This window comes from Triturus cristatus, chromosome 7, assembly GCF_964204655.1.
Source record: "Triturus cristatus chromosome 7, aTriCri1.1, whole genome shotgun sequence".
In the NCBI taxonomy this organism is placed as follows: domain Eukaryota; kingdom Metazoa; phylum Chordata; class Amphibia; order Caudata; family Salamandridae; genus Triturus; species Triturus cristatus.
In genome coordinates this window covers 1,379,000,726-1,379,072,814 of record NC_140590.1, presented here as the reverse complement: position 1 = coordinate 1,379,072,814, position 72,089 = coordinate 1,379,000,726, and positions in this window count along the sequence as shown.

The window sequence follows — 72,089 nt, the reverse complement described above, 5'->3', positions numbered from 1 at the left end:
CCTATTTAAGAACACAGGTTCTGGACATCTTGGCACTTTTTAGACGGTACTTGGAGTTATACCAAACTTCATACACTCCGTATTCGGAAGCATCTTTGGAGGACTTCCGCTCATCCTGTTTCTAGTAGCAGGTATCCTGATTGTTTTCTATTTGCTACGCAATGGATGTCCCAGCCACCAAGGATATGGAAAAAGCACTCGTGGAGCGTAAATACCGTGACCACATGGTAAAACATCTAGACATGCCTCGCCTAAGAGAACTAAGTGCATCTTGGTTCTTGTAATTTCGACCAGTTCGGATGGACTGCATCTTACCTGTCCTCTGATGCCTGTTTTGCAGAGAAGAATGTGTGTTAGACCTTTGTTTGACACTCCCATCATGTGCGCAACCGGACGTGAATGCCTTACTGGACCCGATATTGGCCCATGTTCTTGCAGTGTCCTCAGCTTATTCCGATGTTGATGGCGGCATTCCTCCCCCACAGGTAGTAATAGCACCTGTTGGTATGGACACCAGCACCTCCTCTGGCACCCAGGCTTTGGATGGCTCACAGGCTGCCCCAGCACCAGCTGCGGACAGTGTGGAAAATCATCTGTGCTCAAGTGACGTACTCTGCGAGGTGCTACAGGGGCCGGCTACTGCGAACACCTAAACATTTGACTCATTTGGTTCGTCGTGTGCTGGAAGAAATTCTCCCTTTTTTAAACAAGCTCAATTTTGGAACTCAAAACACGAATTTGAGATTCTTTTCAATTATTGGGCATCCATGGCTTTCTAGTGCTTATAGTGATTCAGACTTTAACTACGGAACACTTTAGAGCTATGGTTTGGAATTTGTTTTAGACATTTTAAAGTTTTTTAGAAATTAAAAAAAAAAGTTTTTGGAACTTTGTGCATACTTATACCTATTAGACCAGTAGTACAGTAATAAGTTACATATGTCGTCCAGTCGGAAGAGGAGTGGGTGTTATATTCCATATAGGTACCCTATATAGGTGCAGGTAACTTTGCAACCTTTCACCTATATTCTTCCCTACATTACATACATAACAGTTCTTAGGGACTGACCTTTTATTGAGATACAAAACTGCATTCAGAATGCGGGTTTCCCCCTAGTTCGAATCTCATACATTATGCATGAGGCTTCTTGGAAGCACAGCAGGACTAACATCTCCTGTTTAATATCGCTGTATAAAGTTCAGACCCGACGTCATCCTTTAGGTCGACACAGTAGCACAGCAAGGTAGGACCCCTGGGGAGACCTATGGGTATATATACATCACGTCTTGCTTAGAAAGACAGAGGAGACCAAGACTTCCCGGCTGACACACTTACCAGAGATGTTGAGGTTCCTGCATGCAGTGGTCTAACATCCCTGTGGGGTATCCAGCTCGAGACAAAGACAGGGTCCCATATTCTCTCATTCTCAGGTAATGAGGTTGAATAGATCTTAGAGGGATTCTTGGCATAACACCTACACAGATGCTAGGTACATTTAGGTACATCTAGTTAGGGAGGCATCGTAGGAGCACGCACTTTTTATCATGTGTTTTATATACTCGTATGTATTCATGATTATTGCAAGATGGAAGAGCTATACCATCCATTTACTTTCTCAGTGCTTCTAATCATATATCTCTGCTACTGTCTAAAGGTTGTTGCAGTTCATCTATTCTACACTAGAATAACAACCGCTCAATAAATTCTTATTGAAAACGTCCAGCCTGTTCATTCTGTGTATTTCACTGAGACAAACTAAGTAAGCACGAGTGACTGGGCGAAAGGTAGTATATTGTTTCCACGGTTCTGAGGGATCAGGGTTGTTCCATTTTCCCCAGCATCACCTGCCTGCCATAGGTGTCATGTAGGGCTGAGAGGCACTTAAATTAAACTTTAAAATCTGTATGTCATTGAAATATTATGTTATGGGTTGATTTGGAATGGATACACTATTGTTAATTATGTGTGATGACCTCACTAAATTACATCGTCTGTATGTATATTCAAACTGCAAATGCCATGTTTCACTGAATGATTTTCTTGTTTGTTTGCTTGTAGGTGCACAAGCGACATCACACAGAACACTGCCAGACATAATGTCGGTGCTGAGTGACATCACCTGAGCCCTCCTCCTCTGCTTCCACTTGTGCAGCTAAATGCCAGCTGCCAGAGCTACGAACTTAAAAATGATCCCAAGGAAAGGTGTTTCTGCAAAGAAAGTGACTGGTGAGAAGGAGAAAAAGAAGGATATTGCCACCACTGGTGTGCCCCCCTCCATTTTTTTTCAGAAACATGGTATGCCTGCCTCACCCTCCTTCGGGCAGCAGAAAGCTAGGAGCAGCATTCTTGCATTGATGGCACCACCCCAATCTAAGCCTGTGTTTCTCAGCGAGGCAGCCACTGCTGTCATGGTGACGAACAGTGAGTCTGAATTGGATTTGTCTCAGCCACAAAGTACCCAATTGTCGCAGGAAACTGGGCAAGGTGGACAACAGGAGCGGCAGCCAACAACAATTTGTCCTGAGGTAGGAGCAGAACAGGAGGTTGAGCTTCCTGCTGAGCAAGATGTAACTCTTAAACCATTTGCTCCACGAGCTCCAGCAAAAAAAAAAGAAAGGTTTCTCCACTGTTTTTTCCAATCCCCCTTCTGATGATCTGCACATAGAATGGACCCCGGCTGAGTCTGATACCCACCACTAGAGAAAAGGGAAAAGAAAAGTTTCTGATAGCCTAAGAATTATGGAAAGTGACAGTGGTGAGTATGAGCCAATGATTGTCAGTATTAAGGGCGGCTCAGTGGACACCGAGATGAACCATCCTATTCAATCTGCTCAGAGAGATGTGGTTCCACCACCTTCACTGCCAGCTTCCATATTTGTGAAGCCCCCCTGAGACCTGCATCCACTACTACCTAAGTCAAAGTATGCATTGCAGAGAGACACATGACACACCCACCTACCTCCAGTTCTTCTGGCATTGGCAGTGTGTAAGGAAACAGGCTTTTTGCAGGTTTCCCCACTTGTTGCCCCATTTGAACTCCAATGCTGATGGATTTGACTGAAAGTGCACCGAGACCTGCCAACCAGGCCCCAGTGGCAGTGCTCTCATCCTAAAATATGATTTATGTGAATTCGTAACCCCAATTAGCAGGGACTTTCACTCCAATATACGTCCAGGTTAAATGGTGCCACGGATACCCAGGGCATGCGAGTTAAAGGGGTCACCAGGGCCTGCAGCACTGACTGTGGTACCCTGAGTGGCCCAGGTAAACAGATGACAGCAGGACTGCCATTGCTGACTGCAAGAGCAGTGCCAACTGCTCAAAATCAACTTTTCCCTCACCATGAGTGGCAAGGTCACAGCACTACTTTTAATATATGTCATTGACCCCTAGGGTAAGCCTTCTGAGCTCATGAGGCAGGGTGCATTGTATTAAAGGTGTGGACATATAAGAGCAAGATTATATTTCCCTATAGTTGCCTTTTTCCATTAAGGGCTACTATAAGTGTTCAGGGGGCCATAGGATAACATAGGCTGGCACCCAAGCACCCCAAGGTTGCCAGCTCCATTATGGCACCACTGAAAAGTGTCATGTTTAGTATCAAACAACTTGTCTCATCAAATCTGACTTTTTCCAAAGCAAGCAGGAGAATAACATTGTAATATGCTCCATTTGCCATGTGAGTGCTCGTTGAGGTAAGCCAAGTTGACACTATGGTACTGGAGGCCACACATCCCATATGAAAAAACATCATGCAATTCGGTAGGAGGAGCACCTTAAAAAGATAGCTGGTGGTGGTGAAGAGAGAGGAGAATCAGCTCCAATCAAAATAATAGAAGAAGGTGTTGATGAGGAAAGAGAGGAAGACAGGTTTAATTTGAGCTGCCCTGTCCCCCGCAGTGTGCCAGCCTTACCTGCATCAGCAACCTCCAATTGGCACAAGACTCAGATGTAGACCCAACAGCATACAGTGATTCCCCCAAGATGCACATTGAGTCTACCACCTCCTGATTCTCTCAGGAACTTGCCTGTGTCATTGGACCACTGAAAGAAAAAAATCCAAGCTACTCTTTTGGGCAAGTTTAGACAGGAGAGGCCTATGAACGCAATGACCTATAAGCACGTTTGTGCAATGGGAAGCTAGCTAAACTATTAGTGCTAGAACTCCTCGCTTTTTCTTTTATGGAAGGAGTGGTATTTTTAGACTTTGTGGCAGCCATCTGTCCAAAAAGGAAGGTTCCCTGCTAAACTTATTTTGCCAGAGTTGCTGTTCCAGGACTCCATCAGGATGTGCTTCAATTGGTTGGCCAAGCTATGCAGCCGAGTGCTGTTCACACTATCCACCTGATGACGGACATGGACATCAATTGTCAAGCAACTGAGTGTATCACTGCACACTGGATCTCTTTTGTGGGGAAAGGCAACAGCTATTTGCAGGTCTCAGAGCTGAAGAAAGTATTAAGGGCGTTCATTTGCATGCAACAGTAGTGATGTTTGCCATGGAGAAATCCCATACAGCTGCAAACATCTTGGAAGAGTTCAACAGGAAGGTGTTTGAACTGCTTTGACCCAGAGGTCTCAGAATTGAATTTGTTGCCGCAGACAATAACAGTAATTGAGACATGGCCATGGAAGATGGATAATTTAGGGTCCTGTGTTTGGCGCATTGCGTCAACCTGATTGTGCAGGACTTTCTCCAAAAAAGAAGATATAGTCAGCAATATACTGGCCACTTTCTGAAGAATCTGCACTAATTTCAGTCACTTTTAAAGACCTAAAGAAGTTGAGGTCCATTCAACTTGCTTATAGGCTACCAGTTAAAGCCCTCATACAGGAGGTGCCAAAACATTGGAACTTGGCCTTGTACATGTTGCAACCAACGTCTGTTTGAGCAGTGCAGACTGATCACCAATTATGTCCTTCAAAGGGGAGGGGATTCAACTGGAACAAGAATGTCCATGGAAGGGAACAAATTGGGGCTAGTCATGTGAATGACACAAATGCTGCTTCCTTTTGAGGTTTTCGGACTGCAAATCAGCAAGGGGGACAGTACGATGAGCCAAGCAATCCCGTTGTTTCGTCTGCTACAGGACCAGTTGAAAAAAGTGTCACATAGGTTTACCGGTATGAAAAAGGAAGCATATGAGTTGTTTCAGAGCTTAATCCATCACCAGGCTATTAATACGACTACAAAAAAAAAATGTTCTCCAAAGAGTACATATGCACAACAATTCTTGGTCCACGATGCAAAAAATACTGGCCACTTTCACTCCGTTTTCAGAAGAGGATGTTTCACAATATAAGACGTGGATTGTTGACTAAGCGATAGACCTGAAAGAAGAATGACTGGAAGTTAGAATCCCGGGCAGAAGTTTGCGCGTCGGCAGTGCTATTGTCTCACAACCACCATCATCATCACCAGCAACAGAAGAATCTGACCCAACCGCGGCAATGGTTTGGTTTCAAGTGGCTGGGCTTAAGTCAAGTGCAGAGGTGAAGGCAGCAAAGGTCAAGCAAGTGACAGCACCAATGACCATTCAGAGGATTGTCCAAGACTATCTAGATGACCCAAAAGAGGTCTACGTGTATCAAAATCCATTAATCTCTTGGTATGGGAAGATGTGCCAATGGCCAGAGCTCAGCAGGCTGGCAATAATGTATCTGTGCTGTCCGGTAGCCAGTATGTCTTCAGTATGTCTGTTTAATGGAGCTAGCACAGTTGTTACAGTAAGAAAGCCCAGACTATCTCCTCAAAAGGGGGAGAGATTGACCATGATTAAAGTGAAGAAACACATCATACCACAAGGCTACACTGTTCCTGAAATAGCACGAGAAGGATGAGGGCAATTGGTTAGACTCAAGTGTGTTATCTGATGAACTTCTAGGTGAGCCCACTCAGTTTGAGGATGAACTCCGCTTCCCTGACTAAGTAGCCCACAACAGAACTTTAATATATTTTATTGTCGAACTGCTTTGCCAAAAAAAGGAAAAATGGATATAGAAGAACTTTTATGTTTGGTGTATGACTTATGCAGCCCACCACTTAGTCACATGTATGGACTGGAGTGGAGTTCGACCAGTGTGCACAGAAGAAGGCTCTCCGTTCACTTAAAAGGCATGAAGAAGACAACGCCTTGATCACTCTCCTTTTTCCATTCCCTAGCTGGGCTGCCAGTAAAGATCATTAATTTTATACAGACTGCCATTGTTTGCTGGTCCATGGGAAAAGACAAGATATAATAGACAAATATGAACCACCATGCTTGAAACATGTGATAACTATTGCACCAATGAGTGATATAATGAGTGAGTGATGATTTGTATGGTGGCTGGGAGGGTATTTTTCAACTAATTTGTAAACTTGATTTGGAATGTTTGGGGTCCAGTAGGTTATTCTGGGTGAATGATTACCTTGTTTCCACATGCTTCCATGGTCCACTTATTTTGCACATTTTTTTCAGGTTGTTCAAAGACAAGACCAGTCAGTTTAGTTTACTTTAGTCAATAAAACTACACAAAATTATCAAATTATTTTGCTCTTCTTGTTTATCAAAAGCACTACAGGTCTATCTCTCTCAATCTCATTTAGGTTGGGATTTGGAGTCCGGACACAATGCGCACAGCCTTTGGGCATGCACAACAGGAGGTAGGTCACAGGGCTCGGCCTGCCACCAGACCCATTGGCCAATCTCCCAGCAGGCTGCCAACACCACACTGCGCACAGCCTTTGTCGTGCATGGCATAGGGTTGGCTTTTGGGCACCGGGTACCCCATTTCCTAGGGCCAAAATATATTTTAAGGGGAGGGGGCATGCAGCCTCCTCCCCATCCCTTAATAGGCCCTGGGGACCACATCCCTTGGCCAAATACAGTAAAAAGGGGAGGGGTAACATCCCCCCCCCAAGCCTTCTTGGGCCCTGGGGACTCTATCCCCCTGGGCCAAAATGTAATGAGAGGGAGCTGCTCATCCCCCCAACACAGCCTTATTAGGTCCCAGGGACCCCATTCCCTGGTGCCATGTGTTGTTTTTTAAAGGGGAGTGGGGTCGCGCAGCACACCTCTCTGAGCCTATTCAGGCCCTGGGGACCCCATCTCCGGAGGCAATCTATTTTTTTTAAAGTGGAGGGGACCCACATGGTTCCCCTTCCCCGAGGCTCATTAGGACCTGGTAATTCCATCCCCCAGGGTGGTATTTTTTAAAGGGTAGGTGGGCCAGTGACCCTATCCCCTGAGATCTGCTTTTATTATACATGGGTGCCTTGGTGTTGACCCAGGGCACCCACCATGCACATGTTGGTGGCTGTAGGGGGAGTCACATGGCCCCCATGGTCTCAGCCAGTTCCAACACAGTGCGGGGACCCTCATTGCTTCCACCCGCAGGGAGCTCTCTTTGGGCAGGAGCAACATCTTTTTCAGTGCAGGCAGGAAAACATTGTGCAAGTCTGCCCCTAGATGGAGGGAACATTTTTAAAGCTAGGGTCCCCGGGAACGAATACAGCTTGGGGAGGGGGTCTGCATAGTTAGGTGTGACCTGTAAATTTAGTAAAATGTTATGTTATTACATTTCTTTTGACTTTGAATTCATGTAGATTGAATAATTGTTATTTAATGTAATTGTGCAATCATGTAAATCTTATTGTGATATTATATTTAACCATACTATTGAACCTGGCTGCGTTTAATGAAACTGAAAAGATATTTTAAGATGGCTCCCTTTGTAGATAATCTGTCAGTATGCTGTTTATGTTCACTGTTGATGCACTGTGTGTATTTAAAGTGGAAAAATATGGCACCAGCTTCGTTAACAAGGCTGTGTAAGCAGAAATGCATTGATGATATTTTTACCTTTGCGCAACTTACAAAATAAATACTTGAATTTGCTGACTTCAGAGTGCCGTGTCCCTTCTGGATGAAAAGGATATTTTAAGAATTTATATATAACTATTGCTTTGACCAGGGCTTCCACTTCCTCTTTGTTGGAGTCCACGGGGGGAGCCCCAATGCCCCTCTGGACCCAACCAACTCCCCACCTCCAGCAAGAGCAGGCATTGATTTCACCCACAGGGAGCAGTTACAAATGCTGCTCCCTGCGAGCCGGAGAATTTTCATGCTTCCACCCACTGAGAGCAGACATAGCCCGAATTAGGAAGTTGGTCGGAGTTGCCTCCGACTGGCATCCATGCGGTTTCGAAACGGACCGACCTCGGGTCACCGGTCCAAAACCGCAATTACGATGTAACTGAACATGGTGCGGTCTCAAACTTCAATTTCCCTATGGGAGCTTGTGCGGCGGTCGGAAACCAGCACAGCACAAGCTCCCACAGCGAAATGGGTGTCGCTGTAAATCCTTGCAAGGTGTGGCAAGCACCTCATGGTGCCTGTCACATGGTGCAGGGATTTACAAGAGGGCACCATAGGTGCCCATCCGGTCCCCAACCTAAGGCCACTGAAGAAGGGGGACCCTGCTTGGGACCCTCAAAGTTGCTTTCCGAGAGGCTTTCCTTGTTGGATAGCCTGACATGGAAAGCCTGTCAGAAACCGACACCGTAATCCCAATGGCAGACAAGCCGTCTGCATGTGATTATGGTGGCGATTCAGACTTCCCGATGAGCTCCTTGAGCCTGTTGGAAGCCAGCCGGAATGACCAGCTGGTTTGTATTCCGACTGCCGTAATTGTAATACAATTACGGCCCAGAGACCCAGAGACCCAAAGAACCATTCACACATGAACTCACAGACCCATACAGAAACTCACACAGCCACTCATACAGCCACATAGACACCATACAGCTACTTACACACTCACTCACACACCCATACAGCCACTCACATACCCATACAGTCACTGATTCAGCCACTCAGAGATTCAGAGAAGCACTCACACACTCAATCACAGATACAAACAGAACTCACACACCCAGTCTGAGACCCAGAACCCACTCATTCACTCATTTACACACTCATATAGCCAGTCACACACCCAGTCACACACCCATACAGCAACTGATACATCCTCTCATAGAACCAGACAACCACTCACATACCTACTTACATACCCATACAGCCTCTCATACACCCACTCAGACACTGAGAAAACCCCTCACACACACACTCAGACATCGATACAGCCACTCATACTCCCAGTCAGAGACCCAGAAACCACTCACACACCCATTTGCACACTCATACATCCAATCACACACCCACTTACAGACCCAGGGAACCTCTCATAAATCTATTCACAGACCCCCACAGGCACTTAAACACCTATGTGCACACTTTTAGAGCCAGACACACACCTACTCACTGACTCACACTGCCACTTACACATCCACATCCACTCACACACCCACCACACACTATCCTGCATACACACAACCACTCACACTATTTGAGTTACTCACCCACTCAGAGACCCTGAAAACAACACACACACCCATTCAACTAATACTGACACTCACATAACCACTTACAGACCCAGAGAACCATTCACATACCCATTTACAGACCCACACAAAAGCTCACAAATCCACCACACACTCATACACCCAGTTACACACCCACACAACCATTCACATACCCACTCACACACCCATGCAGCCACTAATACAGCCACTTACAGACCAGAAAGCCAGTCACACATCCACTCACACAGACACTCACAGAATCCCTTACCCATACAACCAATCAAACGTGTACTCCCATACCCATACACCCACTTAAACACCCACTCACAGATCCATAAAACCACTCACATACCCACACTGGCACTAGACAGCTACTCACACACCCACACAGTCACTCCCAGACTACATTACACACCCACACAGCCAATACACCCACTCACACCCATACAGCCCCTCAAACACCCACACAGTTACTTACACAGCTATTCACACATACACATACAGGCAGTGACACAGGTATATAAATTGATAAATATGTTTGTAAGAAATGTGTTGTTGTTTTGTATTGAATGTGTGCTTTTGGTTGGAATGGATCCACGGGTCTGTCACGTATCTACCTGCAAAATAGCACACAGACCCCATATTTGGCTGAGGATCCACAGCAGACCGGCGGATCGAAGTGAAAAATTAGAAAAAAGGATTTGAAAACAAAAAGGACTAGTGTTTGTGAAAAGTGGTGGCTCTGAAAAGAGCCTTTGTGTTTATGGTGTGTAGATGATAATTGCACATAGAACAAGACGCAGTCTTTTAAGTTGATGAGAAACACCCTGTTGTCTGAGTCTGTGAAATTGACTCAGTTTTTTCAATATATTCTGTCCATGTCGAAGCGTAAGTTGTTATGGTATATACAGTCCATGTTGTGGTCTCAGAGACTTGTTGACTTGTTTCCTGGGTTTATCTATCTGTATACAAAATTGGGTTGACCAGTGCCACTTCTGTCTTTGGCAAATGTTGGAGAACACCAAGACAGTATCTGGTAAAAGTGACAATAATTTAGCAAAGGAATCCTTCATTATGATTAACCCTTTCTGGCCAACCTAAGTAATGTCTGCATAAACCTAGGTCCCTGTCAGTGCCACTCTTCCTAGCACTCTTACTGGCACAAAACACATAACTATGGCCCAGAATCCAGACTCTGACCATTTTGGAGACAAGCAGGAGTAGCATACAAGGAATGGCTGTAGCAGAATGAGGCTGTTTTGAAGATGAAGGCAGTTACTATGGAGAACAGCAAGTAAAATATAAAAGAACATATTTGATTTGATGGCGGAGATGTGCAGGGGAATAACATTAGGTAGTACTTTAAGAAAAAAGTAACTAACTCTGTGATTGGCTTTGGAAATATAAAGAAAGTTAATTTGTTTGGGATGCGCTTGGAAATTCAAACAGTCAACCACACCTGCTACAGTTACTGTGAAGCTAGTGTGCTGTTGAGAGAAAATCTTGGGAACTTTTGATCTGCTAGTAGGCAAAGACTATTGGAAATATGGTTACTATGGAAACAGAGCTAAAAGAGTGCAGGGGAAGGGAACAAAAGAGTCTGTGGTGTGGAATTGAAAAGCACACTGGTGTACATAAATTGCTCAGTAGGGAGTGTAGGTCTTGTAATTGACAATATTTTACAAAATAAAACATAAATGAAAGGCATTAACAGCAGATTGCTGAATGCTTTTATGGGCTTTTGTTTTGATCCATAGATCTTCCGGGGATTCACAAGGGGGCTGCGCTGAGCCCTGCGATGGATCTATGAATCCACAAAAAAGCCAACCAAATTGGGCGTCTTTACAGGAAACATGGAAAGGGTTAAAAAAAAGTGAGCATTTATAAGTAATATAACAAAAATCAATGGAAAAAAATCTTTAATTTTCTAAGTACAGGAGTATGAGTGGAAGCACAGTGGGAAGGGTAGCCCTTATTAGTACTTTTGTACTGAGAGTGGAGGAGGATTGCCATATTTCTGATTTGAGAGCTGCAGTGGAAAACAGGTATTAACAGATATTAAAATAAAAGTTGGACTACAGCAAGTATATGTTACAGATATATTAAATATGTTGAACTATAAAAAAGTATATTTTTTAAAAACAACTATAAGTTTAAATAAGCTTAAAGAAACTATGTAGTTTCTATACACTACAGTAAAAGGCAAAATGGAAGGGAAGCTAGATGAGAACATTAACTAAAAATATAGGGCCTAATTCACAAACGGCCTCTGCAGTCTTTGAGGAGGCCTTGCACTTACAGCAGGGGTCCTGCACTTGTGACGGGACCTCCGTACAGCAGTTTTAAACTGCGGAGGTCCTGCCACAAGTGCGGGACCCCCGTTGTGAATGCGCAGCCTCCTCTGCTACTGCGAAGGCCTTTTGTGAATTTGCCCACAGTGAGCAACAAAGGAGAAAGAGGAACTGCTATACTGAAAATATAGTTATTTTATTAGGCCAATATGAAATTAGAGTGTGTTCCTGGAATTGCAGTGGAGCCACGCTGGCATTGCGGCAGATTTGCCAAACTTGTAAAATATATAAGTATGTTGTGAAACGCAGATAGGCTTCCAAATATTAATGTATGGTTATGGCATCTCGTATGTAAATGTTAAACTTGATGGGCCTGTATACAATATTTACATGTTTTTTTAAACATTTTATCGAATCCAGGGATCCACTGCATTTTTGTCACAGGAACCACAGAGTACTCATATTAGCTCCTGTAGGAAAGTGCCTCTTTTTCCATGGTGAACCTCCAATTTTTGCCTGATGCCTGATGTAATTTCAAACTGTAAGTTTACTGGGTCCCTGCTAACCGGGTTCCCAATGCCAGATCTCTTTGCAAAAACACTGTACTAAGATTGGCACAACTTCAGCTACCCCTGTAAGTCCCTAGTTCTGACTTGTGTATCCTCTGAGGCGGAAGCCGGAGGACTGTGTTCCCACTGATTTTTTAAAACTGCACTGTTCACTTGTGTTTATTTTAAAAAATATATCTTAGAGCTCACCTGCTTGGAAGCGCCGACCCGAAACGCGCTCTCACAGCCCTCCCCGACCACACCTGACACAGCGATCAGCGCTGACTCAGGGAACGCCCAAGGCGGTAGCCACGCCCACCGCGACGCCACGCCCACCCACAGGGACTATAAAATGCGCGAATCACAAGCGGACTGGAGTTCTGACTTGTGTATCCTCTGAGGCGGAAGCCGGAGGACTGTGTTCCCACTGATTTTTTAAAACTGCACTGTTCACTTGTGTTTATTTTAAAAAATATATCTTAGAGCTCACCTGCTTGGAAGCGCCGACCCGAAACGCGCTCTCACAGCCCTCCCCGACCACACCTGACACAGCGATCAGCGCTGACTCAGGGAACGCCCAAGGCGGTAGCCACGCCCACCGTGAGGCCACGCCCACCCACAGAGACTATAAAATACGCGAATCACAAGTGGACTGGAGTTCTGACTTGTGTATCCTCTGAGGCGGAAGCCGGAGGACTGTGTTCCCACTGATTTTTTAAAACTGCACTGTTCACTTGTGTTTATTTTAAAAAATATATCTTAGAGCTCACCTGCTTGGAAGCGCCGACCCGAAACGCGCTCTCACAGCCCTCCCCGACCACACCTGACACAGCGATCAGCGCTGACTCAGGGAACGCCCAAGGCGGTAGCCACGCCCACCGCGAGGCCACGCCCACCCACAGAGACTATAAAATACGCGAATCACAAGCGGACTGGAGTTCTGACTTGTGTATCCTCTGAGGCGGAAGCCGGAGGACTGTGTTCCCACTGATTTTTTAAAACTGCACTGTTCACTTGTGTTTATTTTAAAAAATATATCTTAGAGCTCACCTGCTTGGAAGCGCCGACCCGAAACGCGCTCTCACAGCCCTCCCCGACCACACCTGACACAGCGATCAGCGCTGATTTAGGGAACGCCCAAGGCGGTAGCCACGCCCACTGCGAGGCCACACCCACCCACACAGACTACATATGGGCCGGCCATACCAGCGCAGCGGGAGCGCCGTTTGCGCGCCGAAGCCGCGCCAAAGCCAAGCCCGTCTGCGCCCGTCCGCGCACGACCGGGCCTAGGGCCAGAACTCCTGCCCGATTCATCTTACCCTAACATAAGGTACTCTCGCAGAGAACTACTAAGCCTCAGACCCCCCCCACCCTCCTGTGATTACACCCATGATCTCAAGGGACCTTTCACTTGCTGCTCCTTATGCAAGCCAGTCCAGCTTACGCTCCCCACTAAACCTACCAAACCCGCCATCCTTAACCTTGCCTCTCTAAACTGTCGGTCACTTCCAAAACATGCGATACAGATTACCGACATCATAGAAGATCATGAAATTGATATACTCTTCCTCACGGAAACGTGGCTCGGCCCTCACTCGCAATCAGACATGGTACTAGCAACACCACAGGGCTACTGTATCCAATCCCTACCCCGCCCTCTAGGTAGAGGAGGCGGTGTAGCTATCATCCATCGAGAACACCTCCACTGCAAAACCCACGACGCACAGATTACCGACGCAGAAAGTCTGCATTTTACCGTTACACTCAACCCAACCATTTCTCTAACAGGACTCCTTGTTTACCGCCCCCCTGGCCTCCCAGGCCCCTTCACCTGCTCTCTTCTAGACCTAGTCACAACTCAGGCCCACTCCCTATCAAACTATATGATAGTTGGGGACCTGAACATCCACCCGGCCGACTCGGTAGCCAATGATCTGATTCAAGACCTAGCGGCTTTTGACATCCGCCTATTAAACTCCGGAGTCACCCACACCAAGGGCCACCTATTAGACCCTGTGTTTACCAGCTCGCCCTTGATGCTAGCGAAGGAGGCCCTTCCCCTCCCTTGGACAGACCATTTTCTTGTCCCCTTCCAATTACCTGGAACCTTCAGGAAAAACCGAATACCCCCCACCTTCAGTAAGGACAGGACCTGGTCCAGACTCCCCACGGATGAATGGGCTAAGATCCTTGAAAAAAACATCCCTGCTCACGCTGGAGATCCAACTACGGCAGACAGAAGATTCAGGGACTGGATTACCGCCTCCCTAGACCTAGTACTCCCACTCAGAAACAGGGAAGACAAAAACGGCAAACATGGCTCAGCACCATGGTATTCCGCAGATCTAAGAATACTTCGTAAAAACTGCAAAAAAGCCGAACGACTCTGGAGAAAAAATTGGCAACATACCAACAAAGAAGCCTACCAGTATTCGGTCAAACTCTATAAAGAGGCCATTAAATCAGCTAAAGCTTCATACTATGATACGCGAATACAAGAAGCATCTAATTCAGCCCGAGAATCCTTTTTAATCGTCAAAGAGCTGATCAAGGTCCCCACCACCTCCCCCTCCAACACCCCCAAAGTTGACAGAAGTAATGAGCTAGCGAACTTCTTCAACGATAAAATCACCCGCATCCTGGCCTCCCTCCCACTCCCCAGCTCCCCCAGCCTCACGGAAAGCCGTACCCCCCTCGAACAGACTGAAAGCATCTGTCGCCCCACGCTACAGACATTCCGACCTGTCATCCCCCTAGAGGTTGAGCGAACCCTAACAAAAATGAAAAGTGGATCACCCTTGGACCCAGCCCCTATCAGGTTCCTCAAGACCGTAGCCTCAGTAATTGTACCTATCATCACGGATCTCATCAATTGCTCGTTCGCCCACGGAACTGTTCCCGACAGCTGGAAGAGTGCTGTGGTCAAAGCACTCTTAAAAAAACCTCAGCTAGATCCATCGGACCTGTCCAACTACAGACCAATATCCCTACTCCCTGGCATTAGCAAAGTCACTGAGAAACTGGTAAATTTCCAACTATTCCAGTTCCTTGAAACTAATAACCTGCTCCGACAATCCCAAACCGGATTTCGCCCGGGCCATGGAACGGACACCGCACTCCTCGCAGTCATTGAAGAGGCAAGTGGCTTACTGGATTCAGGAGGATCAGTGGCAGTGATCCTCCTGGATCTAAGTGCAGCCTTTGACACGGTCAACCACCGTGTCCTTCTGCATAGACTGGCAAATGCAGGACTTACCGGGACAGCAATCAAATGGATCGAATCCTTTCTTACAGGACGCACTTTTCAAGTGTGGGACGATTACCATCACTCATCCACCCTCCCACTCACCAGCGGCGTCCCCCAGGGCTCTTCCCTGAGCCCGACGCTTTTTAATGTCTATATGGCCCCCCTCGAGGACGTGGTAACACCATTTAATATAAAAATGGTGAGTTACGCTGACGACACCCAACTAGTCGTCTCCTTGTCCCAGTTGATCGACCATCCTGAAAATTTGACTAACTGCCTCATAGGTATCCACAACTGGATGAATGACTCATCACTAAAATTGAATGGGACAAAGACAGAAGTAATGCTACTTGGCAAGCAATGGACAACTATCCCTCCTACACTATGGCCCGATGTGTTCGGAGAAATTCCCCCCCCAAAACGCGAAATCAAGACACTCGGGGTGTGGCTTGAGCCACAGCTCATGATGAAAACCCAAGCAACCAAAACCTCGGGCACATGCTTCGGGCTTATGCGCACGACCCGTAAAATCCTGCCCTTACTCCCACCTATGTCCAGGAAGCTCCTTATCCAGGGACTAGTGCTGTCCCGCCTGGACTACAGCAACCTGGTCTACTTGGGAGCCCCCGAGTCTACTATCACGAAACTCCAGCGGACACAGAACGCGGCAGCACGCATGATTACTAACACTCCCTCTAGAATGTCCGCCAAGCCAGCCCTCAAAGCCCTGCACTGGCTCCCCGTGCGCCAAAGGGTGCACTTTAAAGCAATGTGTACTACACACAAGCTTTACAACGGATCTGGTCCAGCGATCCTTAGTAAAATGATCACACCTTATACAGCAACCAGATCCCTACGATCTCAAAATGAGAATTTAGTCAGCACCCCCAGATTCAAAAGAACCCGCACAGGAGGTCGACAATTCTCCGTTCAAGCGGCTAAGGGCTGGAACGCACTCCCTCGCGCCCTTAGACTAGAATCCAACTACCTTGCTTTTCGCAAAAAACTAAAGACCCATCTGTTTCCTAAATAACACCCTTCGGTCGCCTTCCCCCCTCTCTCCCCCTCACTAGGATTTCAAGTTACATAGCGCGGGGATGCCCTTGGGTCACCAGGCGCTTTAGAAATCGCTAAAATAAAAAATAAAAAAATAGTAAGTAGTACCCCTTGTACCTAGGGCATGGGTACTGAAGAGCGTCCCTCGGGCTGCAGCACTGGTTGTACCACCCAATGATTCCCACACCAAGGCTAGGCACTCTGCCTTTGCTGGCTGCATGTCTTTGTGCAGAAAGATCCGAAGAGCCGACATGGCACACAGCCCTGTGCTCCATGAAACCCTTACACTGCATACGATATAGGTAAGTCACCCCTACTACAGACATTTAGCCCTAAGGCAGGGTGCTCTATATCATATTTGTGGGCATATCAGAATGATCAGATATGCCCCTACAATGTCCAGTCCATTCTGTGATGTTGTAAGTGAACAGGGAAACTGTAAGGAGTACATGGGCTGGATACTTGTCAACAAGTGTTTCCTAGCTCCTTGATGGCTTCACTGATTTCTAAGATGGTTGGTACCAAACATCTTGTCAGCACTGGATTTATTAATAAACTCACACAGGAAACCCTTTTAGAGGGTCCCCTGAAACTTAATTAAACACTAGTCGGGTATCTGACTGGTTTTCACCAGCCTACTGCCACCAGATATGTTTTTGACCTTATGGGGTGAGAGTCAGTGCCCTCAGAAGACAGAAACAAAACCTGCTCTGGGTGGGGGGGGGGGGTTTCACACCTCCTCAAGGACAGGATGGCCTTCAGGGGCGGGAAGATTCAAAGGAAATGCCACCTTCGGAACCCAACCCTGGAACCCCCAGATAGTAGGGAAGGCCAAGCCCCCTTTCCTGCTCCACTTTTGGTGGAGGAAAGGTGGGAAAATGAGTTAGATGAGGATGAGGGTCCCCCCTCAGCCTGCACCATCCCTAGGGTGGGACAGTTAACCTCTTCTGTGCCCATGACGAGATGGTCTCGTCATGGAGCACAGTCGCACTGTGCCCATGACGAGACTATCTCGTCATGACACCCACCCACTAGGGAAACGCCAGGCACAGGAGGGGGAAAAGGCCTGGCACCCAAAGGGTTAAGGAGAACCCCTCTCCTGAAATTCCACCATCAAGATAGTGAGAAAGCCTCCACTCAGGACTGGGGTAGTGCCTCTTCCCACAGAAAGTGGTCTCTAGAGGGTGTAGACACAATAAAGGTTGATTGCCCATCGGCTAAGACCTGTCCTCTCTTGTAACACCCCTAAATTCAGTACTTAGGTGGCTCCCCAATACCTGAACCTCAGATTCATTGGACCAAAGAAGACCAGGACAAAAGAAGATATGCTACATGAGAACAGAAGCCCTGCTGGAGAAAAAAAAGGCACCAAAACCTGCCAGCTGCAAGAAGGACTCGACAATCACTTCTGCTGTGTTGTCTTAAAACCTACAAGTACTTCAAGAATCTCGGTGCACCTCTAGCTATTGAGAAATTGCGAGAAGCTCCATTGGAGTGAAGGTGTCACTCCCCTGCACACCGCAGGCACAGATCTCATGAAGTTTGGTTTGTCGACTTGCCCCTTCCCAATGACCTTGATCCAGCACCAAAGCAAGAAGAGGCACAACAGCTCCAAGGGTCAGAACTGCCTCTCCCCCAAGTTTGGAGACATCAGGACCCACCTGAGCTGCGACATATCCATACCCAGGGTACGGGACCCCCAAAAGTAAAAACTAAGAAGAAGAGTCCACACTGGACTCCCAAAGCACCAGAAGCAAGCACCGATCAAGGGACTTTGAGACACCATAGACCTACTTTCTGAGTGGCCCGGCTGTCCCAAGATCGCCTTCTCCAAGCTGTCTGCTCCTGATCATGAGGACGCTGAAGACACACGACTCCTGGCTGACCTGTCCTCTCTGTACCCTGCATCACCGGCCCCAGCGCCGACCAACCAGCTCTGCTCCCGTGGTTCCAAGTCCCTTGCAATCTCCTCTGTCCAAGGAGAACCATCAGACTTGCCTGTAAGTCCACCTGTGCAATATATTTTCAATTGACCGCCTGGTCTTTGCGCACCAGTTTCAAAGACCCTCAGCACTCTGCCTCCACCCGATCTGGGACCCTCTCGAACTTCTCCTGCTGGAACTTTGGACCCAGCTTTGACATCGACTTAAAACGGGAAGGTGAACTTCATTAAAGCACTGCTTGATTTTCTATGCAATTTTCTATTTTCTTCCTATTGATTCCTATTGGGCATAATTGCGCACAAATGTGATATATTTTCCAAACTCTTTAAAAATTGTAACTCAAAAAGAACTTAGAACTGTGTTTGTTGTCCCTAGAATTACATGAAAATCCCCTTATATTTACAAACTTCTCTCTAATTTATTCTTGAGGATGTGTATTATTTAATGGCTCTGTGAGTACAGCAAATGCTTAGCACTACCCTCTGATAAGCCTAACTGCTCACTCACACTACTGCAAAAAGAGCATTAGAATTATCTGCTTTTACCTCTGTGTACCATTTGGGGATTCTATGGACTCTGCGCAGCGTACTTCTTTTTAGTACACTATATAGCGAGCCAGCTTCCTATAGCTTCCTTCTCAAATTCACGGTGGCTCTGCAGAGCCATAAAATGATTTTATTTTTTAAAAGAGAAAAACTTGGTGTATTGCATTTATAGAATGACTACATAACTTACCTTAACTCAATGTGTTAATTGTTAATTTTTAAAAATGTATAATAAGAATAAATGTGTGAATAAAATATATTTATAAACTTGTAAAAATGTGTATTACTAAATGTCAGTGCAATTTAGATGAAAAAACTGGTGAAATTCACGAGAAGAAATAGGTTACAGGGATATTATAGTTAGGAAATAGCAGTATAAAAGTGTAGAAAATCACTGAAAAAAACAAAGGTTACAGGGACATTATAGTTAGGAAATATAATTTCAAAAACCTTAGAAATTCACTGAAAAAAGCAAAGGTTCCAGGAATGTTTTAGTTAGGCTCAGATTTTACACACACAAAACCATAGAAATTCAGCAGTTATAGTTACCTGAGCTAACTATAACTTACTCCCCACAATACACTGCTTATGACCCCATATATTACATCACTCAGGATATTGTATCTTCAATGTATGTAGCTGTGGAGTTAGGAATAGTAAATCTATACTTCCATGTGTGCATCTACCTTTCGATATTTGTTCCTCCATATTCTGTCCTCGGAATTCTTGAAGCACGATATTCTGGGGTTCGATATTCAGAAGTACAATCATAAAACTTTAGCGCAACACAGTGAAGGAACCCAACTTGATGCTCTACACAAGATGGAGAAAGCAGCACACTAAACATGACCTGCTGCTACTCTCTTCCCTTTCCCTAGTAGACAAACTGTCTGCATTGTGCCACACACAGAGTGTGTGTGATTTCTAGTCCCTTCCACAGTACAAAATGCTACGCCTAGACAATTTTTATAACACTCCAAACATTTGACTAACCCTGGGCGGGGCTTGCGGAGTTGTACTCTGCTGAATTTCATGGAGTTACTGGAAAACTCAGTGAAATTCTGCAGAGTTCCGTCACCTGGCAGAGTTACCTGCACCATAAATTGCCCCTCGCACTCCCCCCACCCCTGCACTCCCCTGGCCCTCTCCCTCATCCACCGCATAGTAAGGCCTGACCTTACCTGTCCTGAGCCTCCTCCTTGGTGGGTGGGTATGGTGGCACCGGCTGACACGGCAGTGCAGCCCAGCCGCCAGTCTCCTAGCCGCCACTGCCCCTACTGCTGGCTGCACTTGGCTTACGCTGCTCCGGCACAGAGAATTCAATTAACAGGAAGAACTGCAGTGCACATGGTGTATTGCGTGAAGACATGCCTGACTATCATGGGATTTCATTGGGTAAGGCATGCCTTCATGCAATATGCCATGCACACTGCAGTTCTTCCTGTGCATTTCAATTCTCCGAGTCAAAGCAGTGGAAGCCGAGTGCAGACAGCAGCAGGAGCAGGACACCATTTGGGAGGTAGGTAAGTCCTAGACTACTGTCCTCCGCACCGGTGAACTCCGCTCTGCTGCGAGTGCGCAGTTTTTTTTAAACTTCGCACTCCAAACGGAGTGCGTAGCTCTCTGCAAACTCTGCAAACTCGGCTGACGGAGTGGAGTTGACTGCTCACCTTTACATTTGATGTGTTCTCTACAGTTCAGCACTCAAGCAATGTGTGTAATGTTGGAGAAATAAAAACATTTTTCCAACTTTTTGTCTGTTTCATGAAGGTATTATTTTTGGATGCTATTGTTGAGTTATTTTTTTATATAGGATTTTGCATAAAAAAAACGGGTGCTTGTGCTGTAGCAACCAACTACAACCAATATTATTCGCCTCCTTGCTGCAAAGTGGCGCAAAAGAGCAGAAGGCACAAATTGCACCAAAGAAAAGGGCCCCTTTCCAGTGCAAAATATCTTTTGCGTTGGAGAATAAATGCCGTCCCCAAACTTTGCGCTGCTTTTTGCGACTTTACGTTAACATAACATCTTAATAAATCTGCCCCAATGTTTTTCTAAGAGTGTGAAAAAAAAAACACTTAAAAAAGGTGGAGTGAAAAAATGGATTTCACTAATGCATACATTATAGTGTCTCATGCAGCATTCTGATTATCTGCTATTTATGCACATTTTTATAAATGGCCATGCTGGAACAGATACTCTTATCATTTAAAAGTCAAAGGAAAGGGTTTGAAGTTTGCTTCAGCGTAGTTCTTAAATTTCAACCTGCATGCTGAACATATTTTGAGGTGAAGTAAATGTGAATATAAGGTAACGTTTTATTTTCCAAGGTGTGTTGGCCTTTACTAGAAAGCCCTTCCAAATGCCAATTCTATTTGGGGAGGCTGACATTATGGGGGTGCCAGACCACACCAGCACCCCCCTCCCGCCCACTCCCCCATCGTACGTCCCTGAAGGGGGTGACGGGGTAAAAGGAATAAGGAAAGGGGAGAGATTAAAACGAGCAGAGACGTTTCAGATTCCTGCAGTTCACAAGCTCACTGCTTGAGAAAGAACAGTGTCGAATGAAATAAAGAATACTCTAGCTGTGCCTTTAATTCCGAGATTCTTGTAACGAATTAATGAAATAAGTCGACGCTGCAGGACTATCCCCCTGAGGATGTATCTCTATTAACTGCGTGTTCATCTCTTCTTGTCTTCCTCTTCCAACTGTAATTGCTCTTTTTGACTGGACTGTTGTTCCTCCTACGCGTCCTTCATCTTCACATTCCTACTAATGATTTCAGCACTTCTTACTTCTGATAGTTTTGTCTTGTCAGATAGCTAATTGTTTGTTTCCAGCAAAGTGTAGTTATTTCATTTGTACTTGCCTACTTCTTTCACACCATGTTTATATCCGCGCGAAACCACAAAGTCGGAATTCACAACTTAGAAAATTAAAACCTACCTACAGCACATACACATCTTAAAATTCATGCGTGTCTATCTTGCCATCAAGGCCGTTTCATTTTTAATTATTGGATGCTGATTTAATTAATATTCATAAGGTAATGCATGCCATGCACCTGTGGATGTATGACAGAATATTGAGGAGAGAAATATTGTGTGACAAAAATGTTGCTGCAAAAACATTGGGGACCAAAATATCGAGACACCACTCCATACCAGGGATGCCAGTCGCTTGTCACCACTCACCTACCCTGAGCCTCCCCCATAATCCTTTCTAAATCCCTGGCTGCAAGTTCACTTGTGCCCCTGTGGCTCCAGTGAGTGGAACCATTTTGATACCTTAAGCAAGACTGGTTTGTTTGTGTATGCAAGACTTCCCAGACGGATCTGCACCTGATCGCTCTGAGAGGGGTCTTCGATGCCGAGCTCAGGCGCCAGTGGCCCCTGCCTACCCCATTCTCATGGAAGCAGTTTTCATTGCAGATGGATTTGCATTCGGATTCCTTGACTTAAAATGCTGCTGATGCTTGGTTTTTTGCCTATCCCAGCCAAAACTGTGAACATGCAAAGCTCCCTGTCCTGGGTGCCTCTGGTGGTGCCTGATTTGTTATCCAGCTCTGTGCACCACTTACACAATTCTGGCATGTGTACCCTGCTCTGCTGTCCAGTGAACCTCAGTCATCTTTAAATGACAGATCAGCTCAACATCCAGTGCACCTGAGACATAGGGCCTGATTAACAAAGGTACATTTATACATGTAGATTTACACGGGTAACTCCAAATCTGCACTGGGATGGAAACCTTAGGGGCTCGTTCAAAAACTGCATTTTGTAGTATGTAAAGTAGTACTACTGTCATACTACGTATGCACTGCAAAATGCTATTCATTAACTTATGGACTGAGACCTCTGCCTCTTGTATCTTTTCTGTGCTAATATCTCCACCATGGTGGTGGAGATCTCCATACTCGCAAGCCTACAATTTAGTAGTAAATGTGGGAGGAACAACAGGGTATGGCCGAAAAGTGGGCAATGCTTTCTAAAAAATGGGAGGGTTCAAAGGAAAGGTAAGGAGGGATTTAGAGAGGGACAAGCTACTACAAACATTCACCCATAGAATAGTGTAGATTTACATCTAAGGGGCCTATTACTATGCGAGTCGGAAAGCCTCCGACCGCCGGTCGTAGGGTTTCCAACTCCCATCATAGGTTTCAAATCCGACAGCCTTATTATGATAAAGGCTGCTGGATTTGAATACGGCTGGTCAGACCGACTGGCTTCCCGACTGGCTTCCCACAGGCTCATGAAGCCCGTCTGCCAGTCGGAGGCCTATCCTAATCCCCTATGTACGGCGTTTATGCCATAGGGATTTTGATGTTGGTTTCCGACAGGCTTTTCATGTTGGGCTTTCTGACATGAAAAGCCTGTCGGAAAGTGACTTTAGGGGCACCTAGCAGGGCCCTCATGTCTCCGCAGGCTCTGGTTGGGGGTCACCTATGGTGCCCCCCTGTGAGTCCCTGCACAGTGTGGCAGGCAGCGTGAAGTGCCTGCCACCTGGTGCAGGGATTTACACGGGCTCCCATTCCTCCATGGGAGCTGGTGTTACTGGTCGTTTATAGCCGCAGCACAAGCTCCCCTTGGGAAATGGGAGTATGCGACCGCACCATGTGCGGTCGCATTATAATGGTGGTGTCAGGACCACCAACCGGAGGTCAGTCAGTCCTAAGTCCGCCCACCCATTGTAACCATGCCCTTTAGTGTAGAACCTCATTCATGAGAGTTCATATCAATGTTCAAGAGAATAGTTTAAAGTATGTTTTAAAAACACAACCTCATCATACAGTTGTCTATACCAACAATCCTTAAGAAGCAACAGAATTCTGCAAGGGGAATCTGGAATCTATGTAACGACACCCTGGCTGCATCACCATTGTAGCATGACCGTCTAGCAAAGGACTCCATGAACCACAAGCATAGTTACACCCAAAAATCCAGGAGTTTTGCAGTCCATAGATGCCACATTTTCAGATTACTTATGTATGACATTTCACTGATTTCGAATGTCGTATGAGTGACGTTCAGCTGGCAAATGTGTGACATTTCGAGTGACAAAAAAACCAAGCAGTGAAGTCTCCGGAAAAAACATAATTATTGGAAACGAACCCCTTTTTGAGCAACGGAAATCTGTAAAATACGTTGAAGCTCTGCAAACCCTATGAAAGTAATGGTCAATAACCTAATGTACCTGATCATACTGTAGTGATTTCCAGAAAGAATGTTATCTCTGTGTGATAGCACCATGAAGACAACCTTATTCTTTTTGGGAGAAACTTTGTCTTGCATTTACCATAGTGTACAAAACGAATGTCTCACTGATATTTAAAGCAACATATATTCCACTCAGCCACTAAAGTTGGCAACTTATTACAAGTAAAATAATGGGGAAAAATATCAGAATTTGATATTTTCTTCCCCTTGAAATATAAACCTACAAACACAAATACATAAAAATTCTAAACTTTTGGTGAGTTTTAAAGCATACCAACAAGGCAGAATTGCTATATAAAAAAATGAATATGGAAGAATTTACCCAAACTATGTTATTTAATCCCATAACAGTAGAAATGGAAGTTATGTTTTTCTAAGAAACATGTTAAGTAATTCTCACTGATTGCCAGACATGCCTCAGGCAGGTGTATGTGGCTCTCTAGGGGCTGAACTGTCCCTACAGTCAGTGGTGCTTTGCTTTCCAGCCATTAGAGGTGGGTGAACCCACATATTAGAAGGGACAGCTGAGCCAGAGCTGAGTCTGGGGCTCGGCTATGAATCCAAGTGCTTTTGTACAAGCTGAGTCCTGAAATTATTTGGTACAAAAATCATGTCGCAAACATAATGTATAATTTGATAAAGCGACTTTAAAGTTCTAAAACGTGTACTCTTTTAGATGCTAAAGCATTTCACCTTAGTACAAAAGATTATATCACAGACATCACAAATGAGAAGGATTTCTTAAAAATGAGTTTTTAATGCAAACTGAGAAACATTCCTGGCCCCACTGGGAAGGCCAGTTGACAATTTAGTTAGTGAACTAAGTAGCAAGTCAGTTGTCATGTGTACCCTACATGTGGCCTAAAATCTTTTAATAATTGGAGCAATGTTATAGCCTGCTAAGTTAAACACAAAAGGATTTTTTCTTACAGCACACATCCTGAACTCAAGTATTTTAAGATGTTCTCATACATAATAATAAATAAAAAGTAGTCTCAGTTAAATAATTTGCCGGGGACTTCACAATGTTGTCAAGCAGGGAAGCCGGGGATGATTACTTGTTCTCTGGGTTCGCACTGTGCAAGCCACCCACTGGATGAGTATCACTTTCTCACACCAAAGTTTAATACTTTGCCTTTAATATTGCATGGATGGGCATCAGAATCCACATGTGCTTGAACTTGGTATGGTCAAAATAAAAGGTTCATAACTGCCACAGACCACATTATGGGCATAGTTTATGCCATTTTGGCGTTGAGCAGCGCAGCAAAGCTGAGTTACTCATCCACCCAGTGAAGATAAAAGTGGAGGAATTTGTGCCTAATTCATGCCTTTTCCCAGTAGTATGAACGATAACCATTAAACTCACCAGAATAAGAAGACAACTCCAAAAGCGGGGTCGTAACGCTTACTGGAGGTCGTAGTCAGGATTATAAAATGTTGTGACTTATTTACAAGCCCCTTGAGCTGCTGGTGCAATAATTTTTTTGACGCACGGGTGGTGCAGTGTGCTGTCCCATATTTACAAGCGTTACAACAAACAAATGATGGATGGAATGCTGACAATGCAAACATTCTCCCCCAGTCAAGAGATCTGGGTTAAATCCATCCTTCTTTTGCCCACTACACCACCCCAGTTTAGACATGGCCATATACAAATCAGTCTTGACCCTGTGCCTCATGGGAACAGTCCAGCCCGAACTGCCAAGCCATGTCTTCCCTGGACCGGAATCAAGCATCCTAGGACCGGTTTCTGGCTATCAGCCGTCATCAGCCAGGATAGATTGACTCCAGTGGCGTAGTGAGCACGGGTCCCACGTCTGGGAATACCCATCCCACTTAGGGCGAAAAGCGTTACAACAAACAAATGATGGACGGAATGCTGACAATGCAAACATTCTCCCCCAGTCAAGAGATCTGGGTTAAATCCATCGTTCTTTTGCCCACTACACCACCCCAGTTTAGACATGGCTATATGCAAATCAGTCTTGACCCTGTGCCTCATGGGAACAGTCCAGCCCGAACTGCCAAGCCATGTCTTCCCTGGACCGGAATCAAGCATCCTAGGACCGGTTTCTGGCTATCAGCCGTCATCAGCCAGGATAGCTTGACTCCAGTGGCGTAGTGAGCACGGGTCCCACGTCTGGGAATACCCATCCCACTTAGGGCGAAAAGCGTTACAACAAACAAATGATGGACGGAATGCTGACAATGCAAACATTCTCCCCCAGTCAAGAGATCTGGGTTAAATCCATCGTTCTTTTGCCCACTACACCACCCCAGTTTAGACATGGCCATATGCAAATCAGTCTTGACCCTGTGCCTCATGGGAACAGTCCAGCCCGAACTGCCAAGCCATGTCTTCCCTGGACCGGAATCAAGCATCCTAGGACCGGTTTCTGGCTATCAGCCGTCATCAGCCAGGATAGCTTGCCTCCAGTGGCGTAGTGAGCACGGGTCCCACGTCTGGGAATACCCATCCCACTTAGGGCGAAAAGCGTTACAACAAACAAATGATGGACGGAATGCTGACAATGCAAACATTCTCCCCCAGTCAAGAGATCTGGGTTAAATCCATCGTTCTTTTGCCCACTACACCACCCCAGTTTAGACATGGCCATATGCAAATCAGCCTTGACCCTGTGCCTCATGGGAACAGTCCAGCCCGAACTGCCAAGCCATGTCTTCCCTGGACCGGAATCAAGCATCCTAGGACCGGTTTCTGGCTATCAGCCGTCATCAGCCAGGATAGCTTGACTCCAGTGGCGTAGTGAGCACGGGTCCCACGTCTGGGAATACCCATCCCACTTAGGGCGAAAAGCGTTACAACAAACAAATGATGGACGGAATGCTGACAATGCAAACATTCTCCCCCAGTCAAGAGATCTGGGTTAAATCCATCGTTCTTTTGCCCACTACACCACCCCAGTTTAGACATGGCCATATGCAAATCAGTCTTGACCCTGTGCCTCATGGGAACAGTCCAGCCCGAACTGCCAAGCCATGTCTTCCCTGGACCGGAATCAAGCATCCTAGGACCGGTTTCTGGCTATCAGCCGTCATCAGCCAGGATAGCTTGACTCCAGTGGCGTAGTGAGCACGGGTCCCACGTCTGGGAATACCCATCCCACTTAGGGCGAAAAGCGTTACAACAAACAAATGATGGACGGAATGCTGACAATGCAAACATTCTCCCCCAGTCAAGAGATCTGGGTTAAATCCATCGTTCTTTTGCCCACTACACCACCCCAGTTTAGACATGGCCATATGCAAATCAGTCTTGACCCTGTGCCTCATGGGAAGAGTCCAGCCCGAACTGCCAAGCCATGTCTTCCCTGGACCGGAATCAAGCATCCTAGGACCGGTTTCTGGCTATCAGCCGTCATCAGCCAGGATAGCTTGACTCCAGTGGCGTAGTGAGCACGGGTCCCACGTCTGGGAATACCCATCCCACTTAGGGCGAAAAGCGTTACAACAAACAAATGATGGACGGAATGCTGACAATGCAAACATTCTCCCCCAGTCAAGAGATCTGGGTTAAATCCATCGTTCTTTTGCCCACTACACCACCCCAGTTTAGACATGGCCATATGCAAATCAGTCTTGACCCTGTGCCTCATGGGAACAGTCCAGCCCGAACTGCCAAGCCATGTCTTCCCTGGACCGGAATCAAGCATCCTAGGACCGGTTTCTGGCTATCAGCCGTCATCAGCCAGGATAGCTTGACTCCAGTGGCGTAGTGAGCACGGGTCCCACGTCTGGGAATACCCATCCCACTTAGGGCGAAAAGCGTTACAACAAACAAATGATGGACGGAATGCTGACAATGCAAACATTCTCCCCCAGTCAAGAGATCTGGGTTAAATCCATCGTTCTTTTGCCCACTACACCACCCCAGTTTAGACATGGCCATATGCAAATCAGTCTTGACCCTGTGCCTCATGGGAACAGTCCAGCCCGAACTGCCAAGCCATGTCTTCCCTGGACCGGAATCAAGCATCCTAGGACCGGTTTCTGGCTATCAGCCGTCATCAGCCAGGATAGCTTGACTCCAGTGGCGTAGTGAGCACGGGTCCCACGTCTGGGAATACCCATCCCACTTAGGGCGAAAAGCGTTACAACAAACAAATGATGGACGGAATGCTGACAATGCAAACATTCTCCCCCAGTCAAGAGATCTGGGTTAAATCCATCCTTCTTTTGCCCACTACACCACCCCAGTTTAGACATGGCCATATGCAAATCAGTCTTGACCCTGTGCCTCATGGGAACAGTCCAGCCCGAACTGCCAAGCCATGTCTTCCCTGGACCGGAATCAAGCATCCTAGGACCGGTTTCTGGCTATCAGCCGTCATCAGCCAGGATAGCTTGACTCCAGTGGCGTAGTGAGCACGGGTCCCACGTCTGGGAATACCCATCCCACTTAGGGCGAAAAGCGTTACAACAAACAAATGATGGACGGAATGCTGACAATGCAAACATTCTCCCCCAGTCAAGAGATCTGGGTTAAATCCATCGTTCTTTTGCCCACTACACCACCCCAGTTTAGACATGGCCATATGCAAATCAGTCTTGACCCTGTGCCTCATGGGAACAGTCCAGCCCGAACTGCCAAGCCATGTCTTCCCTGGACCGGAATCAAGCATCCTAGGACCGGTTTCTGGCTATCAGCCGTCATCAGCCAGGATAGCTTGACTCCAGTGGCGTAGTGAGCACGGGTCCCACGTCTGGGAATACCCATCCCACTTAGGGCGAAAAGCGTTACAACAAACAAATGATGGACGGAATGCTGACAATGCAAACATTCTCCCCCAGTCAAGAGATCTGGGTTAAATCCATCCTTCTTTTGCCCACTACACCACCCCAGTTTAGACATGGCCATATGCAAATCAGTCTTGACCCTGTGCCTCATGGGAACAGTCCAGCCCGAACTGCCAAGCCATGTCTTCCCTGGACCGGAATCAAGCATCCTAGGACCGGTTTCTGGCTATCAGCCGTCATCAGCCAGGATAGCTTGACTCCAGTGGCGTAGTGAGCACGGGTCCCACGTCTGGGAATACCCATCCCACTTAGGGCGAAAAGCGTTACAACAAACAAATGATGGACGGAATGCTGACAATGCAAACATTCTCCCCCAGTCAAGAGATCTGGGTTAAATCCATCGTTCTTTTGCCCACTACACCACCCCAGTTTAGACATGGCCATATGAAAATCAGCCTTGACCCTGTGCCTCATGGGAACAGTCCAGCCCGAACTGCCAAGCCATGTCTTCCCTGGACCGGAATCAAGCATCCTAGGACCGGTTTCTGGCTATCAGCCGTCATCAGCCAGGATAGCTTGACTCCAGTGGCGTAGTGAGCACGGGTCCCACGTCTGGGAATACCCATCCCACTTAGGGCGAAAAGCGTTACAACAAACAAATGATGGACGGAATGCTGACAATGCAAACATTCTCCCCCAGTCAAGAGAGCTGGGTTAAATCCATCGTTCTTTTGCCCACTACACCACCCCAGTTTAGACATGGCCATATGCAAATCAGTCTTGACCCTGTGCCTCATGGGAAACGTCCAGCCCGAACTGCCAAGCCATGTCTTCCCTGGACCGGAATCAAGCATCCTAGGACCGGTTTCTGGCTATCAGCCGTCATCAGCCAGGATAGCTTGACTCCAGTGGCGTAGTGAGCACGGGTCTCACGTCTGGGAATACCCATCCCACTTAGGGCGAAAAGCGTTACAACAAACAAATGATGGACGGAATGCTGACAATGCAAACATTCTCCCCCAGTCAAGAGATCTGGGTTAAATCCATCCTTCTTTTGCCCACTACACCACCCCAGTTTAGACATGGCCATATGCAAATCAGTCTTGACCCTGTGCCTCATGGGAACAGTCCAGCCCGAACTGCCAAGCCATGTCTTCCCTGGACCGGAATCAAGCATCCTAGGACCGGTTTCTGGCTATCAGCCGTCATCAGCCAGGATAGCTTGACTCCAGTGGCGTAGTGAGCACGGGTCCCACGTCTGGGAATACCCATCCCACTTAGGGCGAAAAGCGTTACAACAAACAAATGATGGACGGAATGCTGACAATGCAAACATTCTCCCCCAGTCAAGAGATCTGGGTTAAATCCATCGTTCTTTTGCCCACTACACCACCGCAGTTTAGACATGGCCATATGCAAATCAGTCTTGACCCTGTGCCTCATGGGAACAGTCCAGCCCGAACTGCCAAGCCATGTCTTCCCTGGACCGGAATCAAGCATCCTAGGACCGGTTTCTGGCTATCAGCCGTCATCAGCCAGGATAGCTTGACTCCAGTGGCGTAGTGAGCACGGGTCCCACGTCTGGGAATACCCATCCCACTTAGGGCGAAAAGCGTTACAACAAACAAATGATGGACGGAATGCTGACAATGCAAACATTCTCCCCCAGTCAGGAGATCTGGGTTAAATCCATCGTTCTTTTGCCCACTACACCACCCCAGTTTAGACATGGCCATATGCAAATCAGTCTTGACCCTGTGCCTCATGGGAACAGTCCAGCCCGAACTGCCAAGCCATGTCTTCCCTGGACCGGAATCAAGCATCCTAGGACCGGTTTCTGGCTATCAGCCGTCATCAGCCAGGATAGCTTGACTCCAGTGGCGTAGTGAGCACGGGTCCCACGTCTGGGAATACCCATCCCACTTAGGGCGAAAAGCGTTACAACAAACAAATGATGGACGGAATGCTGACAATGCAAACATTCTCCCCCAGTCAAGAGATCTGGGTTAAATCCATCGTTCTTTTGCCCACTACACCACCCCAGTTTAGACATGGCCATATGCAAATCAGTCTTGACCCTGTGCCTCATGGGAACAGTCCAGCCCGAACTGCCAAGCCATGTCTTCCCTGGACCGGAATCAAGCATCCTAGGACCGGTTTCTGGCTATCAGCCGTCATCAGCCAGGATAGCTTGACTCCAGTGGCGTAGTGAGCACGGGTCCCACGTCTGGGAATACCCATCCCACTTAGGGCGAAAAGCGTTACAACAAACAAATGATGGACAGAATGCTGACAATGCAAACATTCTCCCCCAGTCAAGAGATCTGGGTTAAATCCATCCTTCTTTTGCCCACTACACCACCCCAGTTTAGACATGGCCATATGCAAATCAGTCTTGACCCTGTGCCTCATGGGAACAGTCCAGCCCGAACTGCCAAGCCATGTCTTCCCTGGACCGGAATCAAGCATCCTAGGACCGGTTTCTGGCTATCAGCCGTCATCAGCCAGGATAGCTTGACTCCAGTGGCGTAGTGAGCACGGGTCCCACGTCTGGGAATACCCATCCCACTTAGGGCGAAAAGCGTTACAACAAACAAATGATGGACGGAATGCTGACAATGCAAACATTCTCCCCCAGTCAAGAGATCTGGGTTAAATCCATCGTTCTTTTGCCCACTACACCACCCCAGTTTAGACATGGCCATATGCAAATCAGTCTTGACCCTGTGCCTCATGGGAACAGTCCAGCCCGAACTGCCAAGCCATGTCTTCCCTGGACCGGAATCAAGCATCCTAGGACCGGTTTCTGGCTATCAGCCGTCATCAGCCAGGATAGCTTGACTCCAGTGGCGTAGTGAGCACGGGTCCCACGTCTGGGAATACCCATCCCACTTAGGGCGAAAAGCGTTACAACAAACAAATGATGGACGGAATGCTGACAATGCAAACATTCTCCCCCAGTCAAGAGATCTGGGTTAAATCCATCGTTCTTTTGCCCACTACACCACCCCAGTTTAGACATGGCCATATGCAAATCAGTCTTGACCCTGTGCCTCATGGGAAGAGTCCAGCCCGAACTGCCAAGCCATGTCTTCCCTGGACCGGAATCAAGCATCCTAGGACCGGTTTCTGGCTATCAGCCGTCATCAGCCAGGATAGCTTGACTCCAGTGGCGTAGTGAGCACGGGTCCCACGTCTGGGAATACCCATCCCACTTAGGGCGAAAAGCGTTACAACAAACAAATGATGGACGGAATGCTGACAATGCAAACATTCTCCCCCAGTCAAGAGATCTGGGTTAAATCCATCGTTCTTTTGCCCACTACACCACCCCAGTTTAGACATGGCCATATGCAAATCAGTCTTGACCCTGTGCCTCATGGGAACAGTCCAGCCCGAACTGCCAAGCCATGTCTTCCCTGGACCGGAATCAAGCATCCTAGGACCGGTTTCTGGCTATCAGCCGTCATCAGCCAGGATAGCTTGACTCCAGTGGCGTAGTGAGCACGGGTCCCACGTCTGGGAATACCCATCCCACTTAGGGCGAAAAGCGTTACAACAAACAAATGATGGACGGAATGCTGACAATGCAAACATTCTCCCCCAGTCAAGAGATCTGGGTTAAATCCATCGTTCTTTTGCCCACTACACCACCCCAGTTTAGACATGGCCATATGCAAATCAGTCTTGACCCTGTGCCTCATGGGAACAGTCCAGCCCGAACTGCCAAGCCATGTCTTCCCTGGACCGGAATCAAGCATCCTAGGACCGGTTTCTGGCTATCAGCCGTCATCAGCCAGGATAGCTTGACTCCAGTGGCGTAGTGAGCACGGGTCCCACGTCTGGGAATACCCATCCCACTTAGGGCGAAAAGCGTTACAACAAACAAATGATGGACGGAATGCTGACAATGCAAACATTCTCCCCCAGTCAAGAGATCTGGGTTAAATCCATCCTTCTTTTGCCCACTACACCACCCCAGTTTAGACATGGCCATATGCAAATCAGTCTTGACCCTGTGCCTCATGGGAACAGTCCAGCCCGAACTGCCAAGCCATGTCTTCCCTGGACCGGAATCAAGCATCCTAGGACCGGTTTCTGGCTATCAGCCGTCATCAGCCAGGATAGCTTGACTCCAGTGGCGTAGTGAGCACGGGTCCCACGTCTGGGAATACCCATCCCACTTAGGGCGAAAAGCGTTACAACAAACAAATGATGGACGGAATGCTGACAATGCAAACATTCTCCCCCAGTCAAGAGATCTGGGTTAAATCCATCGTTCTTTTGCCCACTACACCACCCCAGTTTAGACATGGCCATATGCAAATCAGTCTTGACCCTGTGCCTCATGGGAACAGTCCAGCCCGAACTGCCAAGCCATGTCTTCCCTGGACCGGAATCAAGCATCCTAGGACCGGTTTCTGGCTATCAGCCGTCATCAGCCAGGATAGCTTGACTCCAGTGGCGTAGTGAGCACGGGTCCCACGTCTGGGAATACCCATCCCACTTAGGGCGAAAAGCGTTACAACAAACAAATGATGGACGGAATGCTGACAATGCAAACATTCTCCCCCAGTCAAGAGATCTGGGTTAAATCCATCGTTCTTTTGCCCACTACACCACCCCAGTTTAGACATGGCCATATGCAAATCAGTCTTGACCCTGTGCCTCATGGGAACAGTCCAGCCCGAACTGCCAAGCCATGTCTTCCCTGGACCGGAATCAAGCATCCTAGGACCGGTTTCTGGCTATCAGCCGTCATCAGCCAGGATAGCTTGACTCCAGTGGCGTAGTGAGCACGGGTCCCACGTCTGGGAATACCCATCCCACTTAGGGCGAAAAGCGTTACAACAAACAAATGATGGACGGAATGCTGACAATGCAAACATTCTCCCCCAGTCAAGAGATCTGGGTTAAATCCATCGTTCTTTTGCCCACTACACCACCCCAGTTTAGACATGGCCATATGAAAATCAGCCTTGACCCTGTGCCTCATGGGAACAGTCCAGCCCGAACTGCCAAGCCATGTCTTCCCTGGACCGGAATCAAGCATCCTAGGACCGGTTTCTGGCTATCAGCCGTCATCAGCCAGGATAGCTTGACTCCAGTGGCGTAGTGAGCACGGGTCCCACGTCTGGGAATACCCATCCCACTTAGGGCGAAAAGCGTTACAACAAACAAATGATGGACGGAATGCTGACAATGCAAACATTCTCCCCCAGTCAAGAGAGCTGGGTTAAATCCATCGTTCTTTTGCCCACTACACCACCCCAGTTTAGACATGGCCATATGCAAATCAGTCTTGACCCTGTGCCTCATGGGAAACGTCCAGCCCGAACTGCCAAGCCATGTCTTCCCTGGACCGGAATCAAGCATCCTAGGACCGGTTTCTGGCTATCAGCCGTCATCAGCCAGGATAGCTTGACTCCAGTGGCGTAGTGAGCACGGGTCTCACGTCTGGGAATACCCATCCCACTTAGGGCGAAAAGCGTTACAACAAACAAATGATGGACGGAATGCTGACAATGCAAACATTCTCCCCCAGTCAAGAGATCTGGGTTAAATCCATCCTTCTTTTGCCCACTACACCACCCCAGTTTAGACATGGCCATATGCAAATCAGTCTTGACCCTGTGCCTCATGGGAACAGTCCAGCCCGAACTGCCAAGCCATGTCTTCCCTGGACCGGAATCAAGCATCCTAGGACCGGTTTCTGGCTATCAGCCGTCATCAGCCAGGATAGCTTGACTCCAGTGGCGTAGTGAGCACGGGTCCCACGTCTGGGAATACCCATCCCACTTAGGGCGAAAAGCGTTACAACAAACAAATGATGGACGGAATGCTGACAATGCAAACATTCTCCCCCAGTCAAGAGATCTGGGTTAAATCCATCGTTCTTTTGCCCACTACACCACCGCAGTTTAGACATGGCCATATGCAAATCAGTCTTGACCCTGTGCCTCATGGGAACAGTCCAGCCCGAACTGCCAAGCCATGTCTTCCCTGGACCGGAATCAAGCATCCTAGGACCGGTTTCTGGCTATCAGCCGTCATCAGCCAGGATAGCTTGACTCCAGTGGCGTAGTGAGCACGGGTCCCACGTCTGGGAATACCCATCCCACTTAGGGCGAAAAGCGTTACAACAAACAAATGATGGACGGAATGCTGACAATGCAAACATTCTCCCCCAGTCAGGAGATCTGGGTTAAATCCATCGTTCTTTTGCCCACTACACCACCCCAGTTTAGACATGGCCATATGCAAATCAGTCTTGACCCTGTGCCTCATGGGAACAGTCCAGCCCGAACTGCCAAGCCATGTCTTCCCTGGACCGGAATCAAGCATCCTAGGACCGGTTTCTGGCTATCAGCCGTCATCAGCCAGGATAGCTTGACTCCAGTGGCGTAGTGAGCACGGGTCCCACGTCTGGGAATACCCATCCCACTTAGGGCGAAAAGCGTTACAACAAACAAATGATGGACGGAATGCTGACAATGCAAACATTCTCCCCCAGTCAAGAGATCTGGGTTAAATCCATCGTTCTTTTGCCCACTACACCACCCCAGTTTAGACATGGCCATATGCAAATCAGTCTTGACCCTGTGCCTCATGGGAACAGTCCAGCCCGAACTGCCAAGCCATGTCTTCCCTGGACCGGAATCAAGCATCCTAGGACCGGTTTCTGGCTATCAGCCGTCATCAGCCAGGATAGCTTGACTCCAGTGGCGTAGTGAGCACGGGTCCCACGTCTGGGAATACCCATCCCACTTAGGGCGAAAAGCGTTACAACAAACAAATGATGGACAGAATGCTGACAATGCAAACATTCTCCCCCAGTCAAGAGATCTGGGTTAAATCCATCCTTCTTTTGCCCACTACACCACCCCAGTTTAGACATGGCCATATGCAAATCAGTCTTGACCCTGTGCCTCATGGGAACAGTCCAGCCCGAACTGCCAAGCCATGTCTTCCCTGGACCGGAATCAAGCATCCTAGGACCGGTTTCTGGCTATCAGCCGTCATCAGCCAGGATAGCTTGACTCCAGTGGCGTAGTGAGCACGGGTCCCACGTCTGGGAATACCCATCCCACTTAGGGCGAAAAGCGTTACAACAAACAAATGATGGACGGAATGCTGACAATGCAAACATTCTCCCCCAGTCAAGAGATCTGGGTTAAATCCATCGTTCTTTTGCCCACTACACCACCCCAGTTTAGACATGGCCATATGCAAATCAGTCTTGACCCTGTGCCTCATGGGAACAGTCCAGCCCGAACTGCCAAGCCATGTCTTCCCTGGACCGGAATCAAGCATCCTAGGACCGGTTTCTGGCTATCAGCCGTCATCAGCCAGGATAGCTTGACTCCAGTGGCGTAGTGAGCACGGGTCCCACGTCTGGGAATACCCATCCCACTTAGGGCGAAAAGCGTTACAACAAACAAATGATGGACGGAATGCTGACAATGCAAACATTCTCCCCCAGTCAAGAGATCTGGGTTAAATCCATCGTTCTTTTGCCAACTACACCACCCCAGTTTAGACATGGCCATATGCAAATCAGTCTTGACCCTGTGCTTCATGGGAACAGTCCAGCCCAAACTGCCAAGCCATGTCTTCCCTGGACCGGAATCAAGCATCCTAGGACCGGTTTCTGGCTATCAGCCGTCATCAGCCAGGATAGCTTGACTCCAGTGGCGTAGTGAGCACGGGTCCCACGTCTGGGAATACCCATCCCACTTAGGGCGAAAAGCGTTACAACAAACAAATGATGGACGGAATGCTGACAATGCAAACATTCTCCCCCAGTCAAGAGATCTGGGTTAAATCCATCGTTCTTTTGCCCACTACACCACCCCAGTTTAGACATGGCCATATGCAAATCAGTCTTGACCCTGTGCCTCATGGGAACAGTCCAGCCCGAACTGCCAAGCCATGTCTTCCCTGGACCGGAATCAAGCATCCTAGGACCGGCATCTGGCTATCAGCCGTCATCAGCCAGGATAGCTTGACTCCAGTGGCGTAGTGAGCACGGGTCCCACGTCTGGGAATACCCATCCCACTTAGGGCGAAAAGCGTTACAACAAACAAATGATGGACGGAATGCTGACAATGCAAACATTCTCCCCCAGTCAAGAGATCTGGGTTAAATCCATCGTTCTTTTGCCCACTACACCACCCCAGTTTAGACATGGCCATATGCAAATCAGTCTTGACCCTGTGCCTCATGGGAACAGTCCAGCCCGAACTGCCAAGCCATGTCTTCCCTGGACCGGAATCAAGCAAGCCTGGCTGAAGACGGCTGAAATGCCAGAAACCGGTCCAAGGATGCTTGTTTCCAGTCCAGGGAGGACGTGGCTTGGCAGTTCGGTCTGGACTGTTCCCATGAGGCACAGGGTCAAGACTGATTTGCATATGGCTGGGTTCAAACTGGAACGGCATGGTGAGCAAAAAAACGATGGATTTAGGCCCAGATCTCTGTACTGGGGTGAATGTATGACATTGTTCTACATTCTGTCCATCAATTGTTATTTTTGCATTTGTCACCCCGAGTGGAAAGGGTATGCCCAGACGTGGGTCCCTTGCTCTCCATGCCACTGAAAATCAAGCAAGCCTGCCTGAAGACGGCTGAAATGCCAGAAACTGGTCCTAGGATGCTTGTTTCCAGTCCAGGGAGGACCTGGCTTGGCAGTTCGGTCTGGACTGTTCCCATGAGGCACAGGGTCAAGACTGATTTGCATATGGCTGGGTTCAAACTGGAACGGCATGGTGAGCAAAAAAACGATGGATTTAGGCCCAGATCTCTGTACTGGGGTGAATGTATGACATTGTTCTACATTCTGTCCATCAATTGTTATTTTTGCATTTGTCACCCCGAGTGGAAAGGGTATGCCCAGACGTGGGTCCCTTGCTCTCCATGCCACTGAAAATCAAGCAAGCCTGGCTGAAGACGGCTGAAATGCCAGAAACCGGTCCTAGGATGCTTGTTTCCAGTCCAGGGAGGACCTGGCTTGGCAGTTCGGTCTGGACTGTTCCCATGAGGCACAGGGTCAAGACTGATTTGCATATGGCTGGGTTCAAACTGGAACGGCATGGTGAGCAAAAAAACGATGGATTTAGGCCCAGATCTCTGTACTGGGGTGAATGTATGACATTGTTCTACATTCTGTCCATCAATTGTTATTTTTGCATTTGTCACCCCGAGTGGAAAGGGTATGCCCAGACGTGGGTCCCTTGCTCTCCATGCCACTGAAAATCAAGCAAGCCTGGCTGAAGACGGCTGAAATGCCAGAAACCGGTCCTAGGATGCTTGTTTCCAGTCCAGGGAGGACCTGGCTTGGCAGTTCGGTCTGGACTGTTCCCATGAGGCACAGGGTCAAGACTGATTTGCATATGGCTGGGTTCAAACTGGAACGGCATGGTGAGCAAAAAAACGATGGATTTAGGCCCAGATCTCTGTACTGGGGTGAATGTATGACATTATTCTACATTCTGTCCATCAATTGTTATTTTTGCATTTGTCACCCCGAGTGGAAAGGGTATGCCCAGACGTGGGTCCCTTGCTCTCCATGCCACTGAAAATCAAGCAAGCCTGGCTGAAGACGGCTGAAATGCCAGAAACCAGTCCTAGGATGCTTGTTTCCAGTCCAGGGAGGACGTGGCTTGGCAGTTCGGTCTGGACTGTTCCCATGAGGCACAGGGTCAAGACTGATTTGCATATGGCTGGGTTCAAACTGGAACGGCATGGTGAGCAAAAAAACGATGGATTTAGGCCCAGATCTCTGTACTGGGGTGAATGTATGACATTGTTCTACATTCTGTCCATCAATTGTTATTTTTGCATTTGTCACCCCGAGTGGAAAGGGTATGCCCAGACGTGGGTCCCTTGCTCTCCATGCCACTGAAAATCAAGCAAGCCTGGCTGAAGACGGCTGAAATGCCAGAAACCGGTCCTAGGATGCTTGTTTCCAGTCCAGGGAGGACCTGGCTTGGCAGTTCGGTCTGGACTGTTCCCATGAGGCACAGGGTCAAGACTGATTTGCATATGGCTGGGTTCAAACTGGAACGGCATGGTGAGCAAAAAAACGATGGATTTAGGCCCAGATCTCTGTACTGGGGTGAATGTATGACATTGTTCTACATTCTGTCCATCAATTGTTATTTTTGCATTTGTCACCCCGAGTGGAAAGGGTATGCCCAGACGTGGGTCCCTTGCTCTCCATGCCACTGAAAATCAAGCAAGCCTGGCTGAAGACGGCTGAAATGCCAGAAACCGGTCCTAGGATGCTTGTTTCCAGTCCAGGGAGGACCTGGCTTGGCAGTTCGGTCTGGACTGTTCCCATGAGGCACAGGGTCAAGACTGATTTGCATATGGCTGGGTTCAAACTGGAACGGCATGGTGAGCAAAAAAACGATGGATTTAGGCCCAGATCTCTGTACTGGGGTGAATGTATGACATTGTTCTACATTCTGTCCATCAATTGTTATTTTTGCATTTGTCACCCCGAGTGGAAAGGGTATGCCCAGACGTGGGTCCCTTGCTCTCCATGCCACTGAAAATCAAGCAAGCCTGGCTGAAGACGGCTGAAATGCCAGAAACCGGTCCTAGGATGCTTGTTTCCAGTCCAGGGAGGACCTGGCTTGGCAGTTCGGTCTGGACTGTTCCCATGAGGCACAGGGTCAAGACTGATTTGCATATGGCTGGGTTCAAACTGGAACGGCATGGTGAGCAAAAAAACGATGGATTTAGGCCCAGATCTCTGTACTGGGGTGAATGTATGACATTGTTCTACATTCTGTCCATCAATTGTTATTTTTGCATTTGTCACCCCGAGTGGAAAGGGTATGCCCAGACGTGGGACCCTTGCTCTCCATGCCACTAAAAATCAAGCAAGCCTGGCTGAAGACGGCTGAAATGCCAGAAACCGGTCCTAGGAAGCTTGTTTCCAGTCCAGGGAGGACCTGGCTTGGCAGTTCGGTCTGGACTGTTCCCATGAGGCACAGGGTCAAGACTGATTTGCATATGGCTGGGTTCAAACTGGAACGGCATGGTGAGCAAAAAAACGATGGATTTAGGCCCAGATCTCTGTACTGGGGTGAATGTATGACATTGTTCTACATTCTGTCCATCAATTGTTATTTTTGCATTTGTCACCCCGAGTGGAAAGGGTATGCCCAGACGTGGGTCCCTTGCTCTCCATGCCACTGAAAATCAAGCAAGCCTGGCTGAAGACGGCTGAAATGCCAGAAACCGGTCCTAGGATGCTTGTTTCCAGTCCAGGGAGGACCTGGCTTGGCAGTTCGGTCTGGACTGTTCCCATGAGGCACAGGGTCAAGACTGATTTGCATATGGCTGGGTTCAAACTGGAACGGCATGGTGAGCAAAAAAACGATGTATTTAGGCCCAGATCTCTGTACTGGGGTGAATGTATGACATTGTTCTACATTCTGTCCATCAATAGTTATTTTTGCACATGTCCCATATTTACAAGGCCACGCAAAGCCACCCTGCGTGGCTTTTCATGTCCTTGTAAATAGGGCCCCTTTTCAAGCATCACTGTACATAAAAGGGGCGTGCCATGGGTGTTACTGTTGGTGTTCCCACGCAACACCCATGGATTTTGACGCATTCCCAGATTTACAACATTTTGTAAACCTGGGAATGAGTCAGAATTCTACACATCCTCATTAGAAAGAGGAAAACACCATCAATGATTGTTTGTGTATCCCTTCCTGCACAAAAACTATAATCCCCACTACGAAGGCACCCTTGCACCATGGAGCAAGGGTGCCTGCATTTGCACATGGCAACCAATTGTGCGCCAGCGCAGGGGAAAGCACAGAGATGCGTCATATTGTTGGAAAAATGACGCATCCCTACGCTTTTAAAATCATGCAGATCGGCACCGCAAAATGGCTTGTGGGTTGTGATGCATCATTTTGTTGTAAATAAGGCCCTGAGTATTTAGCTCTGTTGTGTGATTGAAGTACTTTCTTTTTACATAGAAGATAAGCACTAGGCTGCATTTAACGTTATTGAGATCTGTTGTTTGACTCTTACGTTCTGAGCTCTTGTCCGCCAAACTATCATCTTGAGAAGCCTGGAACTACAATGGCTCACTAGCTCCTGTTTCTCCTTTGGCCTCTAAGGAGGATCTGACATGCCTTAAATTATTTTTCTGAATTCAACTCCACTGGCATAGGCTTTGAAGCAAGACATATTTGCAGAGCAAGGTTTCAATAAAGAGACTTGAAAAACTGGGTGAATTCTCAATTGTAATCTAACAGCAACTGATGTTACATTCTTCTATTATAAGTGGATCCACAATCTTAAATTGAAATTTGGGAGATTTTCACAAATGTAGATGTTGTTTAATTACAAGTTAAGGCTGCCATCCACAACCTTTTGCTCAAATGTTCCTCTTGTGCTACAGCTTAATATCTCAAATACGGTTCAATACATTGATTCAGTCTTTCAGCCTGTTCATCTATTTGATGATAATAACTAGGGACAGGCAAACTTCCATAGGCAACTCCTTATTTCATGAACACTTTGACAGTTACTGTTTATGCCTCTTTTATCTTTATACTATACTTGCTTACTGGTGCTTTTATTTCCTTTTAGAAACCGTGAAGCTTTCAAACACAGAAATGTAAGCATCTTGTCTGCTTACTATCTAGTCTGACTTATTTTATTATTTTTGTTTTTGGATGCTCCAATAACATCATGGACGCTCCGTGTGTTAGCTAACATGTTTTTTTTTGTAACTAGAGGAGCATATAATCAATATTTAAATCGAGAAGATACATTTGTTGCATGTTTGCTCAGCCTTGTTGAGGCTTTAGCATTCGCAAGTACCATTTTTTTGATAAACATAAGATAAGATAAGTGATCAGATACTATAAATCTCAGGTATACTTAGGACACGTGTGGCCACATTTAGTAACATTTTGCGTGGTGGATGCGCCACTGTTTTGGTGCGGCCACCACGCAAAATATTATTTCTGAGTACAAAGCCACACAAATCAGATTTGTGTGGATTTGCATGGAGAAGCATTTTCTAGGGAGGAGTTCCATGGTTGGAGCATGGTTGTTCCCATGTAGCCAACCATGGATTTTGGTGCATTCCCAGATTTACAAAATGCTACCCCTACTTGAACCAGACATAATAAGGAGAAATAGTTGCATTTTTTTTCTCATTTATTCCTTTTTCTATGCGTACTGCATTCTGATGCACATATAGAAAGAGGAAGATAACTTTACGGATTGTTTTTGTGAAGGAAGGTGTCCCTTCCTGCACAAAACCAATCTTGTCTTTAACTCAGGTGCCCTTGCACCATGGTTTAAGGGTGCCTGAGTTGATGCTAAGCAGTCCCAAGTGCACCAGTGCTGGAACAGAGCTGAAGAATGCCATATTAACCTATAAATATTCCATGTTTTGAAAATAAACTTCATCTTAGATCAATACTCACTGAATAAGTCTAATTTTATGACAGCTCATCAGCCCTCAAAAACAGGCAGAGTTAGTTTGCATCCAACACAGGACAGGAGGGTGTAGACCTGTGATTTTGTTTGGGGTCAAGTGTCAAACCCATTAGAGAGCCTCTGTTACCCTCCCCTCTCACTATGGTGCTTTCAGCTCTACCCCATTCGTTTTGCTTGAATTGTAAGAAAATATATCCATAGTGTAGAGTGACTTAATGCTAAGACTATTAAGCTAGAGGTTAGGATGACCCTAAGCAACCACAGTCGGAGGTGATGCTTGGATCAGTGCAGAAAAGTGGGCTTCTGTATAGCACTATATTTAATTCCTGCAAACCTTTGATAGAGGGTAGCTGAGTTCCTATTGGTAATATCTGTGTATACGTCATTACACACCATGATATGTGCAGGCTCCACCATGGCAATACCAATAAATGCAATATCAATGCATGCCATAAATTGTGCTTGAATAACAATGTTGAAACCAGTAGAAACAATGAATGCCACAATCTCTGCATGTATAGCAATGTCAATACCAGTAGAAACAATGTCAATGTATGCCATAATCTATGCAGGCGTAACAATGTCAATATCACTAATGACAATATTAATGTATGCTATGACAACTGTATGCAAAATACTGAGGATGTCGGTAAAAATGATATCAATGACCACCATGTTAACTGTACACAACTTAACAAACACATATCATTGCAGTTGGATTCACCCATGGTAACCTCCCCATCAACCCTGAGTTAGAGATATGTGGCCAGACAGGCCATTTGAAAAACAGTATATTTCCGTGATGTTGGAACATCTGTGGTTTTTTCTGCCCTTAACAAATAATGCAGTTAGTTGGATAAGATCTTTTCATCTCCAAAGGTTCTTTATGAATGGTGGTATGCATTTCATAGAAAAGTAAGCTATTAGGTACAACTGACCAGCGTTTTGATTTCTCTGAGACAAAACACCTCTCATTGCAAGGTAAGAACCTCAGTCTCAACTATGAAAGGGCACTCCATATCAAGATTTTGCAAAACTGGGCCAGTAGAAAAACTTCACTTAAAGAATCAAATGCCTCATCTGCTTCCTTTGACCAAACTACTTTTTTAAAAATGAACCCTACAGTTTCAGAAAACTGATGAGTGAAACTATGAGGATTTAAATTATTTAAAATATAAATAAATATAAACTAATGGTAAAATATATTACAATAGTACATATTTATTCAATAATTATGAAACATTGTTATACACTATTTTCAATTTAAAAAATAATGTAACACTGTTATTTAAAATAATACAATTTATTTCTGGATATCGCTTTCAATAATTATTTATGCAGGTTAAAAAAAATGTGTTTTTCTGTAGGTGAGAATTTGTTTATAATTTAAACTTCAGAAAATATTTTTAATTTAATCTAACATATTTCCATGAATTAAAAGTTAAATTCCAAATAAATGTAAAAGTGCTATAGAATATATTTATTTTTTTAATTATCTTAAAACAGTACCATAAAGAGATTCCACTGTAGGGCTGGAGATCTCCACATGGTAAAGTATCGAGCAAAATAAAAATTATCATCAATAATAAATATTAAAAAAATTGATGTCAACGTTTAATTTAAATTCATTTCAAATCTTTCTTTAAACGTTGAACAAAATAAAAAATGCTACAGTGCTGTTAAATTAAGTTTGAATTAAAACTTCAATTATTGGAAATACATTTATATAAATCAAAAATACTTTCCGAAGTTTACATTAATAAATACGATTTTCACCTAAAGAAAGAAAGCATTACTGTGCATTAATAATTATTGCGTGGGATGTATTGTATTAATTAAAATTAGGTTCATTATTTTTATTACAATTTATTGTTACATACCGTTTTAAATTTAAAATAGGTTTTATGATAAATTAATAAATAAGTACTGTTGTTATAATTTTTGTAACATTAACTTATATGTATTAATTTTTTTAACTATTTGAAATATTTTAATTTAATTCAACATTATTTCCTACATGGTTTCATTTTAAGTCCCTATATCCATTATTTACTACATGCTGGGCTAACCAGTTTTTTTTTTTTTTTAATTTATACTTGTAGTTTTTGAATACTGACAGGTAGTAAACTTACTCAAAAGTGTAAACTTACTAAAATGTATAAACTTACTCAAAAGTAATTTACATAGTGAATCGGGTCCTTTGTATTGGAAGCCATTTTCCACATGGATCACATTAATTTTGAAGAGAATAATTCAAAGTTCATTTTTATTGACAACACAACTTCAAGATGCCTTTCTGTGATCCAGTGGTTTATACAAACAATATTTAAGAGGCAACAGAACTCTGCAGAAGAAACCGGAAATCTCAGTCTGGAAGTCATGGCTGCTGCAACATTGTAGCACAATAGCACAGAAGTAATAACTGTTAGTCCAAGATGACCTCTGTGTCTATGGAAGTATGACAGCTTGTGGCCTGCTGGGAATCATAGGGCCTCATTACGATGAGTGGGACTGCCACCGTTAGGCCATCGTTGGCAGTCCCACCACCATCGTACCCTGCAGGACTGCCCGCCACATTACGATGGCAGGCGAATGGTGGGCGGGACGAGAGACTGACCACCACACATGTGACGGACTGAAGAAGCATGTCGGACCATTGGAGGGACTGCAATCCCTACGTAGGGATTACAATGTCCCTTTCTGCCAGCCGTTTCCTGGCAGTTAACCTGCCATGAAAAGGCAGGCTTAAAGTGACTTTGGAGGCCCGTAGCGAGCCCCCCTTCTCCCCTGGCCCTCTGATATGGGCCCTGAGGGGCACCTATGGTGCCCCTAAACATCACTGCACCATGTGGTAGGCACCATGCAGTGCCTGCCACATGGTGCAGGGATGTTCACAAACATGCCTCTTAGCTATGAGGCTTGTGCTGCAGCCCTTTTTCGGGTTGCATCACAAGGCTCAATGCTAGGAGGCATATTTCCGACCACCTCCACTGCGGTCGGATCGTAATTTTCCTGGCGGTGTCACCGACTCCCTATTCCCAATAGGATGGCAGTCGGAGTCTTGTCCGACTGCCATCCTAATGAACCCTCTAGTTCACTGAGTCGAGCAGTGCATTCTCTCAATGCATGCATTCCTTCTTTCATTTACCCTTCTGGAAGCTTGTAATGCCCTCCTTCGAATTATAATGATAGAAATGTGTTACTGATTTTTTTGCTACTAATAAATCCTCTATCACTGTTAAGGCCAAATAACATGCTCTTTCCTCCAATATTTTGTTCTGAGCCGGCTTCCTTGAACGATCACATAAAAATCCATCTTATATTTACTAGATAACTTGACTAACCTCATCTTTACACAGCCTGTGGGTTGTAATTTACTTCTACTTAAGCCAAATAGGTAGCAAGCTGCTACAGAATGTACCTGTTGGATGGCCGCTGAAATGAAAAACTTAAAAATTAACACTTCATAGGGCCTCTCTACGGACTGTAGACTATATACTAATTGAATGGATTCAGGACCAGGGGCTCCAATTATGCTCCTTAATCTTTATTACTCTTTGAAATAGCAGCCAATGGAAAAACACTAACGACAGTACCATACTACATGTCCCATGAGGTTTTGAACCATGCCTCCTATAAATCCACCAAAAGTCTCTCGATATCTAGTACAAAATAAAGAGGCACCATCTTCCTGCCTCTTTCTTTGCTGCTCCACAGTCAATTTAAGTGCTTCTCTATTTTTTCACATTTACATAGATTATGGTGTATATTACGGTGTTGGTTTTATATAATTACTGTGTGCCCGCGGTTTCGCCGCTTATTCTTCTGCTGGTTTGCATTACTGCCTTCTGTTCCAGGGTCCGACCGGTGCACTGAGCCCAAATTTGCGGTCAGTTTTTTTCCCCTTCTTTTGGTGCATGATGTGCCCCTTTATTCCCTTTACCCTGATTCTATTTTGGCTGTTTTTGAGTCTTAACCCCTTCAGCGTGTCTCGCACGAACGCACTCCAAGCGACAGTCCATAGGCCTCCCATTTTATTTCTAGAGCCACACTCATAGAGCAGCCCCTTCCAGGAGCGAGGTCACATGTGTAGCCCAGTTGGGCTACACACGTCCGCTCTGTGGAAGCTTGCTGGAGCATCTTTCTCATGCTGGGCAGCTTCCCAATCACATCGCTAGGGTAGTCTCTACCAGAGCTGCAAAAGTAGGGGATTTCTGCAGACTCCTGTTACCGAGGCAAAACCTTTTCAAGCTACATTCTTTCCAAGGCTATAAAGTGATTTTATCTCCCTGTCTAGGTCATATATATCTAGATGATGGTAACTCCCTGAGAATCCTGCAGCCAGCTTTATGCTCCCATTGACATCCTGACTCGGGCCTGAGCAGAGCTGCAATAGTTTTGTGTTCTGGGTCTCCCTATCCCATCCTATTTATATATATATATATATTTTGATTGACCCTTGCTTCTGTATGGGGACTCTGTGTGAGGTGTTGTTGCCCTCTTATGAGCATGCTTGACTACGTGACATTTGATCAGGGTCTGGCATCCTATGGCACAAATAAAGATGAAGACTATTTGTATTGCCGCCCGCACTGGGAACAGCTCCAACACCCACCGACCCCGCACGCAACCTTGGGATCATCCTCGACTCCACCCTCTCCATGACTAAGCAGGTAAACACCGTCTCTTCCTCCTGCTTCAACACCTCCCGCATGCTCCGCAAGATCTACAAGTGGATCCCCACTGAAACAAGAAGAACGACCACCCAGGCCTTCGTCAGCAGCAGGCTGGACTACGGAAACGCACTCTACGCAGGAGCCTTGGCCAAACTCCTGAAAAGGCTTCAACGCATCCAGAACGCCTCTGCACGCCTGATCCTCAACATCCCTCGCCGCAGCCACATCACACCCTACCTGAGAGACCTGCACTGGCTCCCTGTCAGCAAGAGGATAACCTTCAAGCTCCTCACCCACGCACACAAGGCACTCCACAACACCAGACCAGCGTACCTCAACAAACGACTCAGCTTCTACACCCCCACCCGCCAGCTACACCCAGCCGACCTTGCCCTCCCTACAGTCCCCCGCATCCGAAGAGCAACCTCCGGTAGCAGATCGTTCCCCCACCTCGCTGCAAAGACCTGGAACACCCTCTCCATCCACCTACGGCAAACCCAAGACCTGCTGACCTTCAGAAGACTCCTCAGGACCTGTCGAGCACTAGCAGCATTCCCCTACCCCCAGCGCCTTGAGACCCTCACGGGTAAAGAGTACGCTTTACAAATGGAATGATTGATTGATGATGAGGGCATGGAGGAGATTATAGATAGATCTGTCCATAAGTCACTGGATAAGGCCCTCAGCTCAGCCCTTCAACCCACTTCTAAACGTTTGGATGAACATGCTGGGCACTCTTTCACCACACCGCCTCCGTGGGCCCCCTTCTTCTTCTCCCCCCTCTGCCTCTTAATGGACGCAGAGTGAGGTCATTTCTAAAGTGACTCAAGGGGCCTTAACTGATCATGCTTACAGTGCAGGGCCCGCCAGATCTTTCCACAGCCACTGGTACTGACATTGATATCTCTTCCTCGCATGAGCTACACGCTTGCAAACAGTCTAAGAAGCTTAAGCATTCCATATCTTCCTCTATTGTATCCCCTTTCACTTTTGACCCTTCCAAAATTGTACATCCTGGATCCTCCAATTGGACCCCTACTCCTGCAGTGACTGAATATATGCAGTTGAACCTGCCCAAACGATTCGATAAGGAGGTTCGGACCCATTTAAAATCAGAATGCCCTCAGCCTGATTTGCCTCTTTAAACTTCCCTCCCCCCATATTGACACTTCCATGCAGACTTTTACTAAAACAAATAGAACAAAGACCATAAAAAGGGGAGAGCTAGTGCACTACGAGCGTGCCAGGATAAACTCCTTGATGTTTCTGGCCCCTTGGTCATGATCTTAGAATTGACCCTCCAGACGCAAGAGACAGGGCCTCCTGTTCAACCTGATGTGCTAGCTGGATGGACTCAGAGGGCGATACACCTCCTGGACAATGCTAACTGCGCGTTAGCTTCCGAACGCCGCTAGTCTTCACTTCTTAGAATTGACCCACAGTTGATGGAATTGGCTTCTGACAAACCGGGCCCCCTGGCGGAGGGGCAGTTATTTGGCAATTGTTTTGTTAAAGACATAGCCAAATTCGTTAATACATTTACCGCTACCTTTAGTCTCAAACTTGCCTCAAGCGAGTCTTCAACCCCCTTTCTGGCAGGGCTGGTCGTGGCAGAGTGGTCGCTTCAACCAGCAAGGTCCTCCTCGAAAGTTCAACCCCAGCTTACCCCCAAGATACAGCTCAAACAGGGTTCTATCCTTCTAGATCCAGAGTATTCCCGGCCACTTTAATCGAGGAGTCAACAGGGGGCACCGTAACTTCAATAACCAGCTTTTGTCAAAACAGGCTATTGTGCAGACATCCTCGACAGGGCTTCTGCAGCAACTTGTCTTTGGTGCAGAAGAAGGGTGGTGGGCAAGATTATTTCTGAATCTTAGACGTTTCAATCCTTTTGTGATTTATCAACATTTCAAGATGGAAGGCATCCATCTGCTGACAGATCCACTTCAGGAACAAGATCGGATGGTTTGTCTTGATCTTAAGGATGCCTATGTGTCAGTTCCCATTTGTCCCTCTCACAGGTGGTACCTTCAGTTCTGCTGGAAAGGTCAATGGTAAGAATATCTATCTCTCCCGTTTGGTCTGTCATCAGCCCGCTGGGTATTCACCAAACTTCTGAAGCCAATGGCTGTTTTTCTAAGAGAGATGGGGGTTTGCATGATTGTTTATCTGGATGACATGCTCATTTTAGCTCAGGACTACTCTCAACTGCTGACACATTTGTCTTAGATGATTTCTATTCTCCAGGACCTGGCGTTTGTGATAAATACCCAAAAATCCATGATAATTCCCTCTCAACAAGGCGAATTCCTGGGGTTTCAAGTGTATTCTGTCAAGGCTCAATTGCTACTCCCTCCCCAAAAAGTGAAGTCCATCAAAAGAGAATTGAGATCTACTCTGACATGGTGTCTTTGAGATCCCTGGCTCGGATTGTGGGGTTGCTAGAATCCTCGAGTCAAGCAATTTTACTGGGTTTGTTACACTGCAGGGCTCTTCAATGTCTGAATATTCACTACCTGCAACAGGGTTTCAGTCATGACCATCTGGTTCCATTGTCTCCAATGCCCATGAAGAACTTCAGTGGTGGCTACTTCATATGGAGGTGTGGAATGGCAAGGCAATTTTCGAGGCTCTCCCGATGTGGTTATCTAATCAGATGCCAGTTGCTGAGGCTGGGGAGCATGATGCAGAGATTTTTCTACCAGCGGTCACTGGTCTACCAAAGAATTACAACTCCATATCAACTGCCTAGAACTCCTGGCGGGTTCTTTTGCCATAAAGTCAATCCCTCCCATCAACAGCAACTGCTGCATACTCCTGCAGACGGCCAATGTCTCTGCAGTGCATTACATCAACTGCTTGGGGGGGAAAAGATTGCGCTTTCTGGCAAACATAGCCCGAGAGTTCTGGCACTTCTGCCTTTCCCAGATGATAAGGGTTCTAGTGGAATTCCTTCCAGGCAAGACAATCTCGTGGCTGATTGGAACTCCAGGTTCCTGGTGGACTACAGCGACTGGAAAATCCATCCTCGCATCTTTCAGGAGGTTATGTTTGCAATGGGTCCGTGTCAGGTGGACCTTCTGCTTCCCATGTGAATGATCAACTGAAACAGGTTTACAGCTGGAGGCCGGATCCGATGGGCATGGAGACAGATTCTTGCCATTCACGGAAGGGTGTAGTGAATTATGCCTTCTCACCATTTACCATGATTCCTAGGTTGGGGCTCAGGTCAGACATCAATTGGCAACCCTTTTCTGGTCACCCCTCTGTGGAAAACACAATTTTAGTTTCTGACGCTCGTGGAATTGTCTGTAGCCCTTCCCAGTCTCCTTCCTGTTTTCCCGCAGTTACGCCTGGACCCAGTGGGTTTGTTACATCCTCTGATTCTTCAAAACCAACTGACTCTCATGATTTGGAAGATATTGGGAGACATGACCAGATTACAGGCCTTTCGGTAGAAGCTGCCGAATTTATAGATCAAGTTTGGGCTCCTCCCACCTTCAAATGATATTCTGCTTCATGGAAGAAATAGGTGGGTTGGTGTCTTTAACGAGTGGTGGATCCAATGGGATCCGAGATGAAAGATGTTCTAAATTTCCCTTCTAAGTGTGCTGAATCTGGTTTGTGTTACAGGCCAGTAAATAACTTCAGGTCTGCATTGTCCGCTGGACACAATCCCATTGATGGCAAGCCATTTGGTATCCATCCTATGGTATGTAGGTTAATGAAAGTTATTAGGGTGACTCACCCTCTGAAGCCTAAATACACTCAGTTATGGAATGTGAAAAATGTTTTGCCCTTATTAGAGTCATAGCCTAATAATGCTGATTTGACATTGAATCAACTTCCTGCCAAATTGACTGTGCTTTTATGCTTGATTTCATGCCGAAGAGTGTCGGATGAGCAAGCTCTGGACCTTACAGGGTAGGTTATATTCTCCCAAAGGCATTTTGTTTCTTATTTCAAGAGGAACAAAGACTATGTCACGGTCCATAGACTATCCTGTTTTTCCCCGCAATGCAAAGGTATGTGTGGTTAAATGTTTGAAGGTTTACGAGGAAAGCACTTTGGCTCATTGAACTGAACCTCTAGGTCCTTTGTTGTTGGGCATCCAAAAGCCCTTTCATCCACTGAAAGCAGCAGTATTATCCCATTGGGTTGGTTGGGTCATGTCAGAACCTAGAATTGATATCTACTTGCATGGCGCTTATTCAGCTAGAGATGCTATGGCACCTAAAGTGATTGCTCTTGGGTCTAGATTAGAGGATATTATTTGTGCTGCTGATTGGTCATCAGATTCTTGTTTAAGGTACTTTATTATAAACCTTATGTGCATGTATCTTCTGTTGTTGTTGGTGAGCTTTAAACCAGCATAATTGGAGCCTCTGGTCCTGCCACAGAATAGAATATTTTTTAGCATATGCAAGAATTTGAGATTCTATCAAGAACACGGAGGAGAGGATTATCCCACCCGTTGGGACTGGCAAGATTTATGATATCATTGTTATGAATGTATCAGTGGTATATACTGTTATTCTGACCCGCTCTTGTGATTTAACTTATGTCAAGATGGAATTCATTATATTTTTTCTTTTCAGGGTCAGATTTTAAACAAAGTGAATGCCCATGGGCCTTTATGCTTCCAGTGGTCAGTGTTCTCGACTCTGGTTGCTATGTTTGGACTTTCATCATTTCTGATTTGTCCTTCTGGACTGTGGTAACTCTCAGTTGAGAGTCTTTGGAACTGTTTGCTTGTTCTTCTTTGGAAAATGATCTTATTGGTGGCCTGCCTGTTCACAAAGAAGGAGGCAGGAAGATGGTGCCTCTATAATTTATGCTAGATATCAAGAGACTATTGGTGAGTTTATAGTAGGAATGGTTCAAAGTCTCATGGGACATGTAGTATGTTAATTTTACTGTTTTTTCATTGGCTGCTATTTCAAAGAGTAGTCAAGATTGAGAAGCATAATCCTCGCCTCTGTGTCCTTAATAGAATCTAAAAATGTTGTTGAAAATGCCAGAAAATGTTCTATTCTCTGCCTACCGATGGTACATTAGCAAAACCTTTTGTTTGGGCCTTGCCCTCCAGCTTCTTATTTGGTCTTGGTTGTCTAATCCCAGGTTAGCCCAACAATATTAAATGATATTTTTTAGCACAGACCTTTCACATCAATAAGACTGATCAACCCTCTTACAGCCGATGAAACCCAAAGAGGCCATTAATCATCATAAATACTTCAGTATATACTCCCCAAATGAAAAAGACAAATTGAAAGGTACACCCAAAATTCAATATAAATGTATTCACCTCAGCTGGCTTCCACTTCACTGCCATTTAATGTTGCATTTCCATTTTCTGAAGTACATCATCTGGTTTTACTCATGCTAAATATTAACTTATTTTCTTTGCAATGTAGATTTAATGCTTCTAGTTCCTTCTGAAACCCAGAAGGGGCATGATATAACACAATTATATCATTTGCGTACATAAGAACATTTATTACCTGATTGTATTGTATTGTATAGTATTGGCACTTGTATAGCGCATGGCTACCCAGAGGCATCCCAGCGCTGTGATACGTTGTTGTGGGTGCCGATCTTTAGGGGAAAAGCCAGGTCTTGAGTTGTTTCCGGAATTTTAGATGGATCGGTTCCCTCCATAGATGTAGCGGGAGGTCATTCCAGAGTCTGGAGACATTTAGCGAGAAAAGCCTTCCGCCACTTCTCACCTTCTTGATCCTGGGAACCATCGCAAGATGGAGCTCATTGGAGCGAAGTTTCCTATTAGCCCTATATGGCCGGATCATGGCGTTTGTAATTATAGGCTTTCCTTCATTCAGTGCCTTATGGGCTATACAGAGAGCCTTGAAGTGTATTCTCTCCTGTACTGGGAGCCAGTGGAGAGCATGTAAGAAGGTCTAGCTGAACATCGGGTAGAGGTGTCAGTAAGCATCCTTGCCGCGCAATTCTGCGCTACCTGCAGTTTTAAGATCACCTCCTTTGGGGCAGCTAAATACAAAGCATTTCCGTAATCAAGTCTGGACAAAATAAGAGCCTGTATCACTAGTCTTCTTGCGATCGGAGGTAGGAGTGGAAGGATTTTGCGAATGATTCTCAGTAAACCGTAGCATAGAGCGGCCGTTTTCCTTGCCTGTGCTTTAAAGGTAAGATTCTGGTCCAGCCAGATTTCAAGGCTTTTGATCTCAGTTTTGGGGATTGGCGCTGGGCCCATGGTGGATGGCCAAAGATTTTTGGGGAATGTATTTACAGAATTACCAAGAATCACCAGCTCTGTTTTCTCTCCATTGAGTTTCAGCTGCGATAAACTCATCTATGTTACCACTTCTTGCAACCAGGAAGGGAGATTGGTTTGTTGGCTAGAATGGTTCAAAGCTACAACCAACTGGGTGTCGTCGGTGTAGGTTACCATATGGATCCCGAAAAGGGTGACCACTTCGGCCAGCAGGGCCATGTAGGCATTAAAAAGAGTAGGACTCAGTGAAGGGCCCTGTGGGACTCCGCACTGTAGGGGCAAGGGCTGTGAGTTGGTACTGCCCTCAAAGACCTGAAAGGATCTCCCTTCTAGAAAGGACTGCAGCCATAATAGCGCTGTTCCCATCACTCCAACTTTCCTGAGGCGGTGAATCAAGACATGATGATTAACTGTGTCAAAGGCCGCACTCAAGTCGAGGAGGATTATTGCAGCCACTCCTGCGTCCAGGGTTTCCGCGTTTCTTCCACCACTGAAAGTATTGTGGTCGGGGCGGAAGCCTGTCTGAGAAGGGTGGAGAACACCATTGGACTCCAGAAAGGTGGAGAGGGAGTGTTTCTCTGCTATCTTGCTGATTCCTGGCAGGAGCAAGATAGGGCGATAGTTACCCAGCTCAACAGGGTCCAGGTTTTTATTTTTTTAATAAAGCATGCACCATTGCCCTTTTCCATTCTGAGGGAACCACACCCTTATCCAGTGAGGAATTAATTAGGCAGGTAACAGTGGAGGCAATGGTGGGTCCAACCAGCGACAGAATATTGGGAGGGGCTGGGTCTAGAGGGGATCCACTTTTTACCGATGCTAGGATTGCTAAGAGACGTTCCTGGGTTAGCGTTGGGAAGGACATTAATTCCTGACTTTCTAACTGCCCACGGCCCTTCATGTCCCAGCCCGTCATACAGGGGATCATTAGTTCCTGAGGACCTAACTGACCACTATCGATCTTGTCTATGCTAGAGACATTCCTGACTTCTTGAGGGAGAATCTTAAGAATATTCTGGACTTTGGTAGAGAAAAAATTAGCCAATTCAGTACATCGCTGACTAGATGAATCCGACGGAACCACCGGGCTAGGTGATTTCATTAGCTTCAGGGCAATGTTAAAGATTTCTCTAGGAGAGTTGTGTGCTGAAAGAATCTTTCCCTCATAGTAGGAAGCTTGGGCAGTTTTTATTTCTGCTTGATACCTGCGAATGACTGACCTATATTCCCTTTTTTTATCTGAAGAAAAATCTTTCCTCCACGCTCTTTCTGCTTTTTTACACTGTTGGCGTAGGATACGTAGTTCTGGAGTACACAACTGGGCCTTGTTAGGGTCAGTTTTCTTCTGGGTTAAAACTTTGGGGAGCACCAGATCGAGGGACCTCTCAATCCAATTGCCGAAGTTTTTATTGGCAATTATAGGATCAATATCAGGGGTAGATATCGTTTTTTCCAACTCTGATATCCAGCCCTCCAAGGGAAGCTTAGACCATGGACGGATTTGAGTATGTGGTGGAACAACGCCAGGTATCGTATTGAGATGTATCCACTGAAAGGGAATCAGAGAATGGTCTGACCATGGGAGAGGGATGGGTTATTTCCCTTCTAAATTCTCCAAATTACAGAAGATGGGATCGAGGAGGTGTCCCTTTTCATGTGTTGCTGACGGGACCTTCTGGACTAAATGGTAGGTCATAAGATCCTTAGTCAGTTCCGTGGCTAATGAAGCGGACGGGTCGTCAAAGTGTAGGTTAAAATCTCCAAGAAGTGTGAGATTAGCGGCGCTACTCGCAGGATTACTGGCTATTTCTAGCAGGGTCTTGACGAATTGGCCTATCGCCCCAGGAGGTCGATAAATAAGAATGCCGGAGAATGTGAGGGTGGGTGTGAATCCAAGAGAAAAATTGATGTTTTCACAGTCTGACAGCTCCCTATATACAATAGCAATCCCTCCACCCTTGCCTGTCCCTCTATCCATTCTCTGTATCAGATAACCTGGAGGGAGGGCTTGAACCGTATCCAGCTCTGAACTGGAATTGAGCCATGTTTCTGTAAGAAATAAAGCCTCAGGGGCTTCTTCCTTTAGAAGTATTGAGATTTCACTAGCGTGCTTTGGCAAAGATCTACAATTGAGTAGGAGTAGATTGTATATTTGCCCTTGAGATGAAGGAGAATTCGTAGATGCAAGCAATTGAAACTTTTTAATTGAGATGACTGAGTCCGGATAGAGTGTACACATTTTGGGTCTAAGGTGGAATTCAATGCTATCAGCTGTGCGCTGGAGTAATGAAACTGACCGGTGGGAGGTGTACCAGGGGTTTTGGCCCCTGGTCCCGGTAGGACGCGGACGGGCTTGCCTTTGGCGTGCCTTCGGAGTGCCGCGGGTGCGCCCGCTGCGCGCATCCGATGCGCGTCAGCGCCATCTGCTGTGTTTGTAGTGTTCACCGGGTAATCTTGTGAGGAGACTAGACCGTCTCCCTCCAAAGATAGAGCCTGTCAGTCGCACACCAGAAAGTAGGTAAGAATCTGGCGTTGATACTCCCTCCACTCAATCAGCGCAGAGCTGTGGTGGACCGAGGAGCGGACGCTAAGCAGAGATTCTAGGTGAGCACAATAGTAATTCCACACAGAATTAACTCCCCCGACTTCCCTGTTCCTCTGAATGCCCTTAGCCCTTTAAAACGTTCGAGCAGGTTCACATGTACAACGTGGGGTAAATAAAACTCGGCGCGGTGCTAAGGCAGTACAAGTGACAGTATTTAAAACAATTAACAATTTAAAAACGGCAGCTCTGCTTGCACTTAGCGTCTACCAGCAACTTTATGTAACTGATGGTTTACATTTGTGGAGGGATCCATTTAGCTTTTAACAAAGAACCCACAAGATCTATAAATAATGAAATAATAACTGAGCAGATTCACAACTGTTTTACTTCTTTTTCTAGTGTGATATTTGTGTTCATTCCCCATGGTCATTCAGTAGTACCCTCTCCCATGGTTGAATGACAAGCTATTAAAAGTGATGGTTAGGTTGATGGAATAAACCTTACAATAAACCTTAGCGTACCCATTCAAATGCTGCTTTGAAATCATAAAATCAGGTTGGCAGACCGCCCGCCATACGAATTTTCCTTGTGATGTAATTCAAGGCAAATGTATAGAATGCATGTGCTCCGTCTAGAATGCCTATTCTGGAGTGATTCATTGATGTTATTTGATCTATGTACATACCAGCATTTCGAACCCGGACAGGGGGAGATTTTGAAAAACAATTGCTGGAATTTATTTTCCCCATTGACTTACACTGAAGCTATGAAGATTTTACCTGAATCATATCTGTTGCCATATATAGATCCAATTCCTCGCGCTCACCATCGAATATGTGAAATTATTTTCCCTGAGACATTATTCCACTTTCTGATCAGGGTGTATATTAAACACCTCACCTTAACAACCAACTGTCCTTAAATAGACTTAAGCCATCCTCTTTTGAGTTGTGTGGAATGTTTCATATATACATCATTTACATTAGTAACAGAATGATGCAAATAAATCAGATCTGAACCATCTGTCACAATTTTTCCAAAATTGCCATCATCAAGAGTCTTAAGCTTGCTGAATGTTTTTATTAAACACCAAACATAATTATGTTCTCACATTTCTATTTTTCCCTACATTCTGAATCTGGCCTTCAATAGCGCTCTTCGTCAAATCACTTGGCTTCAAGGTTGACCAAAATTTGTCAATGTTTCTACTCACCATCAAACAACCAAACACTGCATCCTTCCTACTTGCTCTCCTCAGAAAAACCCAAACCCGTAAAACCTTCCACTGACATCAGGACAGTGGTAGAGCTCTGATGCAGTCAGATCTGAATGATGTTAAAGAATTTATAGACTGCCTAGCGGAATCTGTTCTGAGCAAGCACTCTGAAGCCTTATTCAAAAGCCAATTTTGAATCTCGTACAAGGGGCAAAGAAGTCAGATCACATCACGCCATTCTAAGACATGTAAGGACATAGGGTCAAATGTATGAAGCTTTTTTCTGTTCGCAAACGGCCCGATTCACAGAAAAAAGCATTTTCTGATGTATCACCACACACAATTTGTGATTTGGTAGCCTATTACCGAATTGCACATTAGGGTTTGCGATTCGATGTTAGGAAGTAGCGTGTTTAGGGCGTTCCTTCCTAATACCGAATCGCAGAGGTATGTAAGAATGTTTTGCGACTGAAATGCAGTTGCAAAACATTCACATTTTACCACCGATTTCAAGTTAATGGTAACCCTTCGCAAATGGGAAGGGGTCCCCAACAGACCCCTTAACCTTTGTGAATGGTAGTACAAAAACTTTTTTCAGCGCAGGCAGTGGTCCAAAAGGACCACTGCCTACTCTAAAAAAATGAAAAGGAAACTATTCATTTTTAGTTTTGAAATGCAGCCTGTTTTCCTTTAAGGAATATGGGCTGCATTTCAAAAAACACATTTCTTTATTGTAAAGCAGTTACAGACATGGTGGTCTGCTGACTCCAGCAGGACCGCCATCCCTGTGTTGTTATCAATTCCCAATGGGGCGCAAAATGCGACCTACCTCATGAATATTAATGAGGTAGGGCTATTGCAACCCCATAAGGAATCTCTAAATGTGTGTTGTGTAACACACATTTGTACATCGCTGTTAGCGAATTACTAATTGCTAAAATTCGCAATTAAGAAATCGCAAACGGGATTTTACATCTGGGCCATATTTACTAAAACGTCATTCAATGCAGGGCAGCAGACAAAGAAGTTGCACTGCATTGTGTGAATGGGAGAGAGACGAACAGCGCCGTATCTACAGAGATAGGGCACTCAAGCTCTCTGTCTGCACTGGCACACTTGAAGCTGCATTACGCCAATGCAGGCACTCTTGCACCATAGTAAAAGGCTGCCTGTGTTACTGCAAGGATTGTTCTTATGCAGGAAGGCATACCTTATTGCACAAAACTATCCTAGGAGGCAGCCGCGGCCCGTGGAGGGAGTTCCGTGGGGCGGAAAGGCGGGGCAGGGGAGGGGCAGGGTGGGGGGTTCTAAAAACCGGAATATGGATAATTGCAGGTAAGTAAACAATAAAATAAATAAAATGAATTTCGTAGCGCGCGCTGCATCACATTTTGCGATGCAGGACGCGCAACGAAATTCGTTTTATTTATTTTATTGTTTACTTACCTGCAATTACCCATATTCCGGTTTTTAGAACCCCCCACCCTGCCCCTCCCCCGCCCCGCCTTTCCGCCCCACGGAACTCCCTCCACGGGCCGCGGCTGCTAGGAGGAAATTATTTCCTTCTATGTGTGATGCAGAATGATTACAGACAGAAAGAGGAAGTTAGGAGGAGAAATAAACATATTTCTCCTCGTTCCATCATTGCTGGGGTGGCGTATCATTTCGCACAATCCCAGATTTACCGATTTCAGTAAAACTGGGAGTGTGTCAGATTTCATGGGAAGATGCATCAGAATACCCATGTTTGACCCGTGGAATGCCTACCACTATGAAATGTAGTGCAACGCAGTGCAAGCCACTGTATTGCATTCCGTTTCTTAAGTCAAGTAAAGCAGCGTGAGTTGCCCCTTGCATGTATTAGCAAATCTTAATGAATCCTTTACGATGTCCTTGCATCGCCTTGCACAACACAAGGACAATGCAAATGCTTAGTAAATCTAGCCCTACACTTTCTACTCCTCCAAAGCAGAATTAACTTTGAAGTCTCATGCATTATATACAAAACCATTCACCTTAATTGACTTAGCAACATAAGGAACACACTTCACACCAAAAGACATTCAGTAGACACTAGACACATGTTTCACATCTCCCTCGAAATCCCAAAAAAGATCAAAAAAGGAAAAGCTTTGAAATTGGCATTTTGCCGGGCTCTAACAATCTTTAATCTCCTGTCACAAGAATTAACACATATCCAAAACCTAAAATCTTTCCAGAAGGATGGGAAAGCTCCACTTTTCAAGATCTTCCTAAATATCTAGTCCCTCATACACTCACATCCAGGGCCGGGTTTAAGGTGGCGGAACCAGGGTGTGGAGAAGTGTGGCTCACTGGTTAGAGTTGCAGACCTGGAAGCAGAGATCAGCCCGGGACCAGGGTTCAATTCCCGGCTCGGCTGGGTCTTGAGTCCATAAATTGTCCATGGACTCGATAATTCTCGCTCCAGTGCATACTCGATTCATGGGTTCACACTCTGCGACTCTGGGCAATAGCTTGCTTAATCTCCACAATGGCCCCTCGCGGCGGGATGCCTGGCTTTCACCTTGTGGATGCCCTGCTGGGTTATCTCACAGGGGAATACCAGGATGGGTTCCCTAAGCAAGCGCTTAGAGACCGGTTGGTGATTTGCGCTATATAAATATCTGCACATTTGCACAAATGTATTATGGATTTAAAAGAACCTGCTGCAGAGTTCCTTGTGTATCTAGCAATTTTTAGGCAACAATACAAATGTCAAGATAACTCTGATGATTATTGTACCTGTCAGAGAGAGATCTGAGTTTTGTTTAGTAGCAGTTTTGACTCATCATAAAGTAGTGTAGAGAGTTAATATGTACTGTGTACCATGCTGATCACAGAGCTAAATATTATGTGGATAGCTCTGCTTTTGTCACTTGTGAACTGGCACCAACGAGCTACATGCAAACCGCAAGGTTTACATTAGAAAGTTATGTTTTTTCACAAATTATTCATTATCCAAATGTAGCTAAAAAGAGCTCATTAGGGTAGAAATAGTAGAAATATGTTCTTATTTATAAAGCCAACTCCCAACCACTGCATTACATTTCAAAATCCAGAACTTGTGCTTCTCCACACCAAGAACTCTTACAATATACTGCCTACCAGTATGAATGACATGTGACTTCTACACCTTGTAGTCCTCATTGACTTATGGAGCATTTCCTATACCCTTGTATGATTCATTGTCTCTGAATAAAGTGGGTGTGTTCTAAACACTCTGGAAGACATGAGCGACTGGTTATGGAGATATGCAGGGTACTGTTGGAGGGCGGTAATGAGTAAGCCTGAGCGGTGAACTCCGCTCCACTGGCGGAGATTTTGGCACTCTGAAGGTCTGAAAAGCATAGCAGAGCGCAGTTTTTTTCCTCGCTTGCACTAGTCAACATCAAGTTGGCGAGCGCGAGTGAGGTAAATACCCCTCCCGGCGAGATTTTTCCTCATTCGCGCTCGTCAATTTCAAGTTGGCGAGCACGAGCAAGGGAAATCAACCTCCTGGCAAGATTTCTCTATGCGGTCAGTCTGATTTCTTAATGCTGTGGCCGCGTATGCTCACGTTGAGAAAGCGTCCGTTCGCGTTGAAAAAGCTGCCGCTTGAGGAGAAAATCTACTCAAGTGAAAGAAAGGAAGCAGCGCCAGCTTGCACTGTGCATGGTGCCATTAGTAATAATTTTCCAGCGTGGACAAACACCTGGTGCTGAAAATTACAGCAGACAGCATTTTTCTAATGCACTTCGCTGCTTACGGAGCTCCGCGTAGGCACGCAGAGTTTTATTTGCACTTCGCAGTCCTCTGCCCAGGCTTAGTAATGATAGAATCTGTGAAGAAGGAGGTGATTAGGAGGCATCAACAAACTTTGTCGCACTGGGCGCCACCTGCGCTAAAGCTAGCCCTGCTCACAGCCCATCTCTTTACCTCCTAAGTAGTTGTTTTCGCTGACATAACAGTAGTCTACCTGTTGTATGTGAAGCCCTCTGTTTTCCAACTGGCCACATCCGTGCCTTATAGATGTTACAACATTTATAAAGCAGGGACATAGCCAGTCTTAAGGGTCTTATTACTTGTGCTTTGTGGGAATTCTGGCGCAGTCACTAATGCTATGCACAGAGACAGAAAGGGCCCTGATAATGTTGAAAATATGTCAGCTGGAAAAGTGGCATATTTTCAGCAGTATGACCAATAAGCTAAGTGGATAAAAAAGTGGAATACCAGCATGTTTGCATGATAGGGAGGTGAATAAGAAGCCTGTCTTACTGTTGTTGGAGAAGCAGTGCTTGATTTTTGCTTGTGCTTTCTGGTGCTTAGCACCGGCACCTAATCATCAGGGCCGGGTCTACACGAATTGCTGCACATAATTGATTTGATAGTAATTTATTGACCTTGCTACGGCCTATGGACTTGGCAGTGGCACAGAGTGTTACTTTACTGTTGAACTTGTGTTCAGAACAATTCAACTACTTCTCGTCCACACTCCGCAGACTCCGCACCGCAGTACTGTCTGCTACTGCTGCTCGTCGCTGCCGTTCGTCTCCCGACCCGAGTCCCGAGTCAGTCTGACTTTTAGTTCTACTGTGTATGTGACTGACTCATTCTAAGTTGATATGTTGATGCAGACAGTGGCAGTGGCACTGGTGGCCCAACGGCCGTGGCCCTGCTTAACTTCAGTGTTGCCGGCCCACTGGCCGGGACACTAAGTTGGGCTGGATTTGGGGGTTGGGGCTGTGCACGGCAGCAGGCAGCGTGCGCAGAGTTTTTCAGATTGTGGATTGTGTACGCATTCGCCTCATTGCCACGCCCCAGCATACCCGCACGGCCGCAAGTAGCTAGTACTGGCAACACAGCACCAGGTGAGATAGGGCCTCACTTGGCAGGCCTAATCAGTTAATAAAGCTGTGCAGAAGCCTAAGGCAGTGAGTGGCAGTGCACAGAGTCCTGAGTGAGTCAATCCCACAGTCCCACTCAACTTACTGGTCCCTCATCCCACTCCCAGCAAAGTGTGTTGCAGGTGCGCCTGTGAGCCAGGCTCAGCCTGGCAGGGCCTGCCCTGGCTGAGCCAAGAGGAGAATGGAGATTCATGAATGAATGAATCTCAAATCTCAATAAGATCTGACTATTCCAAATCTGACTGATATGTTGATGGCGTCGTGGCTGCCGCGGCCCTTAGTTCAGTGTTGCCAGCCAGGCCCGGGCTGTATTTTGTTTCTACAAATCTTGGGGGGGATTAGGCTGTGGGCGGCAGCAGGCAGCGTGCGCTGATTTTTTCAGATTGCGCATTCGCCACATTGTCACGCCCCAGCATACCCACATGGCCACACCCCACCACCGAGTCATCGTGGTTCAAGTCAACTAAGTCTGAGAGTGCCTCACTGCCAGCCAGCGCGAACCGGATGATGTTGCATTGGCGTTGAAGAGTAGCCGCTGCCAGTGAGTACTGACATGCAAGAGCACCAGGTGAGGCAGGTGCTAATCAGTTAATAAAGCTGCGAGCAGCCTAAGGCAGTGCACTGCAGTCAGTGTGTGTCGGGCTGGCCGCCCGCCGCACCACGAACGTACCGGTAACAACTTAAGTTTACAGTAACAGTTAGTAACCTACCCAGTACTGAAGACGTTAAATTAGTTAAGTAACTTAGGGCCATATGTAGGTAAAAAGTGTTTTGCGATTCTCTAATTGCAATTTTTAGGGAATCGCAATTAGAGAAATGCAAAACGGAATGTAGGTAGGATTAGCAAAATATTTTGCGATCCCACCTATTCCTTATTTGCGAATCCCAAATTGAGATTCGCAAATAAGGAATACCTTGCCATTCATTTCTATGGGCTAGAAGGCCCATAGGAATGAATAGGAAGACATTCTCAATTTGCGATTCTCAATTAGAGAATCGCAAATTGAGAATGCAATTTCAAGGTTGCAAGGGTGTCAATAGGACACCCTTTTGCACCCCTGAAAGAAACATGTGTGCACATGTGGCACACATACATGCGCTAAGGGCATGTATGTGTGCCACATGGCACTTTGAAAAATGCAAAAAAGTGCATTTTTCAAAGAAATCGCAAATTACCACCAACCTGAGGTTGGTGGTAATATGCGATTCCTTAAGCCAAAATCGCACAACTTGGGTGCTTCCTACATTGCATTTAAGGAATCGCAATTTGGGATTCCTTAAATGCATTAGCAAAATAAGGAATCGCAAATTTTGCGATTCCTTATTTTGTGTGTGGGTTTTTGTGTGCTACATAGCACACTGCCCAAATTGCGATCGCAAATGCCAAAATTCGGCGAATTTCAGCATTTGCGATCGCAATTTGGCTTCCTACATATGGCCCTTAGTAGTGTGGCCGCCATGCCACCATGATCATGAATATGCCGCCCGTGGGAGGAGGTGGCGTGACTCATGCAGAACCAACCAACGCTGCTTTTTGTTTGGGAGCGAGCGTGCCTCCACCCTCTGAATCCATCACAATGATCAGACCATGAACAAACTCCTATGTGAACGTGGGATTTAATCTTATATGGGGGTGCAGCTGGTGCCACTGCCACGGCACGAAGAGCAGCATAGTGGCGGTAGGGGCTCATGCTCAGAGTGGAGCGAGGCCATTTGGGAATGGCCCTGGACGCTGGAGGAGATCTGCAGCAGCAGCAGGAACTGGTCATTGCCAGCTGACGCTGGGGTGAGTGCAAGGATCCACAGGATATATATACAAGCCCTTGAGTGTATTCCCATCCATATACACTCAATCAATCTATCAATCAGGGGGTTTATAAAGTGTGCTACTCACCCGTGAGGGTCTCATGGCGCGGGGGAGGTAGGCAGCTCCGGCTTAGTCGAAGGGCAGGGTCTTGAGGTCCTTCCAGAAGGCGTGCAGGTTCGGGGGAGCGTCTGATGTTGACTGGGAGCTTGTTCCAGGTCTTAGCTGTAATGTAGGAGAAGACCCTACCTCCTGTTCTGCTTCTGTGGATGCGGGGGTATCTGCCAGGGCGAGTTCGGCAGATGGGAGGTTCCTTTTGGGTGCTTGGAAGCAGACTCTCTCATTGAGATATTTGGGTCCGATGTTATGAGGGACTTGTAGGTGTGGGTGAGAAGCTTGAAAGTTATTCTCTTCTCGACAGGGAGCCAGTGTAGGTCTCGAAGGTGTTGAGTCAGGTGTTCGTGCCGTGGGGTCCCGAGGACGAGTCTGGCTGTGGCATTCTGGATGGTTTGAAGCTTGTGTAGAAGGGTCCTGTTGATGCCAGCGTAGAGGGTGTTTCCGTAGTCCAATCTGCTGGTTATGAGTGCTTGGGTGATGGTTTTTCTGTGTTCGGGGGAATCCATTTGAAGGTCTTTCGGAGGATGCAGAGGCAGTTGAAACTGGTGGAGGCGAAGGCGTTGATCTGGCGGGTCATGGTGTTGGAGGAGTCGAGGATGATGCCAAGGTTCGGGGCATGGTCTGTCGGTGTGGGAGGACTTCCAAGGGCCACCATGTGTCATCCCAGGCGGAGGTCGAGGGTCCCAAAATGAGGACCTCTGTTTTCTCTGAGTTGAGCTTTGGGCAGCTATCCTTCATCCAGGCCACGACGTCCCTCATTCCTTCCTGGAAGCTGAGCCTGGTGTCTTTGGGGTCCTTCGTGAGGGAGAGGTTGAGCTGGGTGCCATCAGTATATGATACTATGCTGAGCCCATGCTGTCTGACGATGGCGGCGGGGGCGGCCATGTAGATGTTGAAGAGCGTGGAGCTGAGCGATGATCCCTGTGATACTCAGCAGTTGATCTCTGTGGGTTCGGAGAGGAAGGGGGTGAGTCCGATCCTCTGGGTTCTGTCAGAAAGGAACGGATCCAGTTGAGGGCAGTTCCTTGTATCCCGGCGTCGTGCAGTCTGGCTGCGAGGGTGTGGTGTGAGACAGTGTTGAAAGCCGTGGAGAGGTCTAGTAGGATGAGGGCTGCGGTGTGTCCCTGGTTGAGTAGCATGCAAATGTCGTCAGTGGCGGCGAGGAATGCGGTCTCCGTGCTGTTGCTGCTGCGGAATCCAGACTGGGAGGCGTCTACAATGGAGTTCTCTTCGATGAATGTGGTCAGCTGGGCATTTACGAATCTTTTGGTGACCTTGGCGGTGAAAGAGAGCAGAGAGATGGGCCAGTAGTTCTTTAGGTCCGTTGGGTCGGTGGTGGGCTTCTTAAGAAGGGGCTTGACTTCCGCCCACTTCCAGTCGTCAGGGAAGATGCCGGATTGGAGGGAGGCGTTGATAGTCTGTCCTAGTTCGGGGGCGATGGTGGTGGCGGCCCTATGGTAGATGTGTGGTGAGCAGGGGTCCGTGGGGGCTCCTGATCGGGTTTTCATCATGGTCGCGGTGATGAGTTCCACTGTGGCGGGCGTCCAGGTAGAGTTGTCATGCCAATGAAAACCTGGACCCCAAGAACACTGGGCAGTACAACCCCCAGCATGCAGATGATTCTGACAGCAACTCAATATCAGTATATTTAGACCTCTGCCTGATCCTCACCACCAGCTCTACTTGACATGTGCCCCGTGACCCTACGATCAGCACAAATTGAGTGCTTCTACTAGCCCATCATACCATGCACGCGGCTTCTCAACCACAACGCAGGTTACTTCTAGTTCAGCAAAAAGGAACTCTCATTCATTCCCTTTACTTATTAATACCAGCGCATATCTACCATTACTAGGTTATATGCATGCCCGGGCACTGGCAGACTCTTCCTTCATTGTTTAAAGTCGGGCCAATACAATACAAGTTGTTTGTTATGGGCACTATGTGCTTGTCTGTAACTCTGTTAACTTCTTTATCTACAGAAGCAGGACACTTACGACCCCTCATTAGCAGCACATCCAGACACTGCCAGTTCTTTCGTACACCAGAGCACAAGCAATATGCTCAGGCTGTCATCGCAAACGCAGTACTGTTGGCTTCTCTCAAACTGTACAGCTTAGCACCGTGCAGGACAAGATGCCTGCAGCTGCATTTCTCTGTGTTGCTTGCTTCATGTGACTGACTGCCTGGAATCAAAGCGTCCTTATCTTAAATAAGGTCACAAGAAGTAACTTCTCTCTCGTAACAGAAGAGAGAATATTGTGTGTTGTTTATTTTAGAATGAAATGAAGCGATGTAACCTGTTGTGGGGGCATAATGTGCAGCGTGGTGGTGGCGTGACGGTCGCAGCAGGTCATGTCACCATGTGGTAGTAGTAGCATGAATGATGAGATGCACTGACCGGTGGCTGACTAGTACTAGCCGCCGACAGCCATACACAGGCACACTTTACAAAGGTTTTTTACTGAACAGGTGCTGCAAGTGAAACCCCAGCTTGCAATGCGCCGAGACTGCTGATGCCATTGCTACTGATGATAGCTCGCCAAGCTCAGGGTCTATACAGCCTGCGAAGATTGGTACACAAGATGAGGGTCATAGGTGGTTCAGGTCCATGCTGAGAGGACTGCATGACTCCCATGTTATCTATAGCGATACAGCGTGATGGATTCAGACGTGCTGCATTCTCGCAATTAAAATTCAGAGAGAACTAATCAGTTTGTCTCCGTGTCTGACGGAGCCGCACTGATGCCATTCAGTGGAGTTCAAGCAGTGCACAGGGCGAAAAATTAAATCTACCTTGTTCAAGTCGGCAAGGTCGCTTTAATGGATTTTAGTGGCTTTCGAGACTGCCCGACGAATCGGAAGTAACGGAGGGTCTGCAGTAATTCAAACAGATCCTGCTTGCATAAGAATTCGACAACACCTTACACACGGAGCATTTCGAACCATCATTCTTCACAGCCAGCGGATGTTTTCCACGCCCATGTCCAAGTCCTGAGGAGAACCCTTAAACAATCAGGATTTAAAACACGTTGACTGTCAAGCACGGGGTATTTCCAATGGGGTGTGTCACGAGGAATTGGACAAATGTTGTTTCCTCCTCTTAGGCAACACCTTTTCAAAGTGTAATCCCCTGTCTCAAACCACAGACAGGACAGCAGGCACAGCCTTGTGACGAGATAGTGTCCGCCTAGTGCATAATGTTAAATCTAGGACTGGTTGAATTGGTATATCTGTGTATATATTTTTTCATGTAAGGTTTGTAATATGTCTTTTCAAAAATTTGGCATGCTTTATGTCAATATGAGTGTTGTATGACATTGCGTAAAATTTGTTTTGTTTAACACTGTGGTTTTAAAATTTGTGATTTCCTTCTCAAGACATGTGTAAATAAGTCTACTTGCTTTGTGTATTTAAATAATATAAATTAAGCCTAATAAAGCTGGTGAACTTTAGAATCTTTGGTCTAAGGTTCATGCTAATTGTATATGGAATAGTCCTCCTGGACACTCTCTTTGTTTTCAATTATGCAGTGGTCCAGTCCAGGTGGTTTAGGACCCAAGCCTTGCGTGTTTAGACTATCTATAGCACTACGGCAGCAGCGCGGACGCTATAGACAGCGCATGGCACCCATGGAGATTGCTGTTGATTCTACGTAATGGCAGGCTGATATTACTGTGTATGCATTGGGCATGCCATCATCATTCACAACGCACTGCCATCGTTGGAGCAGCAAGAGATTCTCTACTCGGTGCTGCTGTGCACCATGGTACAGTACTACAATGGTAGTGCTGACGAGAACCTGCCTGTGTCACTAAGATGTCTCAAGTTTGGGACTTTTTAGATGCCCTGCTGAACTATGGGTGCAGCTCCCTCCACATTATTAACGTGCTCCGCTAAAGGAGGCACATGATCTCTCTTCATAATACTAGGATGCTCTTCTAAACAAGGCCCATATCTCTGTTCACATTATTACAATTCACTGTTTATATGTATGTATATTTGTCAATACTGTGTAGATATAGGTAGGTGAGAGAAACTAAAGTAAAGGCAATCAGAGTTAGAGGTAGACAGGGGGCCTGGCGGTGAGATTTAGAGAGAAAAATAGAAGCAAGCAAGAGAGAGAATACTGGGAAATTCCGCTATATTACGCTCCCAAACAGAGCATTACACGTCTGTGATTGTTCAACAACTTTGAGCGATGTTTTTAATTTATAGGACAACAAGGTTATGGTGAAAATGTACTTGATTTTGCTCCGGAGAAAAAATGTTTCTCTAGTGTGGCCTGCAACAAAACTGTAGTCCAAATTATCTATTATACTTTAAGTTTATTTTTCAAATGTTTAATTATAATGTGTTAAATAAGTCTGCACAGGTGCTCAAGCCCGAACATAGATGTAAAGTTATCCCTCACACAACTAATAGTAGCTACAACACACGGCTGTTGCAGAAAGCTCAACAAAGAATCCCTGCCAGCACAGCATCTCTGGGAGAGGCTCGGGATAGCTTGCAGTTTCACTCTTAATATTAAAACCAGGCCTACATGCTGCCTGTAAAGTGCCCTCGAGGCCTTGCTTAAACCAAGGCACAGGTCTGCTTTTCGGATCTGGGTAAGTCAGTTTTTCCCATTTCGAGGGATGCCAGATCACCTCGCCAGCCCATTCCTGAGATTGCCTTAAGTTAAAGTGCCATTCCCTGGAGGTACCAAAGTAAACATACCGAATGTGACGGCAGGAGTAGGGTCCCTATTCAACCTGTCTTCCTCTCAGGACTCAATTTACTTCGGAGACCTATGTTGAGCCATCTTGAATCGTTACTGCTGTTTCATAGAGCTATGCCTACATACATATCATTTACAAATATCAACTGGCAATGTCTGGTAGCTACTCAACTGTCCAAAGCATCAGCCGATTTGCAGGAATTCTACCATAGCACTGGATAGAGCAGGAAGTTGAGGCACTTGGGGTTGATGAGTTTAGGATTGTGGAATGATTTGGTTCATATAGTTGAGTTCACCAACACCACTCAACAAGCAGTGGGCTTCCAAATCTTCCACTTCAATATACCACACTCTCACCACCTCCGCCGGAATGGGCAAGGCTCATTTGCTATGTTTGTCCTTAGTGTGATGTTTGGATTTTTCACAATCTTATGACTTCTTCAGTGCTGTAACATTGAGCGCAGCACCAACACTCAGAAAATTGCTCCAGCGTCACTGGCTTGGGGTGCCTTTCTTTGACATTTTCATGGTTTCTGGCCTGGGTGCCTTTGTGTAACATTTCTATGCTTTCTGGCCTGGGTGCCTTTGTGTGACATATCTATGCTTTCCGGCCTGGGTGCCTTGGTGTGACATTTCCATGCTTTCTGGCCTGGGCGCCTTTGTGTGACGTTTCTATGCTTTCTGGCCTGGGTGCCTTTGTGTGACGTTTCTATGCTTTCTGGCCTGGGTGCCTTTGTGTGACGTTTCCATGATTTCTGGCCTTTGTGTGAAATTTCCATGTTTCCTTGTCTGAGTACTTATGTGTCAGATTTCCATGTTTTCTGGCCTGGGTGCTTATGAGTGACGTTTCCATGATGTATGGCCTCAAATGGATGCTAATGTGTGACACATATTTCTATGCTTTCTGGCCTAGGTGCTTATTTCAGGTAATCATTTACAATTTACTATGCTTTGAAAGTTGATACAGCTAAATATGTAATGGAAAATGTGTTGTGCACCATTTTGGTTTTTCTTTTTACAAAATGTTTTTGAGGGGAGAATTCCCCCTATGCAAACACCTCTGTCAGTTTTTAAGCTTGCTGTGCTCGCTTGCTATGCACCATATGGACGCTGGTCTAACAAAACTTGCCAGGGCTGCTTTGGGTTTCCAGTCCGGCCCTGAGTGTCAATTAATTAATAATTGTTGTGAATCACAGTATGTAACAAACTGCCACCTCACCCTGCTTTTGTTGTAATACCGGGAGCCAAAGCTTAAAAGTGAGGCAAACTTTAAAGACTTTGTGTCTCTTTCAAGTGAGCGCTGCAGGGCAGGCAGGGGTATGAATTGGAAAAGGCCTGAATTTTGGGTCGGCAAAGTAGGATCCATTTGGATTGTACTTGTAGTCAGTCATGGATGGTAATATATGTGCAGATGCGGAAATGTCTTTGGTGCAAACTGCAAATAAATATTAATTGTGCATGTTACTTAGACGAATTAACATCACACTTCGCACATGTCTAGCATGTTTTCTTTCACTTTACTTCCCTAGAATGTCACACACTGGACAGAAAGAGATGTCAAGTTACTTCACAAAATTTAAGCCCAAAGATGATGAGGAGCCTGCGAGCAAACTTGCTGGAAATTACCATGTACTTCCAGTAGATGAACGGAACAAGGAAGATGATGAAGTGTGACAGAAGGCATAAGATGAGAGTGACACCACTACTAGTAGCTGTAGCGTTATCACCCCTACAGAAGAAAAGACACAAGATAGTCCTCTCAGAGATGAGCAACATCATGCTGTGGAGATTGCTGCAGAGACAGAGGAAACTCCAAGCACTAGCAAACAGTTTGACATATCACTGAAACCACATTCAGACACAGTTTTCAGGAAAGGCATTCTTCCTAAATGTTGAAAACATGACCAAAAAATATATTTCCAATGCAAGCATCCGTGGTTAATTATTAAAGGCCCTAACCTTGTCTGTTCTATGTGTCACCAAGTCCGTGATATTGGTGCTGAGAAATCCACGGGAATGAAATTGTCCAAAGAATGGACTGAGTCTACTGTGAAGGCATATGGCACCAATATAGAACAACAACAGACGTCATTGAGGAAAAAGATTGGAGAACAAGTACAAAGCAAGGCTCATGTTGCAACTTTAAAAATATTAGAAAACACTAAAAGAGATCCTTTATTGCAAGTAACTGCAAAAGCGCTATCTGTACAAATGTCAGCAACAGCCAGAATATTCTGAGTAGCTTATGAGGAAGCAAAGCGGAACAGGCCAGCGTATGGTTTTGAAACAGAGATAGACTGCCACCAGTTGAATGGGCTAGATATAAGGCGAATTTTGAACTCTAATGTAGCTTGCTCAAACATACAGCGCCACATATCCTCAAAAATGAAGAGGAAGATATTTGCCAAAATTATTGAACTTTCCCCAAAAGTAAGTCTTTTACAAGATTAAGCCACTGCATTAAATAGGAAAAATACTTTAATTGTGTACATGTGAATGCAGCTACCTGGCATGGACTCCCCAGCTAATATTTTTGTTTACTTCATTGAGCTGAGTGATATGTCAGTTGACGGCATAGTAAACAGTTTACTATCTGCACTAAAAAAAGATCCAGTTAACATAATTGAGGACTTTCTCTCCAAATGCCTGTGATGAAGCTTCAGTGATGTTTGGCCGCCACAGTGGTGCTGTAAAGAGGTTGCAAGAAAAAATCTATCCCAATATTGTAGCCTGGCACTGCTCACTACATCACCTGGAACTTGCCATTCATGATGTTATGAAAGATAATGGCGCTACAAATCCTTTCAAAAACGTACTTGATAAGCTGTATTCTCTATTTGCCACATCTGTTCAAAACTGTTTGGAGCTAAAAGAATGTGCAGAAGCTCTTGACATTCAGCTTTGCAGAATAGGTAGAGTGTTAGATACTCGTTGGGTTGCATCAATCTTCAGAACAGGGGAGGCTATTTGGAATGCTTACCCTGCTCTCTACAAGCACTTTACTAGAGCAGTTGATGATGGTTCCTGTGACAATTCAACACAAAATATGTACACAGGCCTAGGAAGGCAGTTATCATCTATCCAGTTTGTTGCTAATCTTGGCCTGATGTATGATGCTCTTCAGGAGTTATCAGAGTTATCTTTTGAGTTACAGAATCATGACTCTACAATCATTGATGCTCATTGAGCTATTTGTCAGCAAATTTCAGTGTTTGAGGCAATGGTAGACAGGCAAGGGAACCACTTCTCACAGTGTAAGAAGGGCATAGAAGAAAATATATTCCAAGGTGCGATGCTGCACAAAGGAAAGACCACTGAAAAAGTCTTTGAACAGGGACAGCTTTTTCATAGCCTT